Genomic DNA, 60,948 nt, shown 5'->3' on the forward strand with positions numbered 1-60,948 from the left:
TTGCCATGCCTGTTCTCACCCTTTTTCCTGTCACACTTTGTTGCATTTTTGCCTACTTAAATCCTTTTCTTTTGGTCAGTTTAACAAATTAATAATCAGAATGATACCACAAGTTGTAGACACCTGTTCCTGAGAGAAAAGTGTGCTGACTTCATGCTAGTGGGATAAGTACATGGGAGAGTGACAGGACAATATAGTCAGGAAATTTACTGTCAAGCTAAAATGCTGCTGGTGAATCTTCATATTAGGTTTATAAGCCCTAACTGCCCCAGAAGGAATTCCAAACTGCGTTGTTGGAATTTTATGTTGTGGTATTTTTAATAGCTGTCTAGAGAACTATTTGTATCCGGCATGCTTTCTGGACAAGAGAAGAGTCTGCTGCAGTGCAGGGTAGGGGCATAGTCCTTGGAAAACATTTATTTGAACAGCATTTGAAGGAGTTTGAAGTTCACACCCATGTCTGCATTCAAATCTCCTTTTTTGTCTTGGCTGATAATCACACTGAAGAGATCACTTTTGAGTTCTAGGTGATAAACACAAAGTTGTCTAAAAATGCCCCAAAAAGTAGTTTCTTCACATGTGCTATGCATAGCACATGTATGTATTCTGTGATACTGTGTAGCTTAGTTCCATGTTGTCTGCAGTATGGATGTGCTGTGCATTACAGTCAAGGCACACCCTCTTTTCCACCACACCAATACAAATTCCTGTGCTGCCGGTTGGAATGACCAGACCCTTTCAAAGAGCAGTAGCAAAGGTCTCTGTAGTACTTTTCTACATAGCTGTATGGGGAGGCAGGGGAAAGGAGTACAGATTTAATACTTGTTAAAAACCTGATTTTAGTTTCAGAAGAAATTGATTATTTTTTTTTACCTCTCAAGTCCTGAATTTAGGTCTAGCAAAGTATTCTGTTACTGGCCAAGCCTTTAACTTCAGCACCTGAGACTTTTTCTGTTAGCAGATGTTTTAGCTGTGGGTTGTATATACCAGACTTCAGCTCTTACTTGTGTTATCTGGTACTCTTTTCTGCAGACAATGTTCAGGGGTTCTCAGGACCAGCATGGAGATAGCTGCCATTCCTTGAAGAGAGACATTTGTATATAAAAAGATGTTTTGTTCCTGTTCACCTTAGAACTCTTTAAGTTTCAGGTTTTTATGCATCCAGAGCTATTTTTCAAAAGCCTGCTTGCTTCATGGTTATTGACATGACTTAAATCGTGTTTTATGTCTTTCAGGTGGTGTTGGAATTACATGTTGGCTTGTGGTTTGTAATAAAGTTGTAGCTATTTTGCTACACCCTTTCAGCTGAAGGAATCCCAGTAATCCATGGAGTCCTCAACTACACTTTCATTATCACTGTTTTGAATGAGACTAGGTCTGAGATAACCTTTGTTACTTCATTTGGATATCAGTCAGTATTCCTTTCGATGTATTTTATCTTCCCTTAGTCTGCTTTTCCATTTGGTGATCAGTTTTCAAAGAATAGCATTGCTGTTTATAAAGCCTCATTTTGTGTCTGCTTTGACAAGTGTGAACACTGATTCATGGCAGAACTGTGAGACTGTGTCATGGCATATACTCACCAAAACCTGAAAGCGTTGGACTTGTATATTTTAAGTTGGAAATGCACTGGCACTAGGAGTTAATCTGGGAGCTTTGCTACTGCTTTCCTGTATGACATGGTAGTTTCACCCAGAGATGGGACTGTGTTTGATGACAAAGTGGTACTAGAAGATACAGAGGAAGGTGGTTTGGTTGGCTTAGGGATAAAACGGGTTTAGTTTCCTCCTTGTTATTTTTTTCACACTAGAATTGGTTGTGTTCTTGGGTTGTTTTGGAAAATACATTATTGATATATGTGCAGAATCAACTTTTTATCTCTCAAGAGACTCCTTCAGTTGCCCAGTACAGGATGGATGGATACTTTTCTCCTCCCTGACTTTTGAAGTTCATTGAACACTTGTATTTTTTCCTACTTTTATTGATAATTGACCTTTTCTTCCTTGGTATTTTTTTCTGCTTCCAAAACTGATTATGACTGAAACTATTTTCTTCCATGTTTGGGGAGGAAAGGTCTGGTCAGCCTGCTCAAGCTCCATGTTAATGAAGAGAAAGTAGAAGAGTGTGCTGTTCCTTCGGAGGGCTGTGTTTCTAAGGGCTTTAGCATAAATTAACGACAGTTCAAGATAGCCCAAAACAGCTATGTAAATGTAAAAAGGCACATTGGTGATTTAAATGTGCAAAGCGGTAACAGAGTGGTAGCAGGCCAGAGGAGGAGGGAAAACAATTTTCTGTTTCAGAGTAAAACTTTCTTGTGGTATTTAGGTACAGGAAACAGCCACAATATTTTGAATTTAAGGGAGGACAGAATTATTCCAGTACTGTGCCTGTAGAACAGTGGCAAAGTTGTGTTATCTTCTGTGCTGCAGTGATCTGCACCCCTTCACTGCTGCCCTGCAAGACAAACGGGTGGGTTTATAAAGTTGTTGTTCCGCAGCAATTTGGTTTTTTGACATGAGCCTGAACAGAGCCCTTGGGGGCACCTTTCCTTCCTCCTCTGGGCTTTGGTGATTCTGATTCAGCTTCCTGCTCTGCACAGTGGAATGCATCTGTTCTGTTATTCCAGGGCTTTTGCCTAGGGCCCCTCCATAATTATCACTGCATTGAGAAATCAGTTCAAAAGGTCATGATACATTCCGTGTATATATGCATGAAATGTTTGTGAGGCTTTGGTTTTGTTTGGGTTTGGTTTGGTTTTTAAGTGGTAATTTAAAAAAAGAAAAGGTTTTACATTAGGGTTACATTTAGCCAAGGTGAAAATAGATGCATTAAATAGCAAGAAAAAAGTGTTGTGATTGAATGTTATGTATAATTGTGGTTTTATTAACAAAATAAAGCTTTTTGATCTGTCTGAGGTTTTCCAATCCATTTTTCAGTGTTAACTACAGTTTCCTAAAATGAAAAAAACCCCATACCTAAACCAGCAACACCCCCAATACATACACACTTTTTGGACAAGGAGATGACTACTGGAATCAATGGGACTAATTTATTTATTATTTGTGTAAAGTATTTAGGACAGATTATTTAACTGTGACATTGACCTATTTCTGAGTATAAAGATGTGGCCAATGGTATTTCCACTTGGCTTGTTACACAGTTTAGCACAGCGAAATCAAGGAAAGCAGCACCACTGAAAACCTTCACAGTGGCATTTGGTGTTTTATCCATGCATAGCACAGGGTCACCCAATGCTCTGTTTGTTGGCGGCTCCAGTCAAACATTTGGGTGAGTGAGGGCAAAAAGGCCTTCAGTCACCTGGTCAGCACAGAGGAGTGTTGGATTATGTTAGCTTGTCTGCTCTTGGCTTTGGGACAGCAGTGAAGGCACTAGATCTGGTAAGAGTTCATAGAGGAGAAGCAAGCTCCTTTTCAGACACCAGAAGCTGTGCTTTGAAACCTGCCCCCTGTACAGCTGCAGCACTGCTTCAAGAAGAGCTTTCCGAAATTTGAAAAATACACTGCAAGTAAGTTCCAATCTGAATGTCTCAATCACTGAGCAGCTTTTGCATTTTGAAGGGGTTTTTTAAGTGCCTTTTAAAGCTAATAGAAAACACATAATTTTCCATAACTTCACATCATTTTAGCAACAGTTTCATGAATTACTGTGAGGAACAAAACATAATCCTCCTACCCTTGCTTACATAACTTTAAACACAGGATTTTTGAAAGCTTTGGAGAACTGGATATGCCTGACTTCTCCAAAACAATGGTTTACTCTTGCACATTCATCTTTGGATGTCATCTGTGGAAGTTACCAAGCAAACTGCTTTGGTAAGTTCCAACAGTGGAAAAGAATGAAGCTTTAGAGCTTTATAATGGTAGTGAAAACACAGCAATAGCAAATTATTTTTATTGTATGTGAATTCTGGAAGTTATTTCAGGAGTGAAGAAAATAAAAACTTACTTTCTTTTACAGCACTGTTGGTACTTGCCCAGCAATGAACATTACAAAAGCAGATCGGTCACTTTGGCTGCCTAACGAATAATCAGCTTCAAAATTCAAACTGCAGAGAGAATGCAAAAACCTGAAAGTTGCAAAACAAGGGCTAACTTGGACTCCTGGTAACAGGTAAAAATGTGTGTGCATTGTTAGGCTCTCTTTGTAAGGTGAATATGCATCTGCATGCATGCACATGGACCAGGAATAGGAGAGGTGCTCTTTTGTGACAACTGACTTGACTCACCATTATGGAAAAATCATTGAAGGACACTGTCAGTATTTATAAGATTTAATATGCATTTAATGAAGGTAAAAACATTGCCTTTAAAAAAAGTTTTTAAGGATCCCTATTTCTAGATTAAAGTTGATGTATGTAACTAAATAGCAAATAAAATATTTTGTTTTCTCATGTATTCTCATGAGGTTATTCATAACGATTGATGTTAAGATGCTTTACGTGATGAACTAGTAATGGTGGTTTGAAATCTGCCTTATGTAATCCTGCATCCTTTCACTTCTTCATTCTTCCCATGTTAGAACTGGAAGGGTTGTATATTCAAAACCAGCCTGGTCCAAAGAGTAATTTCTTAAGATGGTTTCCATTCAGCAAATGTCACATGAGCACAGCCTCTGCTTCAGTGGAACTGTCCTGCCTTCTTTGGGTGCCTTTACCAGGAGATGGTTCATACAGCCCAAAGGAATTTTTCACTTCTGATTCAGCTGTTCCACTGCAGTTCTGCCTGCGCTTGCAGAGCCTGCTGTGTTTTGATCTTGTACCTGATGTAAGAAGCCCACGATGCAAATTCTCAGTGGCTTCTGAGAATATGTATTTTTTGTTCAGCCTAATGGTTGTTTTGTTTCTTGGACCTGAAATCACACAGTTACTCTCTGGCTGCTCACTGTTATTTAGCTCTTTGTCTGGCTTGTTTTCTTCTTTCTCATGTTCTGCCACTGCATCTTCCTCTTGATTGTTCTCCTTCATGCTGTCACTTAGAGGAGTTTGTTCAGTTTTCATCACTTCTTTCAGCTCCTGTTTAAGCAAATCTGTCTCTTTTTCTTTTTTCATAAATTCCAAACAAATGTGTTCTTCCATCAGTAGTCTGCCCTCCTGTAAATAGTCTAAAATGAAATATGGAGATGTTTAGGGCAAGTTTCCTAGGAACATAAAGAGTCATGAAGCATTAATGAAAATTTCACTTCCTTATTTCTTAAGTTTCACTTCCTTATTGCTTAAGTTGTTAATGGTATTTCAGTCTTGAGGACTATGACAATGCTGTTTACTAATAAATATAACAGGATGTGGCAAGATTTAAACAAGATTACTATGCCATTAAATCCAGGTAAATATGTTTCTCTTTTTCATTATGTTCAATTTTATTAAATGAATTGTCATGCAAACATGATCAATAATGGCTAAGTATAGGGCCAGAAAAGTCATGTGCAATGCAAGAGATCCTGCAAGAGATCAATGCAAGAGACCACATGAGATCTGAACTCCTTACTTGTAATTTTCTTGCTTTTAAATGGAACTTCAATATATTCATGGTTTTCTTTCCCTTAACTGTCAACACAGTTGCTTGTTGCATGGAGCAGGATATATGGCAACTCTCATCTATAAAAGAGTTGGCTCCACTTTCTAGTAGGAAAAGGTATGTGTGTATTGAATGCCTACAGCAAATACGTTTGTCAGCTGCAGGGAACAAATTCTAATAGGTTCTGTGCTTTGGAGAGACTCAAAAGAGTACCTCTAGACTGAGGTTAAAGGAGAAGTGTATAGAGTTGCAATAGCTAAAATGGCTAAATAATCTAATACTGGCAGTGAGTGAAAACTGGAAGGGTCCGGCAGACAGTAAGGAGAGACATTCACATGCAGAATTGGAAGATGGGTGTTTTTTGTAAGGGGGTTTTCAAAGACAATGGTGATGGGGGTTATCTGGTGGGGTCTTGGAAGGCTGCAACTGAAAAGGCAGAGTACAAACCACAGGGGTTAATGCATTCCAGATTACCAGCTCTGTTACTGATCTAGTAAGTGACCTCAACAACCTGTTTCACCTTTGTAACTGTGTGACCTTTAGGTCATGTAATGTCTCCTACCATAAGTGCACGATGGCGTTTAGATCTCGGTTCTTTCTACAAGCTTTACTGTAATGAAAGTAACATAAGTATTTTTAGAAGGAAAATCTCAGGTAAAGGAATAGATGTGTTGGCTCCTTCTTTCTTCTACAGAATTCCTTCAGAATAAAGGTGTTTGTAGATGAGTCCCTTGCACGCAAGTTTTATATGAGAACACGGTCAAAGGCTAAGAATTACATAAAATCTATTTATGCACTGCAATGAGGAGATACTCCCAGCCCTGGAAGCAGTCCTTTTCCTTTCTCAGCAATAGTTCCTGAGCCAGAAATACATGTTGACATCAGCTATGATGAAGATTCACAACCAGAAATTTGAGTTCTGTATTTGATCAGCGTGGAATTAACAAACTAGTAACTAAAGTATACTTTTATCAATAAAGCACTGACTTTTTACCACTGTGACCAACAACTGCATTTAAAATCATAGAATGGTTTGGTTTGGAAGGGATCTTAAAGATCTGCTCGTTCTATCTCCCCGCCATGCAGAGGGACACCTTCCACTAGACCAGGTTGCTCCAAGCCCCATCCAACCTGAACACTGCCAGGGATGGGGAAGCCACAACTTCTCTGGGCAACCCAAGTAGTACAGGAATATGAAGATGCCTTATACTATGCAGCCGCTCTGCTGTCAGGGCAGCACCACCAGCGCCCAGATTTCACTGACATTTTGTATGTTATTCTGTTGAACTAGCTCCTGTCAGTCAGATACCAGCTAATGGCTGTTAGACCCAAGTAACCTACCAATACCATCAGTTCATTCATCTTTTGAAGAGATCAAATGAGTTTCTGAGAAAAAATGATAAAATATACCTCTGTGTGTCCTGTTAAAAGTTTCTGGCTCTGGTATTTTCTTGGTTGATTGTTTTTGTGTTCTACATTGAGCATCTGTGTATACTTCATTTACTTCAGCTTTTTGACTTTTATCTTCTGGAGATGTTTCCTCCTACAATTGGCAATTAAAGGTAAAAATAATAAGGGAATACTTGTTTAGTGACTCTCAAAAGTACACAGTCGTGCCATACTTATAAAAAGTTGTAATTTCTATTACTATCATATTCTTATTTTGTATCATTACCTTGTGCTATATCTTTAATATAATTACATTCACACAAAATCCACATCCTAGAAAGTTAAGAAGATGGATGAGGTGATTCAGGCATATTACTGAAACATATGGAGTAACAAACAGCTTAGCTGAGAGTTTAAACACGGGATTGGATCCAGATCATTCATACCTTTGTTAGCTGAAGAGGGCTGGTTTCTGTTTCCTGAGCTTCGTACTCTGACAGCAGCAGTGGTCTAAACATGTCTTTATCTACTTGTACTGATCTGTGTATACTGAAGCCTATTGAAAAGGACAGTCATTAGTAATACAGTAGTTTCTGGAATTATATTGTTGGTATAAACAAAAGATCTCTTTGATGACTGATAATACTGGTATGTGGCCTAGGATTTAAGCATTTTTGTGCTGCATGTCTTAATGCCCTTTAAGAAAGTAATTCTTTGTTCTGCCTCATCTATAAATGCTCAAACTGGAACACATACCTGGACTTTTGAGGGTTTTCATTTGTCCATCATAAATATACTTCAGTTTTAGATCTACAAAGTCCTGTTCAGATAGAACATGCTAAGTCAGACAAATGCATCTGTGTCCTAGAACCCATATGGGCTTCATTTGCCTGGTAACATTCGAATGAAAGTTTAAGAGATCTGGTATAAGGCCTCACCTTTCAGGTTCCTAAATTCGGATCTTAAAAGAATATAATAAACATGCTTGCTTTGATGCCTTCTGATTTGTTTACTCACCTTTCTCAAGTTAATGGAACCAAATTCTCCAGAGGAAATGCTTAACACTGAAATATCTATGGTCTTTGGAAAAGGATACAAAAGGAGTGACTGAGACATTTTAAAAAAGTAGCTGAATGGAGATGGGATGGGGAAGGTATGTTCTGCTTTTGCTCTATTTTTAGAATAATTTTGACATAAGTACAGTAGCTGAGAAAGTTACTGTCCCAGCAGCAAAAATGTGATTTTTGCCTCCGTCACCATTTGACCTTGTTCTCAGTTTTGATCTCTGAAATCAGAGGAGGACACTTTGTAAAAACGATGGTTTTCAAACGTTTGCAGTTTGGTGGTAAAACGGCTGTTGAGGATTACTCTTGAAGGTATGGCGCCGATGATGTGGAGGACATTAGTTTTCCCTTCGGAAAGGCAACCAGCAAGCAGTTACCAGCTGCTCCGGCAGAAATCGGCGGAGCGTTCCTCAGATTCAGAACTAGGGGGAGCTGTACCTCTAGATCAGCTGGTGTGACCTTCCCACAACTGAGCAAACTGCTCTTACCAAGAGCTCATGAAACGAGCGGCTTCATTCGATAAATCAATTTTATGTAGGCACACAGAGCTTTCTGATAACCTAAGCCAGCCTACCTTCAGCTACTCATCAGGAGAGTTAAAAAAATGCAACCCCGTGTTTCTTCTTTCCATCTGGGTGAAAATTTTTGCAAACACAGAATAAAAATAATTACTTGAATAATTACTATAAAAATAATAATGTATTACTTTAAATAATTATTTTTTATTACTTGAAGTAATAAAAAATATTACTGGAATAATTACTACTTGAAAAAGTAGCTCTTTCTAAATCTGCTGTAGGAAAAATCAAGACAATAGTGAAAAGGAAAAAAATTGTCAGTAATTCCAGTTCTAGATTTCTAAATCATCTGTTTCCATTAACTGATAGAGAATGAAACCTTTATTGGCCAAAAATATCAAAAGATCACATAACTTTGCTCGGAACCTTTTCATTGCAAAATATCAGGTCTCTCTCCAGCTAAACCCCCTTATCTTGCTTAAAGAAAAGAAACTTAAATCATAAACAGTGAGTTAAGTACTGTAATTTAAATGACAATACCGTACAAGTCCATAGGTTACTAAAATGACAAAAAATCACAGCTGGTTCTGTGGTGTAACTAAACCTGGAATTCAGAGCTTCATAAAATCTGTGTCTGACTTGGAATGAAAAGTAGGAATTTGTGTTTCTTAATTTTACAGCTTGAATTACCAACCTTTTCCCTCCATTTCACTTGTAGTTAAGGCAGAGTAATAAATTTGCAAAGGCAAAGAAGGGAAAAGACATAAGCAACTATGATAAGATTTTGTACCGATACCATAATTTGAAGAATTCTGTGGGCAGTATTTCCAGCAGATATGCTTGCTACCATGTAAGTTTTAAGTGCTCCTCTGTACCCATACAAAGAAAGCTCCAATCCCTTCTTCCACTGAGGAGCAGGAATATCTGACCAGTATTTTAAAGAAGGCTTAACCCAAGGAAGTCACGTTCAGATCATAATCCAAAATTAAGGGTGTAAGTTTGTTGAGCAGGAAGCTCTCCTTCAGGGTATTGACAGAATGTTTATGATCCTGAGTAGGAGGCAAAATACCACTTTCAATGTGGGGGAAGTACTTGAAATCTGTTTATTAGTTTCTGTATAAAACACATTTATTAATAAATTCTAGATACAACTTCTAAAGAATATGACAATTAGAAATTTTTAAGTGCTTAATCAGTGCCTCCTTCAACATTTTTGTCCCTGATGAATATAGTGAGCACACAGGCAGCTAAGTCCTCGGCTTCTATGATTTGTAGCTGGTTTTAGCTGTTGCTCACTCAGTTCAAGGGATGGGATCCACTTGTCTGAACGCAGGCACCTCATGCTATTTGAGATGCCCTCAAGTATTCAGGATATCTACATAAGGCTGGCTGATACTAGATAGGACTGATGGGATGCCTGTGTCCTTCTGGAACAACAACTAAGGGCCAGGCAGAATGTACTAGAACACTCAAATGGCACTGGATGCCTGTAAGTAAGTAGTTGAATCCCACACAAGGGGGAGTCCCACTCTTGGAATGTTTGATAGAGAAGACTGTATATGATAGATATTTCTCTCTAATAACTGCGCACCCATGTTAAAAAAAAAAAAACAACACTCTTTGCTAAGGAGCTCGCTCTTCCTTGATGGAATTAACTTTCTATCGTTCTTTTCTATCATTCAACTGTATTATTTTAAATAACATCAATTCTGCAGAAACAATTGAAAGGATAGACAATAACTGGGTTATTGCCCATTTGAATTTACTTATGCTATAAACCCAAAGGGCTACTAAGGATAAGCATTCTCTTCTCTCGGATAAGCTGACCATGCGATCATTACAGTGGCGATTAAACCTCCTAAACCTTGTATCTGAAAATTCCTCCTCTCCTTACACTCCAACAAATTGCAGGTTGCTGGAGCTTCAATAATGGACATTGAAGCACCTGTGCTAGAAGTAACACGGTGTAAGGATTTTAAAGATGAGAAAACATTTTTTAAAGACCTCATTAAATCCATTAATTTTGCTGGTATGAAAGCACTTTGAAAGTATGTACTAAAAGTAGGAACTTAATACAGAAGGGTTGTTTGTGAGGTGCTTAGAGTTAGTGAACTAGGTGACAGGAATTCTGGGTCCAGGGTAGCCACTTCTTCAGGCCAAGTCAAAGGGAACAGCCTGAACGAAACTTTGTCTGCCAAAGCTCTGGGGACTGATAGCTTCACCTTGTTAAAAAACAAATAGGCAAACAGCACTTGATGCAAATATGCACTTAAAATAGCAGCACTACTTCAGTGTCACTGTTAGTATACTCAAATTATGTATGCTAAACACTATTCATGATGAATATTGGGTTAAATATTAAAAACAAGTCATGTATTTGTATTCATAGAATAAATGAGCAAAAAAAAACCAAGCACTTCTCTTCAAATTATATGTAACAGAATATTTTTAGCCCATATAAGAGTACTATATTAGCTTTTATTTTGGAACATATGTCCAAGCTATAAAGCAAATTAAGCTTCATGCAATTAAACCAAAAAAGGAAAATGAATGTACACGTACGTTTTCCATGAGGTACTGCATCACTTTTGCCTTTTGGGATTTTAGGCATCCGATTTGCATAGATATTTTTTATAAAAAGTTGACGATCTTTCTCCTAAGAAGAAATAAACACCATTAAACTTCTAATATGCATTAACAATTACTTGTTACCAACTTAATTTTCCCGTGTTGGGAGAAAACTGTCAATGGTTTTGCATTGTGCCAGGCCATGTGGTGACTTTGTTATTTACATAAATAGGAATCTGTCCTTTGCTTTCATGAGCCAAATCAAAATTCTCCCTTTTCAAAGCTAAGAACACACCTGTACACCTACGTGTTCTTTCTTATAACACCATGTTCAGCAGATGAAGTCTTCTATAGTGATTTCTTCATTTGTTGTTCTATCTTTTTCAGACTAAGCAATTTTTGCCTTTACTTCCTTCTTTTAATCAAAATTCTTTACTCAGTGCTCTTAGTTAGAAGGTGCTCAGTTCTATTTTATAAAATATTGTCTGGGAAATGACATAAACTTCAGAGGCATACTTTTAACATTTATTTAGCAAGAGTCCTCTTGCCTTACTGAAATTTATCTGAAACACAGAGGAGAGATTTCAGTAACTCTCACTGTATTGGGTTTTAGCATGAAAAATAGGAGCTGCATTTAGTTTGGAGATACAGATTGTCTTGATAGTGTGTCCGAATACCTTCAATGCTCTGAACGAACCAGGTGCCCAAAACTATGAATGTGGAAGCCAAAACTCTGTTCTGGCACAGAAATAAGGTTAAAAAGCATGTCTGGTCTTGTTCGCAGCAAAACAATAGAAGGTTTCTGAATCTGAATAGAATATTGGGAGAACTGGACACACATAGAAAACTATGTGGAAAACGAAACAAATATTTTCGAGAAGCGCTAGGGTGTGAACTTCGAATAACTTACATTTTGGAACAGTTTTACGTTAGTGTTCTTTGGACTGTAACTATTCCTGTCTCCTGGATCTGCACATATAGGAGGAGATCAGACTCTGGCAGGCAAATAGCGCTGCAGGTCCAGGAAAAGCACTGTACAGCTTCTGCTGCTGGGCAGCCTGGTTGCTGCCAACTAACAGGAGGAACATTTCTGCACCTGATATAAACAGCAAATGCCCTTGTACAGAAACACAAAGCTCCATGAATCTTGAGGAGTCACCAGTTCTGCCCTTCACAATGTCTGGAAAAAGCTCCCCATAACAACATCTTTCCCATTTATTATGATTCTATTTAGAAGGAGGATGATCCCTAGCAGGGCCAATGGGTGGATCAGTCACTTTACACAGAAATTAAAAAGTGTATTTTAACTGTGTAACAAACAGTTTAAATTGCTAAAAAGCCAGAAGGGTTTTTGTGTTTTCTGGAATATGTACTGTTTTTTCTTGTTTAGAACTCATGACATACCATTCATGGCAGTTTTGTTTCTACTTCTATTTAGTGTCACTTTTAGGTTTTTCCGTATGTTTGGTTTACAGACATTACAGTAAGTGTTGAACTGGACATACTTGTCCCAAAAATATTTGCCTAAAAAACCAAGCTGGAATTTAAACAAACTATTGAAACATTTATGTATGACTTTTTGCTAAAGTATAGTTTTTCAGATTGTAACATTTGGCTAATTTTAATTTGAAAGTGTTTCTGTAAGGGAGCTCACTTTAAGTTAGTAGGTAAATATATTGACCCAGATATATCAAAATGGTAGCAAATTGGTGTGGCTTATTTGTTCAAACTGTAATACATTCACCTCTGTTTAGAATATTTATTGATCTACTTTGAACTTGTGACAAATAGACCCTACAATAATTTCATCATTTGATATTTGACCTTTTCTTTCATAAACTATAGACTCAATTAGGAAACAAAAATTCCATTACTAAATGATATAAAAGAGGCAAAAGGAATAGGTAACATGTAATACTTGAATTTTCTTGTAGGAGCAGAAACCTTTTTAAAATCTTGAATACCTTAATTTTTTGGTGAAGAGAGTTAATTTCCATTTGCAAGGTCTTTGTAATTATCCCAGCTTCCAGAGCTTTTCTGTTCTCATTTGCCAGCTGACGACTAAAGCTGCTATTGTTCAACTTCAGCTGCTTTTCCAGGCTCTTAAAAAAAATTATGTATTTTAATATAAGAATGTGCTCAGTGTGACTGCTGAAAATTTACAGTTCTTACCAGAGTTGAAAAATAAGTATGATCATGTAATGAAAAGTAAGCTTCTAATAATTATAGTCTATTGTGAACAATGCAAGAAATTATGAAGTATCTGAAAAATTACTTTTAAAATGAGCAAAACCTAGTATAAAATCAAATATTAATGAACAACAAAAAAGCATATTTGGCATTCAAACATAAAAAATAAAGCTCTACATTATCTGTCTGGTGGATTAATGAATACAGTCATCACAGAAATGTTAAGACACCATGTCTGTTCACACTGAGATCTACTAACTGCAGTACCATAAGGAGGCTTAGTGTAAATGAAAACTAGGTAATTTATGGAGTACCTTGTTAAGTACTTTATCATTAGAAGCCAGTGCCCTGCACTGAAATGATAATTACTAAAACTGTAATATGGACACCCAACCCTGCATGCTTTTTATAGTTTCTCACTAGGACTTCTGTGAATAGAAAGTTTTCAAAAACCCATCTGACTTCAGCTGTTCATATTTTCATTTTCTTTCATGTAATAAATGTATTTCAGCCCTAACTGTTCAGATGGTGAAATGCCTCTAAGATTACCTGACTTTTTACTGATTCTATATATAATATATCCTAAGGAATACAGAAATTAATGAAATAGAAATTTCACTCTTCCAGTTTTGTATTAAAAACTGTATTCTTGCCTTTTTGTGGCAGCCTGGTAGTCTGCACGTATGACTAATCCTGTGCTTTGCCAAGGTAAATTAGGGTCTGTCCTGTTGTGACTCAGAGGCCCAAGCAAGCGTGGATACCCCATGCTGCTTGCAGGGAGCAGAGCAGACACTGCTGAAGATTGCCCTTCAGCTATAAGCTATGCTTCTCACCTAACAGGGTTAAGGCATACAAGTTAAAATAATTCCTAAAATATCTTTACTGCCAAACTCAACCTACTTTTACATTTCTGCCAGATTTTAAAATACTGGAAGGGGGCACTACTGTCATTTTTAGTATCTTATATTCAGGACTGCACTGGATTAAACAGAATGTTCTACGTTACAGGGCTGTATCAGAATCATTAATGTGACAAGAAGCAGCTAAAAACTCCACCATTCTTGCACAAAAAACCTTTCCTATTATTGTTCCATAAATACAAGCTATGCAGATATTACCTGTATTCTCTTATCATTCACTTTGATTTTTTCTGTAAGGACTGACAATCTGTGATCAAGTTCCTCTCTCTCTGCAAGAGTTTTGTCTCCTGAAAGCATACGCAAGGTCTGCAAAGCACCTTTAGCTTTTACCAGTGATGCTTCAACTTCTCTGAGCTTCCTGGATGAATTTCGCTCATCCTCCTGAGACATCCTCAGGCTTTTCCTTAAAGTTCTCACCTCATTATAATGACTTGCTAAGAGATCCTGAAAGTTACTTCCTAAATTTTCATATCTATCTATTGCTTTTAAGTGTCGATACTGAAGCTTTTTCAAAATGTGGTTTTCTAAGCTTGATGCTTCTAATTTGCATTGTAAGTCAAATATTTCATTCTTCAGTGCTTTAATTTTGTGAACTTTTGCTGACGATATTTGCTGAGCCACTGTGTTTTTATTCCAGGAAGTCATACTATTCTGCAGGCTTAAAGATGAAGAATTTTGATGCGGTATCTTCTCAGCTGGCAATTTTGTTCCTCCTGCATTCAGACCAAAGTAAACTGGCATTGATATATAGCAATCACTTCAGACAGCAAAATCACCGTATGTCTTTACTGCTCACGTAACTGCATATTCTGCTCATCCAAGCTACTTAACTGTGTATTTGACAAAAATCCCAAGATCTATACTAAGACTTCAATGTTCAAGTGTTTCACAGATAAATCCATTAAAGATTTTATATCTCTGTGTGTGCAGTTATTTTTCTGCACTAGATCAATAGGAGGTCAAGGTTCCCTCCTTTCATTCTTTGAAGCCATTTTCATTCCAAACAGCCATCATGCTCACTTTTCATTAATAAGGGTAACCCTACAGGCAGTGTCTTCTAGGGCAAATAGCACTAAAACTCTGGGAATAATTTAGTAAAGTATGTTTACGTTAACACATTACTGCAGTGTCAATGGAAATAAGTTTTCTCTCTGTAAATCATGCAGCTCACTGTAGGCATGATCTGGGAACTTATTCCCAAGAGGGGGGACATAGAAATGTGTCGTGGTTTAAACCCAGCTGGTAACTAGGAAAAAAAATAATTGTTACAGCTGAAACCAGGAAAGTTGTGACAGAAAACCCCTCAACATAGTAATGCAAGATCTCAAAAACCAAGGTGATCACAACAGCACATGGTGAAATTTCTCTGGAGCTAGGATTTTTAAACAGCTTTCTAGAATTCTCAAGTCAGCTGTGAACTACGTTTTTAAACCATAGATGCTTATTAGTATAAAACATGTAGCTGTGTACACTGTTTCGACAGACCAATTGAAAAAGATCTTTATGGGCTAGCATTCTAAGTGTATTACTGCCATTTGCCCTTCTTTATGGCCAGCATTCTGAGTGAATTACACTCATTTCCCTTTCCTGAAATATAATTAGGATTTGAAAATGGTCAAGACTGTAAATCTGAGTGTGTTCCCCCTTTTCAGGCATATATTCAATTTCACTATGGCTCTCAAGACATTTCAGGCAGCATTTTGCTAGAGATTTATTATAATTATTTATAGATCACGTAATATTTTATGGATAAAATAGGCAAAGTACTAACCTAAAAAACACCAGAGGAAAAGGACAGATCTTTTCAAGCACTTCTGTTGAATCTAATGGGTGTTTTGCACACAAACTCTTACAGGAGCAGGCCCCGACCAGAACACCCTATCACAGATGGGAAGCAACATCGAATCAGTGGTAGGAAAAGTAAAGAAGGATGCTGCTTAGGGCACCACCACGCCGTGGCCTTTCTGCTCCCACAGCGTATGCCCGAATAGTGGAAAGCTATGGCAAGCATTATCTGGAAAGACAGAGGCTTCAGCAGGGGAATGGCCTATTCCCTGCAGCAGCAGAACCCACTGCTCTCTCCCTCCTTCCCTGGGGGCAGGAGCTTCCCCAGCTCTCCACAGCTTCAGCCCAGCTCTGCTTCTCCCTTACCCGAAGCAGTGCCTGGAGTCAGGCCCATGCCTATGTCCGTGATGTGCAAGGCAGCAAGTCAGGGGAAAGAATGAAGGGGGTGATGTATACAGCTGAGTCCTTTGCTATTATTCCTGAAATACCTGATACACTCCACTGTTTCAGAATACAAATCAGATGGTCTTTGTTCTGATGGTCCTGCTGGGGAAGGAGAGAAAGCAGGAGGAAGAAAAGAAGGCAAGCTGGTAGGACCTCGCTCATACAGAACCATGTAGGGAGAACAGATTACCAAATTCAATGATGTGATATCAAAATGGTAGGATAGAAAGAATTAGATTAGGACTCAAAAGGAGGAGAGATTGTGATTTGGTCAGTGCTCTAAATGTTTTTACGTATGTTTTAACTGGATTAAGAAGGACTGTTGCCCTATGGGGCAATCTCAGGCAGAGCTCCATCCCTGGCAGTGTTCAAGGCCAGGTTGGACAGGGCCTTGGGTGACATGGTCTAGTTTGAGGTGTCCCTGCCCACAGCAGGGGATTGGAACTAGATGATCTTAAGGTCCTTTCCAACCCTAATTATTCTATGATTCTATGATTATGAAGATTCAAGTAAACAGAGAAGAAACTGTAGCAGCCAGTTGAGGTCGAACACATTCAAGACCTTCTGCAGTGAACACATTAAGCAGTGCTGTGAAAAAACTCATCAGAAGTAAAAACCAAAGCAAATGGAAAGTACGCAAGATCACACCCACATGTTCTCTGTAATACGATTCCACTGCAGAAAGACTATGACATAGAATCATAGAATCATAGAACAGTTTGGCTTGGAAAGGACCTTAAGATCATCCAGTTCCAATTCCCCTGCCATAGGCAGGGACACCTTCCACTAGAGCAGGTTGCTCCAAACCCCATCCAGCCTGGCTTGAACACTGCCAGGGATGGAGCATTCACAACTTTTTGGGCAGTGTGTTTCAGTGCCTCACCACCCTCTCACTAAAGAAAATCAGAACAACCATTACATTACTATTATTTTTTTCCAGAATGGAACACGATGTAAAAGAAATGGGAAAATACCTTCCTGCAAAAGCTGACAAAAATACTCTAAAAACTATACATGTCTATACAGGGTGAAAATGTAAGTTATAATCGTGTTCCTGGGAAACTGATCATTTCAAATAGCTGTGAACAAGCAAAAAATACCACTTACAATATCCAACACAGGTAGTAGCTAATAATGATTCTTCTGCTAAATTGATTTGAAAAAATGTGGCTATTCTTTCTGGTCTGCTAGTTTCATGCCAATATGACTTCTTGATAGCAGCATGTAACTTAGCTGATAGAAGAGGTAATCAGTTGTTCTCTCTCTTTTTTTTTTGGTTGATTTGTATCTTACAGATTTGGTAGATCTAGATGAAATTTTGAAACTCAGCAGGAAAAGGGTCATTTTTTGACGTTATGCTGGGATTTAAGAAAGCACGGGTGTAGATATGAAAATATGCAGACATGAAAAAATTCTTTACTGTTAACATTTATGTAAAAGTAGTATTTTTGTGTAATATGGTCATGCCACTGAAACACAGACTTAATTTTACAATATACACCATGACTACACTGGCCAAAACAGCGCTTTTTTTGTCAAAACTGACGCTTTTATGCAGACATATAATTTTTGAGCAGCTTCCCTCAGGAAGGGCTTTTTCAGACTCATCATGTGATGCATGGTCAAAACCAGAAATTCCAGGAAATGTGTGAGAGTTTCCAAGTCCTCAGATTAGGTCTGTAAAGGTGCTCCTACATCTCCGGTGATTATCCTCTCTTGGATCATTGAGTATTGTGGGATAACACAGTGGGGAATCTCTATTTCTCTTCCCTCCCTTTCCTAGTGTTTGAAACATAATTTGTTACTTCACTGAAAAACTGTTTCCCCTCTCTACCTAGTTACTGAAAAAAAAATGCCAAAGAAAGGCAACAGCTGTACTTCTCAAGAGTCTCATTTTCTACTACCAGAAAACAAAGTACCTTTTTTACCATATTCAGGGAAGATACAGTGTCCTTTCTTCCTCTTTTCCTTTTCCTTTTTTTTCTTTTCCTATGTTTTCTTCTCTTCAGTTCCTGATATTTCTAAAAGTTTGCTGCTTCTGGGTGTTTCAGAGCACATCACTGGCAAAGCCTTCAGAATAGTCAATGTGAGAATTTTCACTTCTGTATTCACACTTCTGTATTCTCTACTGTGTTGCTTACAACTGTTACCTCTGTTACAGCTGCTGCTTCTAATACTTCTGGGCTTTGGGGAATCTATAGTATCCCTGCTTTGTGTCAGGTTCTGACTTATTATCTTCTGTCACTAGAATATGGAAGAAACAATCATCTGAGTTCACCACTGTGTAATAGTGGAAGACTTAAAAGTGGACCTCCATAACCTATCAGATATCACAAGGTTACTGAGTTGTTTGCAGTTAACATAAAAATACTAAACAGGGTTGAACTATATTAAATGATGCTAAGATGCTGATGCCAACCTCATGGGGTTTAACCATGACAAGTGCAAGGTCCTGCACCTGGGTCGGAGGAATCCCAGGCACAGCTACAGGTTGGGCAGAGAAGAGATTCAGAGCAGCCCTGCAGAGAAGGACTTGGGGGTGTTGGTTGATGAGAAAATGAACATGAGCCGGCTTCAGTGTGCACTTGCAGCCCAGAAAGCCAACCGTATCCTGGGCTGCATCAAAAGGAGCGTGACCAGCAGGTCGAAGGAGGTGATCCTGACCCTCTACTCTGCTCTTGTGAGACCTCACTTGGAGTATTGTGTGCAGTTCTGGTGTCCTCAACATAAAAAGGACATGGAACTGTTGGAACAAGTCCAGAGGAGGGCCACGAGGATGACCAGGGGACTGGAGCACCTCCCGTGTGAAGACAGGCTGAGGAAGTTGGAGCTGTTCAGCCTGGAGAAGAGAAGGCTGCGTGGAGACCTCATAGCAGCCTTCCAGTATCTGAAGGGGGCCTACAAGGATGCTGGGGAGGGACTCTTCATTAGGGACTGTAGGGATAGGACAAGGGGTAACAGGTTAAAACTTCAACAGGGGAAGTTGAGGTTGGATATAAGAAGGAAATTCTTTCCTGTTAGGGTGGTGAGGCACTGGAATGGGTTGCCCAGGGAGGTTGTGAATGCTCCATCCGTGGCAGTGTTCAAGACCAGGTTGGACGAGGCCTTGGGTGATATGATTCAGCATGAGGTGTCCCTGCCCATGGCAGGGGGTTGGAACTAGATGATCTTAAGGTCTTTTCCAACCCTAACTATTCTATGATTCTATGATTCTATAAGAAACACTGAATTACCTTTAAAAAAATCCAGACATTATTCTTTAACCCATAAAATAATTGTGTGGTCTGTATGAAGTGGGTAAGTTTATTTCTAGGATGAACTGCAATATGAAATATACTAGTTTGTGTCTCCGAATTTCCCATGACACTGGCATGCATTTTCTAAAGATTCACTACTGTTTAGAAATAGATACCATTGTTTGTTTCCTGTAATGTACACATTTTCTCCAGGATTAATGTTATTTAAAAGAAGTTTAATTGTATTTATGCTTAATACCTACAAAGTGCTTTCCTAAATTAAAAAAGAATTGTTCAAGTCTCTAAAACATGGACATTTCTAACTGTGTTTTTATGATATTTTTAGCCTTCCAGTCATGTCATAAAAGTATGTCATATTTTTCAATAATTAGATCACAAATCAAATAACAAAATTAGCATAAAACAAATAAAATAAAGTAAAATTAAATTAAATTAAATCAAATCACATCTTAGCTGCAATATTACCATTACAAGTAGAGGATATAGCAGCACCTAAAATTGCACAACAAATCATATGACTTTGAGACTGAAACAAAGGTTTTCTTAAACTTTTGGGAAGTATTTTATTTTACTTATTCTCAGATTGTGAAAAAAAAAAGGCTTGCACATAAAAGCTCACAATGTAGTCAAAATGTCTCTGCACAATTTCAGAAGAAACATTAGGGAGGATTTCAGAGTGTTTTTTTTTTAATGAAAACGATTTCTTCATAGCCTAAATGTACTTAACACGTCTGCTTTTGAACATGCAGCAAGACACTTATCTCCATGTCTATGCACCCATATAGCTTGGAAAAATATCACCTGTAGTGCACTGTTGTTGTCAGAAAAGTGGTTCTCTGATGAGATGATGATCTCATTTTGTTTGATTGAGTTTGAAGTAACGTTGCTTCCTCTGGAATTGTCTTCCCTCAAAAGCCCAATTTTCAAACAAAATGAACTCTCCTAAGTGTTTGGCTTTTAAAAACATATAATTAGCATAAAATACAGAATGCTGACTAATTTTCTATGTCTTTGTTAATACCTGTCACACCTCAATTTTTTTCTCTACTGAGGCAACTGGAGAGCAGAAGAACAGATTAGTTCATACTCCTGGCAGCATTGTTTAAACACTGTGGTTCTGGTAAAATATTATTTCTTGGGATGTGATTCAACCTGCTTCATTTTCTTAATATCACATGAAGACTATTTAGACCACTGCTCAGACCAGAGCTTTATAGATGCATAATTCTACCCAGTACTGGGATAAGTTGTCTATTTGGGGGACCGCGGTGCTGTGTGAAAGGGGCATAGCAATCACCTAAAAGAAATCTGAGGGAGATTAAAATGATATTTTAGTTCAGATGAATTTTAACAAGTAGCCTTTACTAAAAAACGAGAACGTACTTTTAGAACATACTAAATCCTTTGTTGGCGTTTTTGCTTTGTGGTGGCATTTGATTTTTAATTAAATTTTTTAAGGGGAGAGGGGAATCACATAACTCCCAAAGAAGATTAAAAAGTGTAATTTAGGATCACACCAAATGTTCTAAGTTGAATCAAAATGGTTTCATTACTGTTTAGTCCTTTAGATGAATAACATTTCCCTGCGGAAGACTAAGGAATGCCCAGGGTCCTGCTAAATTTGAGCCAGTGCAATAATTCCTTAAGAGATGAGAACTCATATTTAAAGATGAGGATTAGGCAAAGGCCATCTTGGTGCATAGATTTGTATTCCTGTTTAAATTTGATTTGGCGCTGTCAACACTTTCTGGCCAAATTGTCTTTAAATCAAATTAGCTTAAATTAAACTTAGAACTACTGCTTTAATTTGTTCTGGTGAGAAGCATGGGCTGAATCTCACTATCCAGCTTGAAGAGCAGATGTTGAGAATAAAATGGAAATGAAGACAGAAAAACAAAAGGCGAAGGACAAGAAACCAGAAAAATTAAACCAGAGATTACTACAGAAATTAAGGGGGGGAAAAAGCAGCAGCTGAAGGGGAACTGAAATGGCCAAACAGTAGGAGAATGCATGTTGGAGGAAGAGATGCAGACAAAAATAATTCAGGCCTAATCTACCTGTCAGAGATGAAAATGTAATGTCAAGTGTCTAGAAACTGCAGAACTGTCATGGGGAAGAATTAATTGTAGCCTATGTACAAAACCTAAGTAAATCCAGGTGAGAGAACACTGACTTCCCAGAGGAGTACGGTGCAGCAGCCTGCTCTGCCTCACCGCTGACCCCTGAGCTCCGGGGGAACCAAAACAGGGGCAGAGCCCAGCTGCTGAGGCAGGAAGGGCGAGGGTGTATCCTGGGCCCCCGACCTACCACTGGGCTCCGCCAAGGGCCACAGGCGGCTCCCTGGTGTGCTCCATGCAACCAGCAGCAACCCCACCAAACTTCCCAGTGCAGGGCTCCCATGGAGCTGGTGAGGTCCCACCACCACCCCACTCTCCCCAACCACCTCAGAAGCTTCAAAGTTAGCACCCTACCCTCACAGCCAACTCAGCACCTCAACACCCACCCCTAAGCTCTGACAGCCACTTCGAGTTGCCCCACACCCTGCCACCCAGCCTGACAACGTCCTGTTCTGCTCTCTCTGCCCAGAGCGAGAGAACAGCCCCTTGCTACTGCGCACCCCAAAGCAGGACACCCCACCTTCCCCTCTCATGAAACCTCCATCTTTCTCCACCCGGCCCTAGCCCCCCGGCCGTTGCCCGCGCCGCCGCCATTACCGGCCTCCACGGCAGGCAGCCGCGTCGCCGTTGCCATGGGGACAGGCGGCGGCCGCGGGGCACCCCGGGAGCTGTAGTCCCAGCCGGTGCGGCAGCCTTGGCCCTTTTCCTCTCCCCGAGCCCTGCAGTGTTTTTTATGTACCTCTTATTTATATACCCCACCGGGGTGTTGATGGGAATTTGACATTTTAGTGTGCCGGCAGTGGGTCCCTCTGTGCTATGAGGCCGCTGAACCTCGTGGTGGCTGTGGAGGCACCTCATGCTGTGTGCAGCATGTTGTGTTGTGTGAAGATGTGGTACAGCACGGTGAATGTCCTGAGAGCATTCATGCTGAACATAACAGGCTCCAACTCACTCTGTGGGGTTTACACAAAACATTTCTACCATGAAAAAAGGGAAAAAATCCCATTAGAATAGGATGAAAGAGGTGTGGATGCGCCATCCCCGGCAGTGTTCAAGGCCAGGTTGGATGGGACCTTGAGTGACCTGGTCTAGTGGAAGGTGTCCCTGCCCATGGCAGGGGGTTGGAACTGAATGATCTTTACAGGTCCCTTCCAAACCAAAACATTCTATGATTCTATGAAAGCAGCTGGAGCAATGGGAATCATGCCCTGAAGTCCTGACCTGCCAAGCCCCGAGTGGGCAGAGGCTTTGGCTATATCCCGTTTTTCCCCTGTGTAGTTCACTGTCAGTTTCAGGGGTGAAGTCAAATGGGAGAGAATGTTAACTGACACTTTGTCTCAGTCCTGACAGTGGACATTTGATCAAGCATATATTTCCGGCTTTGAGTATTAACTTTCAGCATTGCAAAGCTTATCAGTATGTTTTGAAGCCAATGACCACTGCCTCTGTTGTTTGGTTGACATATTCCAAGTGGCCAGTCATTTCCATTGAATTTGCTTATATACAGAATCTTCTGAAAAACAAGTATGTGTAATAACTTCTGGCAATAATTTATGGGTTTGCACTAAGGGGGTTTTGTATATTTGTTTTACAGGCAAATACTCTGAAAATACCCAATTCTATTAGGCTTTTCTTTTTGCTGGGCCTCCTATTGCTTCTCAGAAGAAGAAAGAAAAGACAGATGGTGAGTCGCGGTAAACAGTGCACACCATCTACTATTATTTTTAGTTTTCATGAGGTTTTTCAGGATCCCTGTTCCATACATGGAATACTCCCACTTCCAGCTTCACATAATGGTTTACTTTCAAGAACATATTTCCTATTGAGCATTTGGTCTTACCTAACCCTGGAAAGAAAGTATTCTATTCTATTTTAAGTTTTTATCCAGACTGGACACTGCTATATTCAGTTTTAACATCTGAAATGTGTGTAAGCACTTTCTAAAACCTAGGCCAGCTTCACCTCTGACGTAAGTTCAGCTTTACTGAGCTTGCTGACCTAGAGCAGAGACAAACTTGGCCCTCAAAACCTGAAAGTAATCTGTTACCATTTAACATTCTTAAAATACCTCTCATGCTCAGAGATCTCCTTAAGCAAATGCACACAGGCAGCCACTGAACTTTGACCATCTCTGGGGTAGAAGGCAACGACCAAGTGCAAAAAGAGCATCCTGGATCACACAGTAGAATGGTATATTTTTCACCCAGGACCTCGTCTTAGCACCTTATGCCCTGGCAATTTTCACTGGTGATGCAAAAAAAGAGAAAATGCAGCAACAGGTTCTGGATACACAGAGGCAGCCAAATCACCCTCCTCAGTATTATGAAGTGTCCTCACATGTATTTATTTCAGAGAAGTCCCTGAGCCCTGCAGTGTGGATGATGATCTGAATTCTTTAAAGCTGAGAGCATTTGTAACTGAGGCTTATTTCAATATGATCTCTGTTATAATTACTTCTGCATCTATGCTCCCCTTGCTCCCCCCTTTCTCCTTCTCCTTTTAATATGTAAAATTTGCAGCTACAACTGTGAAGCCTCCTTGCTGTGGTGAGGGAGAGAGCACAAGCCATTTCATGCAGGAGGTAGCTGTGACCATGCAACATTAAATATTAAACCAGTTTTGTGATCGCCCCCAGCACTAAGTTGCCTGCTCCCTGTCCCTTCTCCCTTCTCACTTGTCCCTTCCCCCTCTCCCAAATATTTCTCCAGCCCTGTCTCATTGGTGCTCTACTTTGCTTTGCCTTTTTTGGAGTGCCACCCTGTCAATCTAATGCAATAAGGCCAGGGGCAGGTGCAAACCTCTTACTATGGCTCCTCTTACTAACCAATCCTCTATCGGTCCCTCATCCCAAAATACCTAAGAGCCAATAGGGTGGGAAAACCCAGGACCTGGGGGAGAGGCCAAAGCTGCTGGATTGCTGGGGGGGGGGGGGCATCCATTTAGGGCTCAGGTTAGTTCAGGAGCTGCTGAACAAACGCTTGGATTCCTCTTGGGGCTGTGGTGACTTGTGGATAGCGGACGTGCTCTGCTGATCCACTTCCCTCTCTGTCAACATGGTGATCAAAGTCTTTGTAGCCACGTCTTCGGGGTCTACAGCGGTAGGTGTCTCATTTTTAACATACTCTTCTTTCTGCTGGGATCAGGTTGGTAAATTAGCCCAGAATATCCCAGGACAGCCTGGATTTGCCTGTGAGAAAATAACACTGGATTTCTTCTAGTCCACACTAGCCACCTTATTCTTGAAAGCTACTCAAGATGTAGAGAATTCCTGCTAATGCAGGATTGCTTGCATGCAAGGTTTTACTACAGTTATAACATTTCATATAAATTATCAAATAGATTTACTTCTGTTTGAAAAAGTATATGCAATATATATTCACTGAAGAAGGGAAAAGTGGGTATTTTATTTGCACAAAAGCTAAGGTAGATTGTTTGCAGTAGAAATTATTGTGTTTCTTTTTAAAAGAGACTTTAGGACACTGCTCCTCCAAAATGGGAACTCTGTCTAAGACAGAACCCAGAGGCAAAGTAAGCTGAATGAAGATATGCAGAAAAAAATTGTTCCTCCCTTTCCCTAGGTTGGTTGGTTGTTGGGGATTTCTGGTGTGTATGTATTTTGTTTTTTTTTTTTCCCTTGTGGGTTGTTTGTGTGTGTGTCTTGAAATGCTATACTGATGATTTTTAGTATTGAGATATACTGCTGTAGCTGTCAGCATAGTGTATCAACTGAAGGGAAGGGCATGTGAATAGTAGGGAGGTTGGAAGTCCGTGGGAGGTGGGAACCAGGAAAGGACTGTTTCCTTTTATATCCAGTTCCCAGATGAGCTCAGATTGCAGCTTTCCTTTGGCAGTCACTCACTCCCAGTGACATGGCTAAACAAACAGGCTGGTGCTTGCTCATAGCTGTAACTACATCTCTGTCTGACACCAGCTCGGTGTCTTTAAGAAGCTTCCAGAGTAGAACAGCTCCAAAACCCACACCCTGTTCATGGGGCCGTCACCTCTAGGAAATGAACTGGGGGTCATTCACTACAATTCAAATTGGAATTGCTGGGGAATTTTGCAGTTCTCTCATCAGCTTATCTCATCAGCCTATCGCTAAGCCTGATGCTCTAAATTTATTACTGACATTTTAGCATTCCTCTTTTAATAAGAAACCTCAGTTGCAAGGGCAACAAAGAAGAGGGGCTTGGACACTGCAGGTTTGGTAATTTGTAATGTAGCAGCTAATGCTCAAGTAGCTTTATAGACTGCCCTACACTGTGCTTTGCTCCTCTTTGGTCTTCTGTTTTTTGGTCTCCTTTTGTTGACCAAAGAAGAGTTGGTAAGGATACTCCTTTACCACTTTTCTGGGGAAAGCTGTGACCATGACTGAAATCACGCTACTGACATTCTATATGTGTGTGTTGAGGCCATCGTTGTCTTGTGTGCCTCAGGCATGAACTGTTGCCACTCTGGCCATAGGACTGGGGCTGTAGTCAACAAGGCAATTGTACAAATGCTTTGATTCAACAATGATATTGAGAGATCACTTATGCAATTAAAACTAAGCATATCATATATTTAGCACTAGCTGAACCAAGATCTTTCCCCTGCTATACACATTCCTTGTAAATTCTCCCAGCTAGTAGCTTTAACTAAGTCTTTTCCTCTTGGACTGCAGTGAAGGGCTGGGTGGGTATGCTCCACTGAACACTGAGTAACATGCAAGCTTTATCCAGCCATTTTGAGCTGTTAAGCATTGCTACTGTGGTGTACTACTCCTAAGAAAGATAGCTAATGCCAGTGAACTGTAACAGATTTTAAGCTTATTAATGCCAGTCTCCCCTGTAAATTAGCAGCCCACAAAAGCTGTTAGTGATACCCCAGACATACACTGGAAAGAAGGGTATGGCATCTTTGCATGGCAATATGTTTCTCTATTTCCTCCTTTCTGGCGTATTGGCTGTATGTGTAGCTGTAGCAACCTCAGAAGACAGAATGTTCAGATTAGTGATACATAATTTCAATGCCAAGTAAAAACAATGTTCATCTGGAGTAGTTTTACAGATTTGCTGATTAAAATTGAAGGTATCCTTTCAATGAACCTTTAATGAGTTTGGTATATATGAAATAAAACTCATTCATGCAAGGAGCCAGCACGAACCTTAATATATCACTAAAATCCTATTAAAAACAAATTTTGTATCAGCCTTGTACAGCTTTTCCTAAGAAGAATGAATTTAATCCCTAAAGCACTTAAACTGGAAGACTAAATTGTCCTAGTAGCACTGATGTGCTACTAGTAGCACTTCAATGTGGCTGATCAAATGCGTGGTGTTCATTTTGAATTTCAAACTAAGATGGGCTCAGCCTCTGCTGATTTACACTAGAGGATATTTGGTAAAGAATGAAAACCATCTCTATTCTATGTACCACACAATCACACTACTAATTGCAACTGGTTATCATGCTAATAAGTACTTTTAAAGTGAATGCAGGGAAATACACAGTAATGTCCTGGTGTTCTGGATCAGATTCTTGAATGATATAATTCACTGTGGCTCTAGAGCAGATCTGAAGTCTTTATTTTTCCCCTCACACATTCATAAATTAATTTTAAATAACTTCATCTTTATTATCTTTCTGCTTCAAACTTAGCTGGTATTGAACTATTCATTAAGGCAATAGTGCTAAAAAGTACTAAATTCTTGGCTTGAAGCAAACAGTAACAAATAAAATCTAGCTACAGAGGTGTTCAGAAATGGGTAATATCCTGCAAAGTTCTAAGATACCATGAATCACAGGAGAAACGGGGGATTTGTGTCTTACAAAGAGGAAGTCTTCTGAAGTCTTGCTTACTGCTGCTTATGGTTAGGGCACCTCTAAAATCCTTTTATTCCCAGTGGTTTTGGTGACATTATATGAACTTCAACTCTGTAGGTCTCAGGACTGAGAACAATGCAGACTATTTAAATTATGTCCTCTACAATGCAGCACAGCTTTGTCATCTGTGACTGTGAATCTAGCCATAGAGAAAGAGCTCGAATTGCAAATAGATTTCAAGTCAAATCAGAGGTAAGAGTGTGATCAATAATTAACAGGAGTAGGTTGTCCACGCAGTAGTAGAACCAGAAGTTGCAGCAATTCTGCCTACCAACATTAATGTTTGTCTTGCTCTAAGTTGTTGACTATGTACCACTTGCTTCTGCCACAAGCAGCTGGTCAATGTGAATGCTCAGGGTCGTAAGGATATAGATGATAATATTTAATTACTCATCAGATGAAACTAATATTATCTGTAGCTCTTACACTGTACATAGGTGATATTTATTCAGAACTATTTTAAGGGACTAAGCAGCTAGGGATGGTGGAAGTCAGGCTTTGCTGAAAGGGAAAATTACATTATAAAAGAATATCTTGCTCACTACCACTTCACAGGGAATCTGTGCCCAAGTAGTGTGAATTCTTGCATACCATCAGACACAAGTGAGGGCACAAACAAGCTCCTCTAATCTCATATCTTTTGGAACAACCTTTGCCTGTCCCCTGTGTTGTTACGCCCTGGAAGACTTCTCTCTCTCAGTACTGTATGCTGGAGAGATTCTTTTGGTTGCCCAGCTACTTGGTGCCAGCCACAGCACAGTCTTGCATTATGGTTTCATACTTAGAATGTGTCCCAAGTCTTTTGCTCTGCCTAACCTTTAATAATTGTAAATGTTAAAGCATAGTACATTTTCATCATAGTTTCTTGTTGTTCTCATAAACATCTTGCCTTTTCCTTATGCAGGCATAATTGCATGTAACTTTTTGTTTTTCCTCAGCATTCATTTTTCACACAACCTAACTTTTGCTTTCAGTTCTGGTGCCTCCATAATACCAGTCTGAGCCTCCTTTGTATTATGAGCCTCAAGCTGAAGAAATATTGTTTATCCAGGTTTAATTCTAAAAGCTATAGCTACAGTCATAAGCAAGGGAGCACAGAATCTGTAGCTCAGTTTCCATTATCTCCTCAGAGGCACTATCTGTCCTGGGCACTAGCTATTCCAGGAGCCATTATCTACTATGTCCAAAGAGACAAGCTGATGCTGAAATTGCAGCTGACAGCATTTGAGTACACTGGCTTTCAGAGCATGTGATGAAACTCTTAGCACTGGCTCATGCAGATTTTATTAACTATTTATGCAAATATTATCCTGCCACTTCCTGCAATGAAGTGTCTCTCAAGCAGTCCTTTCTGCCCCCTGAACATGTTCTGTAAGTAACTGTGCAGCTCAATAGCCATTAAGAAAATTACCTGTTTACAAAGTGAAAATAAGAACATAAGTAAGCACCTTTGAGATCTGTCAACTGCATGGCTTTTGAACACTTTGGATGAGTGATTCCATTCAAAGTGATGCACTTTTTCAAGCTCACCATAAACCTCTGCTGCTGCCATAAAAATGTACAGCATTTTATGTTATTTTTTTATAATCAAGCATAGATGTATAGATACTTCCTTATTCAAGCAAATAAAAAGTTTAATCCTTAATAATGAAAATTCATACTTCCAATGTAATACGCTATCATTCTACTTCAGCTTTCAGGTTTATTAGATTATAAAAATAGACAGTCCAGGAATTATTTTGTCTGTCTCAGACTGATTTACACTAGCTCGGTGTCACTTTAAATTCAGTTGTTCATATGTCTGACTTGTGAAGGTGAAGTTTCAAATCAAATGATGGCTCGTATGTAAAACCTTAATACATCAGTCTAGCTACTGTTTATATAGGACACTATCTTGCTGCATGGAGTAGCATAACTGGGAGGAGAAGAGAGTCATGTCTGTAGTGTGATTGTGCTAGACAGTAATTTAGTTGTCTGTGACTGAAGAGCACCTTCAGAGAATTTGGACAGATCAGTGCAAACAGTGCTTGCTTCAAATGCTGCAGTACTTGTAGGGCTAAAGTTCGGCCTTGCAGCTCCTAGATGAGATAGATAAAGAATCATAGAATAGTTAAGGTTTGAAAGGACCTTAAGAACATGTGGTTCCAACCCCCCTGCCATAGGCAGGGAGACCTCACACTAAACCATGTTACCCAAGACTCTGTCCAGCCCGGCCTTGAACACTGCCAGGGATGGAGCATTAACAGCTTCCTTGGGCAACCTGTTCCAGTGCCTCACCAACCTAACAGTAAAAAACTTCTTCCTTATATATAATCTAAGCTTTCCCTGTTTAACTTTGAACCCATTACCCCTTGTCCTATCCCTACAGTCCCTAATGAAGAGTCCCTCCCCAGCATCCTTGTAGGCCCCCTTCAGATACTGGAAGGCTGCTATGAGGTCTCCATGCAGCCTTCTCTTCCCCAGGCTGAACATTCCCAACCTTCTCAGCCTATCTTCATGCGGGAGGTGCTCCAGTCCCCTGATCATCCTCGTGGCCCTTCTCTGGACTTGTTCCAACAGTTCCATGTCCTTTTCTGTTGAGGACACCAGAACTGCACACAATACTCCAAATGAGGTCTCACAAGGGCAGAGTAGAGGGGCAGGATCACCTCCATCGTGCTGGTCACACTCCTTTTGATGCAGCCCAGGATATGCTTGGCTTTCTGGGCTGCAAGTGCACAGTGAAGCCGGCTCATGTTCATTTTCTCATCAACCAACACCCCCAAGTCCTTGTCCACAGGGCTGCTCTGAATTTCTTCCCTACGCAACCTGTAGCTGTGCCTGGGATTGCTCCAACCCAGGTGTAGGACCTTGCACTTGGCATGGTTAAACTTCATGAGGTTGGCATCAGCCCACCTCACAAGCGTGTCAAGGTCCCTCTGGATGGCATTCCTTCCCTCCAGGGTATCAACCAAACCACACAGCTTGGTGTTGTTGGCAAACTTGCTGAGGGCGCACTCAATCCCACTGTCCATGTCACTGACAAAGATGTTGAACAGGATCAGTCCCAACACCGATCCCTGAGGGACACCACTCGTTACTGGTCTCCAGCTGGATGTTGAGCCATTGACCACAACTCTTTGTGTGCAGCCATCCAGCCAGTTCTTTATCCACCGAGTGGTCCATCCATCAAATTGATGTCTCTCCAACTTAGAGACAAGGATGTCGTGCAGAACAGTGTCGAACGCTTTGCACAAGTCCAGGTAGATGACATCAACTGCTTTGCCTCATCCATCAGTTCTGTGGCCCCATCACAGGCCACCAAATTGGTCAGGCAGGATTTCCCCTTAGTGAAGCTGGCACTCACCAAGCACCTTGTTGTTTTTCATGTGCCCTAACATGCATTCCAGGAGAAAGAATCTGCTCCAAGATTTTGCCAGGCACAGAGGTTAAGACTGACTGCTGTGTAATTCCCTGGGTCTTCTATATTCCCCTTCTTGAAAATGGGGGTTATATTTCCCTTTTTCCAGTCGCCAGGAACTTCACCTCACTGCCATGATTTTTCAAATGATGGACAGTGGCTTAGCAACTTCATTTGCCAGCTCCTTCAGGACTCATGAATGGATTTCATCAGGTCCCATGGACTTGTGCATATTCAGGTTAAGATGATCTTGACCCTGATGGTCTCCTACAATGGGCCTAGGGTCTTCGTTCTCACAGTCCCTGCATCTGCTTCCCAAGACTTGGGCACTGTGGTCAGAGCATTTGCCAGTGAACACTGAGGCAAAGGAGTCATTGAGAACCTCAGCCTCCTCCAAATCCAGGGTAGCCAGTTCTCCTGTTAACTCCTGGAGGGGGCTCACATTACCCCTCGTCTGTCTTTTGTTTGCTGCATACCTATAGAAGCCCTTGCTGTTATCTTTCACGTTCCTTACCAGCTTTAATTCTAAATGGGCCTTAGAATCTTTTAGCTTACTGACAGTGTCCCACAGCTCAGGCACTTGCTGCAGGAGGACCTCCACCAGGGCACACTGCGTGCAGCTTTTCCCATTGTGCACCCTTGCCTCAAGACACAAAGGAAGGCACTTTCTACACTCCAAGGTCCGTGCTGCAGCCTCCCCTCTCATTGGTTCTGTCTGGGTGTCTGGTGTGATTAAGCTCACTAACTACCAGAACTGGGCAGAGGCAGTAGCATTTTCTGCTACTGTATGTGAAAAACATGGGTGTATTGCCTAAAAGAACAGTTTGCTCAGACAAACACAGAAGTTTCCTCACTTCAGATAGGATCCCAGCTGGGGCTGTCTTCTGCAGCCTACACCAACATCTCCAATAAACTCTGTCTTTCCCTTCCCCCCCCCCAACAGACCACTCAAGAAATAAGCCTGTGGGAGAGAGACGGCGGTCATTCTGCATTTCAGGGATTTGAACAAATGTGCTGGGGGGATTTGTTGCCAATCTCTAAATCTCTGCCCTCTATACAGTATTCTTATGTGATACTTAGCTGAGGGTTTTAAAACTGTTCTACACAACTGGGTCAGTTACTTGTTTTTCCGGAGTGTTGAAGGGAAAAGCTGCTCAGTCCACATGGTTTAAACCGAACTGGGATCAAAACACTTTACTGAGCTATCAAGAACATAGAATTAGGCAGCGGTCAGTGAAACGTTGCATTCAAGTAGTAATACAAGAGGTAAACCCCCAAATTAGACACATGCATGTTAATAAACACAAGCAAATATCTAAGCACCCTCTAACAAACACAGAAGAGATTTCTTAAATTCTTCTTCTTTCTAAAAGACCTCACCATAAGCAGCGCAGTAGCAAATGCCATTTGGCATACTGATAAGGAATGGTGAGGAAACCCTGTATGCTCTCTACATTTCTGCCAAGTTCATGCAGAGGGAACCAAAACCCCTTTCCTTTCACCTTTGGGATCGCCACTGTCAAACGACTACATGGTATAAAAGCCCTTATTGACACATCTGAACACAGAGATTAATTTACAGGGACACCAAGCAGCGGTGCCCAGTGTGTGGCCACCGTGGGCGGGACATCCTGCACAGGCACTGCCTCAGGCCAGCATCCCAAAGGCCTTTCTCCAAGGGATGCTGGGCAAAAGGGCAGCAGCAGCAGGGTTGCAGTGGGCAGGGCTGTGGGGGCCCCGTCACCGCAGTGTCATAGTGCCACTACCCACCAACACAGCATCACAATGCTCTGGGGCAGTATAAGGCAGTGTCCTCCCGTGTCCCACTGCCAGAGTGCCTGGCTTTGCCACCAGGACAGAGCTGGCAGCCTGAAGACACCCAAGAGGAAGTCCTTGAGGCACTGGTGGAATTACTTGGAGGGGCAGAGGGGGGAAGACTGCCCGAAGCTGCGGGAGGTTCTCTGCTGCAGTTCCAGCTCCTGGAGGGGCCAGGCTCACAGCTTATCTGATGGATGGAAATCCCGCTTCAGTCTTTGAGGAGCTCGCTGCCCTCATCTTCTGGGGAGGTAGTGGCAGTAGCCATGAGAAATAGGATCCACAGATGGCCCAGTGCCCTCCCCCAGTGCTTTGGAGCTCCAACTGCCAGGCACAGGAAGGATTCTTGCCCCCAGGGCTGATCAGGCCAGCGGCATTTTGCTGTTCTTGGGAACCCCTCAGATGGCTCCAGGCAGAGGCAGAAAAGGCAGAGCCAGTGTCCCCTTAGAGGCATAACCAGCCCGTGGACCCGGAGCCGGCCTTGCTCACATGCTCAGGGAGTAGCCGATCGCCAGTGCTGGGGTCAGGAAGGAATTTTCCCCCAGGGCAGATTGGCACCTCTCCTCGGGGGTTTTTTGCCTTCCTCTGAGCACTGGGCATGACCACTTGTCAGGTCTCCTCTGGTCCTGGTACTCTGGGTTATCGCCTGGTGCTCATGCACCACAAAGGTGGCCCCTCGTGTCCTGCAGCTGGGGGGGAAGGCTTTTTTTTGCCCCCAGGGTGGACTAGCAAGGGTCCCCGGGGTTTTTGCCTCCTCCGCAGCCGAGCACAGCCCCTTCATGGGGCTCCTTTGGGATATTGTGTCCCAAAGGCAGCTGCTCGTGCTCCACGCAGGTGACCCTCGTGCCCCCCATCCGTGGGGAGGCAGCGTTCAGCACTCCCAGGGTGGCCCCAGCATGACCCCGGGACTTGCTGCTGTCCTCTGTAGCACTGAGCACCACCCCTGGTCAGGTCTTCCCTGGCCCTTTCTGGCCAGGTTCTTGCACTCCTCTCACACCACCACGGCACTGCTCCTGCCCTGGCTTTCCTTTGTCAGGCTGCAAGGGATGCATCAGCCTGCTGCTGGTTATGCCATGTGCATCGTGTTAATGCTTGTGAGCATCAGCTCTCAGGGATTTAGAAAAAGAAAATATAATCTAAACTAAACTAGACTAAAATTAACTAAAGTAAGATAAAATAACTTTATTTATAAATAAATAAAATACTCTTTCCATCTGTAACCTTTCTGATTTGTGTCTTTGAACGGCGTTTTGGTGCTGAAAATCCCTTGACTTCCTAATGTCTGCTCTAAACCTCCCTGGGCACAGCTCTGAACCATACCCACATGTCCTATCAACGGATACCAGGGAGATCAGCACCTCCCTGTCCATTTCCCCTGCTTGGGAAGAGCTTGGAGAGCAGCCCACAGGTAGAGAGCTCTCCACAGGACACGCCTTCCAGCCCTGTCACCAGCTTTGTTGCCCTCCTGTATGCATTCAAGGACCTTCATGTTCTTATACGGTGGGGCCTAGAACTGCACCCAGTACTCAAGGTGAGCCTGGACTAGCACTGATTACAGCAGATGATCACCTCTTCCTCCTTTTTTTGTTACTAGCTCCCAGGTCCCTTGATTACCGCCCTCCTCCTTTTCTGTATGCTCTGTGGTGGACGCCTGTGGCCCCTGTACAGCTCAGGCCTGGAGCAAGCAGCCCAGCTCTCTCAGCTTCCCTGACACCTTTCAGCTACCGCCAGCGTCCCGCAGCTCAGCCCCTGCTGCAGGAGGGCCTCCACCAGGGCACCGAGTGCAGCCCTGCCCATGGGGCACCCTCTGCTCACGACTCCGGTGCAGGCGCTCTCTGCACCCCGAGCTCCGCGCTGCAGCCCCCCCTCTCATCGGCTCTGTCTGGTGCCGACGCCGCCACCGCGGGGGCAGCCGGAGCAGAGCTCCCAGAGCGGGCCCTGGCCCTGAGGCGAGCGCTCCCCATCCCTCCCGCTGCCCGCTCGCGCTGCCGACGCCAACCGCCGCGCCACGCGCCGCTCCCGCGCCCCCTGTGAGTCCCTGCTCGCCTCAGCGGAGCTGCGGCTCCCGGGCAAGGCCTGGAGAGGGCTCGAGGCTCCCTCGGTGGCTCTCGCCGCCAGGAACTGAGGCTCCGGGACGCGGGGTTTCCCCTCGCTCCGGTGCTGAAGGCTCCTCTCTCGAGCCGCTCACCTCCGGGAATGAGTGTATACGTATACAAGATGGGAAATTCTCTAAACGTTGCTTAGGAGTAGCATCCCTTTAGGAGAGAAGTATAGTGAGTATTATATCTTCAGAGTAAAAGGGTAGGTTATAAACTTGATGCTTAGCACAGGAGTTAAGCAGTACTGGGTTTTCATTGAGCTTTCACTCACAATTATGCCTACTGTTAAAGAACAGGTACAAAGAGAAGTATGTGGCTCACAGAAAGCAAAATGTCATACATAATGAGTAGGAAAAAGGAGAGTGTTACATATTGAGGAGAATATGTACATTCTCAGGCCTGTACTGACTTCAGGCAGGATTACCTTAGGTATCTGTACACCACACTCACAGATCTGGGAACAGAGTAGGAGGCTTCCTGCTGAGCCTCATTTCTTAAATGGAAATAATCACTGCTTCCAGGAAGGAAAGAGAGAAGCTGGTGTGGTGGCAGCGGAGGAAGTAATAGCAAAATAGCAATGCTCTGGGTGCTGAGCAGCAGTGTGGAATATCAGCTTCAAAAAGTCTGGGGGCTACTGGAGTAGTGGATCCAACTTGACATATTTGCATTAGATCTTCTTGTAACAGCAATTTCTTTTTTTTTTAAAAAACCAACTTTTTAAAGAAGGAATTCTGTTTTTCCTCTTTCCTGACCAGATCAAAAAGAAACAACAAGAAGTAGTGGGCTTTTTAGAAGCCAACAAGATTGATTTTCAGCAAATGGACATAGCAGGTGATGAAGACAACAGGAAATGGATGAGAGAGAATGTCCCTGGTGAAAAAAAGCCTCAAAATGGAATTCCCCTCCCTCCACAGATCTTCAATGAGGAGCGGTACTGTGGGGTAAGAAGCTGTTTGAAAATTTAAATACCTTCAGAAAGTCTTCTTTCACAAGTCGCTCTTTTCGATTAGTAGGAAGTGTCAAACAAATTCCTTAAGACAATTTGAGATTCACTTTGAAAGAATATTCAAAAGCAATTTTTAGGAACAGAAAAACAATGAAATAAAAGATTATTCCTTTTGAAGAGAAAAATATACATGGAGGGAAAACTGACTAGAGAAACTGCTTAACAGAATGTATGGATTATCTCCTGGAGACCCAGAGCCTATGCAGGGGACAGAGCTCACTGCAAGACATGGAGCTTGCTGTCTGTGAGGAGCTCTGTATTTTTCTCATTCTCCTGCCTCCTGCTATATAGCTTACTCACAGTTGTCCTGCTATTGGCTCTCTGCCTGAACTCTCACTCCTAAGACTAAAGACACTACTGCCTAGGTGAGGCTATGGCTTCTTCATAGAGTATGTCAGGATAACCAAATGTAGGCTGTGAGGACAGCTCAGCTGCTCTTCCAGTAGTAAATGCTCCATAATCTGGTTTGAGAATACTGAGCTACTCAAGACTAGTGGGATTTATAGCAAGGCTGACCTGCTATCTCTGGGTTTAGGTTAATATTTTGCTTTTTGAACTTTAATTTTACATGGGGAGTGTTGATATGTTGTTTGTTTGGCACAGACTCATCTGGGCTGCTAGGAAGTCAAGTAGATGTCTGAGATACCAGGGGCTGTGAACAGGAATCTTTCTTTTCCATTATATAAATAAATAGGAATTATAGTTGACTGGAATAGTTCTAATATGTTTGAATTATTGAAATTATATTGATTATTCAATATCCAACTCTTTGTAACAGACATTGTAATGCTCATCAGATGCTTTTATATTTTCATATATGCTTGTAAAAGGTTACTTCTCTTGAGAGAGTTTGTTCAAAGCAGAGATAGATGATACTGTACCAGCATGAATATTATGATTGTGAATCAAGAGAGGTATCTGAGACAGTTTTTTTTCTCATAGTCTGGTTGGAAATACACAGCCTGGAGAGTACTCTGATATGATTGCTGAAATGAATTTGCAAAGTACTCTGAAATGCAGATCACATAGTGAGCCCAGTTTTAAGTTACTCCACAAATCCAGTGTGAACTACTGCAAAGGTTGTTTTGAGAGAGAAGGGATTTACATGCCACTGAGTTTCAGAATTAACTTCAGTGCTCTCAGAGCAAAAGTTGGTAGTATGAATAATGGAGTGCAACTGTTTCCTCCTTTTCTCATAGGAATCTTAAAAGAGGACTTGGTAGGTTAGAGTTCATGTGCATTTTAATATCCAATCTACATCAATAAAAAATATAATTTGATACATCTTACTGTGGATTTTGCGGCAGCCAATGTTGCAATAAATATTTCTGGTATGCCCTGGAGATGTATATAGTGAATTAAAGAGTAATTGCCTTACAAAGTGTTGCAGCTGGTCAGTCTTGCCAGTAAATTATAAATATACAATTTTTATTCCATGTATGAAGCTAGTTCAGGAAGCCAAATAATCTACATGTTGAAATCAATTTAAGATTAAGAAAGAGTCCTTTGCAAAGTCACCTCCATGTGGAAAGGGGTCCAGAAAGCAGTTGCAGCTATTGTTTTAAAAACTAAATCAAATTTACAGTTAGTCTAGAAGTCTTCAGAATTCCCATGTACACAGCTTTCAAAGCTCATAGCTAATGATCCCAGTGAGTACATAACATAAAGATCAATTTATAACATAGTTATTTCCAAATAAATAAATAAGGTAAGGAGATACATATCAGTACATGAGCCTCATCCATCTCCTCAGGGAAAAGTGCCTTAAGGGAGCTGCACAGAGTGTGAAGTGGGATTATGTGGGCTGATTGAGAACATGGCGAAGGGCTGGCAGATTGGTGCAAAATTCCTCAAACTGACACGATGCCTTCTGCAACATGTCTACAGTATAAAGCTGGGATTTGCATTCTGCTTCTGTTCATAACCTGTGCATGTCCAGCAGAAATCTAGAATTGTTTTATGCTGTTTAATGTTTAAATGATATATCTTAACTCTTCCCCTGTGCCTCACATCCTTTGTCCTCAGCCACTTTATTAAAAATAGGGCTGAGAATTGCAAAGGCCTGTCTGAGTCAGGGATACCAGTCCAGTATACTGAATTCATGAAAGTCACTTTAAAATACGTTTCTCTTGTTAGTTACAGTCTTCAACGCCACACTAGATGCCACATTCTGTCTCGTGGCATCTAGAAACCTTTTAATTTGTAGCCTGGGCATATGCAGCCAGTTGATGCCAAAATCTTTAGCTTAAACAGCTCTAGGCCAATGTAGTCTGTAGTTCTCCTTCCTACTGATTTTTTTTTAATTTCTTCATTCCCGGGTAGTCCTCCCGGGTAGTCCTCTGTTTTCAGGTCTTGTGGGATGAAAATTCACAATAAAAAAAAAATTCACAATAAAAGATTTCCTTCCTCACTTTGAGAAAGAGGAATTAGGAGAAGGTCATGACAATCTTCAAATATTTTAAGGGCTGAAGAAAAAAGGAATTAATTATTGGTCTGAATTGTATTGACCCCACTTTGAGCAGGAGGTTGAACTAGACGGTCTCCTGAAGTCTGTTCCCACCTGAGAGTTATCCTGTGGTTCTGGGATTTTGTAAACTATGTTCTGCTCCACCCTCACAGGTGTTGAGACAAGATGTAATGAACAAAAAGTTCAGCAAAGAAAGTTTAAGTCAGACATCAGAAAAATATAAAAGGTAGTTTTTAGGGGATTGACTCATTATCTCATTAAAGGTGGTTATCAATGGATTGCAGAAACACCTATCAGGAATAGCAGTGGTTCTTGCTTTGGAGAAAAAGTCCTTTGAGATCTTCTCCAATACCCTTTTCTGCAGTTCAGTGGAATTTTGGGGGTGGGGATAAGGAGAGAGGGGATAGCGGGGACACATGAGGCTTCCTTTTTGTGCTGACATATGACATATGATATATGACCGACATAATGAGCAAGTAAACAGTCCTGTGCTAACCTGCTTTTCTGCCAGTAACATGATAGTATCTGCATCTTTTGGCCAACCCTGAAGAGCTGCTTCACTTCCTAATTTGTACTTAAAATGGAGGTTTCTTACAGATTCATGGAAATACACCGTGAGCAGCTTTTCCTTGAGGTCAGAGAAGCTTAAGACTGTCTGATAAAATAGCTTGAATCTTATTTTTCTTTCAGATCTTTGGTACTGCCACTTGAAGAAACAGATTAGAAATGGATTCATTTTGTATGCCTTGCTTTAGCATAAATTTCAAGTATCCATTCTGAACCATCATTGTTGGCAATTATGTTCTGATTTGATTTTTTTTCTTAAGCTGCTTTTTTCTCATGTCTAGACAGGTGTCTGCATTTGTGTCCCTTTCTAAATATATTGAGCACTCTCTTGCTGTTGTCTTTGTTTTTGCTTATCAAAAAACCCTGAAAATTAGGAAAGAAATGGAATGGTTTTCTTTGCAAGCAGTAATCTCTGCTTTTCTCTGTAAACTGCAATCTGTAGAATATAAAATACCCATGTACATACTTTTTTAAAGACTCTCTGAATTATTAGGTAAGACTTTTGCTTCATATACCTGCTAAAGTAAAATATATGAAAATCACAGGGACCTATGGAGGTCTGTGGTCCAGCCTGCTGCTTAAAGCAGGCATAGCTTTAAGGTTAGCTTATGTTGCTGGGGACTTTTCCCATCTGAGTTTCAAAAGGCTCTAAGGATGGTGTTTCCATGCCCTCTCTGTGTTCTGTGACCTGGTGCCGTACCACTTATATGGGGAAGAGCTTTCCACTGATGTCTAGTTTTGCTCTTCTGCTGTCTGTCATTTCCACAGTGGTTATAAAAAAGATGGTAGTGTAGAGTGTATATGTGCATATGCACTCATATCGTAAGGAAAAACTCATGGAGTATTATTTTTCTTTTAAATACATTTCACTATATTTTTTGAAGACTAGTTCCAAAGACAAATGTCCTCTGCCTAGACCATTCATGTCTTCTCATACAGATATAGTTTTATTGCTTACCTGAAATAAATTGTTACTGCTCATTTTTCTTACTGCCTGCTTGGTAATAGTTATCTTTTGTCATTCAGTGAAATAAAATATCAAGTTCACTTCATGGCCTTTCCTCGTTACAGTCTTTGTTTCCTAGCTATTGACATACTGTGCTGTAGTTTGCTTAGGCTCTTTTGTGAGTATGTGGTATGCAGGAGAACACAAGCTTCCTGTGTTTTGTATGGCCTCTCAAAAGCCCATGTCAATTTTTCGCCCTTTGAATTGCATAAAATCCCCTTGGTTTTGTTTGCTATATTGCTCCTAAGTTCTTGGGGTAGATTTGAGACACTGTCTTTCTTAAATACTTATGGCAGACCTGGGTTAGGTAAGGAGGAGAAACCCAGGGCAACATGAAAACAGCAGAGGGGTGATTTGAGAAGTGGGTGGCCTGGAGCAGCAGCAGGCAGTCTGCCTGGGCTGGGCAAAATGTGCTCTGGGGCCTCTCCCAGACCGGACAGTTCCCACCGCCTATAGCCAGGTGTGCGTGAAAGCTAATCTATCCCTTAGATAAATCAGCAAAATGGCCTGTCATTTATCCTGTCTGTTAAGCTATGTTACCTCTTCCAAACTGGACTGAAATGTCATGGCTTCCAGTCTTGCTGACATCACACTGACTTCTAAACTATCACTCCAGCCTTTCCCTAGGATTACCCATGGTCAATAATTTATTCTCTGGAAATACTAAAACAATCCAGTAAGACAACTTGGGTCCTAACCCAGCTTTACAAACAAGTCTCAAGGACAAGACAGCACCTTATTATTGACAAGCTTCTATTTTTGGAGTTATTTTGGATGAGTGAAAGAATGAGCAAGGGGTAAGGTCAAGGCAGTTGTCTAGGACCCAGTGGACATGTCCCCTGCACTACACAGAGCTGCTGTGTGATTGTGGGCCAGTAATTTATGACCAGAGTTTCTGCTGAGATCTTAAGTATATGTTGATTTTTACCTATGTAAGATCACAGAATCATAGAATGGTTTGGGTTGGAAGGGACTTCAAAGATCATTTGGTTCCAACCCCCCTGCCATGGGCAAGGACACCTTCCACTAGACAAGGTTGCTGAAAGCCCTAGACAACCTGGTCTTGAACACTTCAGAGATGGCGCATGAACAAGTTCTCTGGGCAACCTGCTCCAATCCACCTATCCACCACCTTCAGAGTGAAGAATATTTTCTTAATATCTAATCTAAGTCTACCCTCTTTCTGCTTGAAGCCATTCCCCCTTGTCCTGTCACTACACATCCTTGTAAAAAGTCCTCTCCAAACTTTTTTTGGCCCTTCAGGCACTGGAAGGCTGCTATGAGATCTTCCCAGAGCCTTCTCTTCTTGAGGCTGAACAAGCCCAACTCTCTCAGCCTGTCTCCATACCAGAGATGCTTCAGCCCTCTGATCACCTTCATGGTCTCTAGTCTTGCTCCAATGACCACCTCCCTCTTGTGTTGGGAGCACCAGAGCTGGATGCAGTACTGCAGGTGGGGTCTCATGAGAGTAGAGTATAGGGGGAGGCCCACCTCCCTTGACCTGCTGGTCACACATGTGATGTGAGTCATGAACTTGTCAGTAACAAACTAGTGATAGCAGAGCTTCCTTAATTGATAGGAAAGTTGTACAGGTGAATACTGTTAACGACCATGCAAGTTCTAGGTGGTAGGATAGAAGATTTTTCAGTTAATATATGTAATGTATTCGGTTACATATTTCAGTTATAATATTCAAGTATATATAATATATATATCTCATATATATATATGAAGAGAAAATAGAGCATTTAACATTATTTAACTTCAGTTCACATGTGGACAAGAGATTCTGGTTGGTACATATATGTCAGAAGGACCAACCCAATCCTTTGCTAAGTTTGTCTGAAAAGTAACTGCATTTTCTAGCCAGAATGACTTTATTTAAAATAAAGTTTCCTCGTTATCATTATCATTGTGCTATTATGTTGACAGTTGCCTTTTATATGGCATAAAGCTGTCCAGGCTCTTGAGGGCTTGTTTTGTGTTCTTTCTCACTGCAAGTTTTATTTTAACATTTAAATGGTAATAGCTTTGCTTTGGTGTGTACAGCTGAGGCACATTAAAATGAAATGCTTAATTTTATCTGATGTGATATAATTAAAGTGTATACCTCTAGAGAGATTTGCCCATTGTTCATTTTGCCAGCCAGTATGAAACTCCCTTTATCTGAATTTTCTTCCTGGGGCTTAGATAATGCAGGTGCATGTACAAATGCATAGTCATTCTCATCAATGTAAGAAAGATTTGCCTGGGCTATTCTCTTCCTCTTGTGCTTTTTGTTTGATTTTTGTTACCAATTCTCTGTTGTTTGTTTGTTCCTTTTTTAGGATTTCGAATCCTTTTTCTCTGCTAAAGAAGAAAATATTATTTATTCATTCCTGGGTCTTGCTCCTCCTCCAGGCACAAAGGTATGAGCTGCTGTACTTCCAGGGGGACATTTATTTAATTTTAATAAAAGATGAAGGGAGGGGGTGACTCAGCATATCAAATAAGAGGCAGTGACAAAGCATTACATTAGATGCTTGTCTAGCAAAATGTTCTTAAGGGGGAAAAAAAGAAGTGGTCAGTTCAGTAAATACTAGAAAATACTTCTCTGTTCCCTTCTTTCACGTCAGACTTGTTACCATGCCTCCAGCTGATTACTTTTTTTTTGGTAGATGTTGTTTACACAAAGCAGTATTTTATCATGTTTAGGTTTTAAATTATGCAGAATTTCCTAGTGCATTTTACAGGTTGAATTAATTCCAAGGCACCTTCACTTGCCCCAGATTGCATCAAGCCTTGAACAAACAGGGTTTGTGTAGGCCACCAGCAGAGGGGCTGGGGTGTGGACCCAGCCCATCCTCTATGTGTACACACAGACTGGCACTATGGGATGTGCTCCCTCTGCCTTGAGGAGATAAAGTCTATTTCTAATTAGAGGTTTGATAACTGAGAGCGTTACAGCTGTCTTATCCTGAGGTCATGTTAGATCATAATAAAACGTTGCCATCTTTAACACGGGTGGTTCAACAAAAGAAATGAATCAAGAGAGGGATGAGCCAGGGTGACAGAACTCTGCTGCATTGCTGTGACCTGGCTGAAGAACTGCCCTGGCGCATGAGATCTGCTTTCTGGTCCAACTCTGCTAGCAACTGTGTAGCAACTCTGAGTGAGACCCTGTTGTACATGGCTCTGTTTTAGCTCTTCTGTAAAGGTAAAGATAAAAAGGAGGCTTTACTAAGTGCTTTAAGAGCTAGAGATGAAGAGATACCCAGGGGAGAGCCACAGTTGCTATGAATGTCTTTGACACTGAGTCTCTGTGTGATGGAGAGCAAGTGATTTAAACTTTCTGCTTTAGCTGTGCCATCTCCCACCAAGGGAAATAAAAATTACTTGCCTATCTCACAAGGATCTGTGAGAATTCATTTAATTAACTTCCACAAAGCCATGAAAGGCTTAAAGAACTGCAGGTATTAAGTATTATAATCATTATAAAAGATACCTGGAAATCAATGAGATAAAGAAAATTGCATTTTTCTGTCTTTCCATTTCATATATTATCTGCTCTTTCATGCATGGTTCTGTTAGATAGCATATCTGTGAAGTAACAGAACAGAATTCATTAATTTCCAGCTGTTAGCAGAGGCTATTGCAGTTTCTGCTTGTGACAACTTTGTAAACATTGAAAATAGTATGTTCTGTACATTCTGCTGGGCAGATTAATGTTAGTGCTATTAGTAGCAAGCAAGTACTGTCTATGCCTATTAGCTGCTGCATTGGTGGAGGTAGTGATCATTTCAGCCCAGAAGTGGAAATAGCTGAGAGTGTTTTTTAAAAATCCATGTGAAGACTGGAAGTATAATTACATTGTCTCCCTGTTAGAATCTGTTTCTGAATTTGAAAGTGACATATACAAGTGTTTTAGCATTTGTTGCAGGGGTTAATTTCTCAGCATCTTCACTGCATGGACAGTCTGGCTGTGCTTTGTCATACAAATAACCTTGCTGCACTGCTTCTGCTTTCCTTTCATTAGGCTGTCAATACAATTTTAGCATGAATTACAGTGGATGGCTTGTGACATCGATTTCCAGCAGTGTGAAACTGGAATAATAAGTCGTGTGTAAGAGATGGTGATGATGACACATATGACAGGGTTTCCTACTAATTCCTTCCTAAATAACTGGGGGTGGTGGTGGTGGTGGTGGTTTGTTTGTTTTTGGTTTTTGTTTGTTTGTTTGTTTTCTGGAATATGGTGATAATTTACAAAGCATGGAAATGCCATGAAACAGACAGTAAGCATTTACTTTCTAGGGATTTTTACCTCACTGAGACATTGCAAAGATTAATATAAAGCTGATACACATTATACACTTGCCTCAGAAGATGTCTTTTCCATCCGTCTTTTGTCTCACATTGCATTAGAAGTAGAGAATCTCTTTAATTGCCATGATTCTGTTTCATAGTACAGTCTGCTAGGATCCTGATCTAGGACTGTTTTGAGACTATTTTCTAGAGCAAGCAGAGGAACTTTTTGCTACTCCCACAACAAATTGTATCTTCCCAAAAAATCCTGTAGTTAAATCCATTGCCTCCATTGCCACATCAGCCTGCTGAGTGCAAAATACATGTTTCAGTTCTGCAGATTCTCTTTTTTGTAGGCCTGACCTCTCTGGATTAGGTGGCTACAGTTTTTCACCAGACCTATTTGTTCATCATTTACATTGAACTGTTACTGGTAGGTATTGGAGCTCTGATGATGCCAAAGCCTAATGTGCAAGCTGATCTACATTTACAGGGTGAGTCTGGTATGTCCGAAAGTCCAGAGAGCCTGTGGCTTCTAGCAAGATCACCTAGGTTTGCAATTGCTTTGTGAACTTGGTGAAGCTTATTTACTTGAGCTGAAGGTCTGTTTTCAAATCTTGTATATACTTAAATCCTTAATCTCAGTATTATTGCTCTTAATATCCATAATCTTGACAACCTGAAATCTGTAAATACTTGAGCTTTAGTCTTTTAGTTGAAGAAGACTTCTACTAAGACTGCTTTGAATTACAAATCTACAGTATGCCTTTTATTTAAAGAGAAAATTACCTGTCAGCCAATCTTCATAAATAGTACTTTATTTTAAATTAAAAATTAAGTTTTCTGTTTCTATGGAGAGCTAGCATAATGATGATATTCCAAGCATCACAGTTCTCCATATAATTAACAAGAACTCTATGTCTGTGTGCGTGTGTGTGTGTGTGTGTATGTGTGTGTGTGTTCTGGCTGATAACATGCTGCTTCTACAGTTTAGTTCTTTCAGCTACAACTTTTATTTGCCTTATGTTCTGAGTAGGTGTATGATTCATCTGAGAGAGTTTTACACAATAGGTTTATTTTAATTAGAATGCCATCTTCAGTCTTTTATGTATTTTATATATCTCCCAAAAATATTGAGTACATAGATTTTAAGATGACATGTTAATATATGTGCTGAAAATAAATATATAACCAATGTAGTTTTCCTTAACACTATCCTTTTCATTTTAGAAACTGCTACAAAGACTGTATCTTTAAGGAAATTATCACTTACTTGAGAAAACAATGTATTAACAATGTTGCACAAGAGAATGTCAATATATGCTGTGTTACTACCTATTTTATTCTTCAACTATTTTCTTAGCTTGTGGGGGAAAAGTACAAGATAAATTAAGCCAAACAAATGTCTCTGTACATTTGGTTTTAATAACAATGATACTAACAATCAATCACAATTTTTAATAACACTGCCACCAGAATGAGAGTGCAGTGAGTCCACAGTTTTATGTGTACTTGAAATCATATAGAATCATAGAATGGTTAGGGTTGGAAAGGACCTTTTGATCATTTAGTTCCAACCCCCCTGCCATGGGCAGGGACACCTCACGCTAAATCATGTCACCCAAGGCCTCGTCCAACCTGGTCTTGAACACTGCCACGGATGGAGCATTCACAACCTCCCTGGGCAACCTATTCCAGTGCCTCATCACCCTAACAGGAAAGAATTTCCTCCTTATATCCAATCTAAACTTCCCCTGTTTAAGTTTTAACCTGTTACCCCTTGTCCTATCACTACAGTCCCTAATGAAGAGTCCCTCCCCAGCATCCCTATAGGCCCCCTTCAGACACTGGAAGGCTGCTACGAGGTCTCCACGCAGCCTTCTCTTCTCCAGGCTGAACAGCCCCGACTTCCTCAGCCTGTCTTCATACAGGAGGTGCTCCAGTCCCCTGATCATCCTCGTGGCCCTTCTCTGGACTTGTTCCAACAGTTCCATGTCCTTTTTATGTAGAGGACACCAGAACTGCACACAGTACTCCAGGTGAGGTCTCACAAGGGCAGAGTAGAGGGTCAGGATCACCTCTTTCGACCTGCTGGTCACATTCCTTTTGATGCACCCCAGGATACAGTTGGCTTTCTGGGCTGCAAGTGCACACTGAAGCCGGCTCATGTTCATTTTCTCATCAACCAACACCCCCAAGTCCTTCTCTGCAGGGCTGCTCTGAATCTCTTCTCTGCCCAGCCTGCAGCTGTGCCTGGGATTGCTCCAACCCAGGTGTTGGACCTTGCACTTGACATGGTTGAGACAATACTGCCAGAAGAAGAAATAGTCTTTTCTCCTTCCTCCTTCTTCTAGCTTCTTCTGCTTGCTCCCAGCTGCTCCTCAAGCGTCCCCCACGTGCTGGCAAAGACATTCATGCAGCTGTGTAACAGAGCGTACAAAGTGTGTGAGAGAGAAATGTTTTTAAAGCGTTACTCTTGATCAGCCTTCTGTTCCAGTTCACCATGCAGCCCTGGAAAGGCTTTTGCTGCCAGGAGGGCAGGGACAGCGCAGCACTGGGAAGAACTACAGGGAGGGCAAGGCTTGCTGCTGATAGTTTTTCTGCTGTTGTTTTTCTCTGCAGAGAAGAGGGGGAATTTAGGAGCTTATGTGCCTACTCTCTTGTCATTGCAAGCTCCTTAGATGTAAAATGTATTTTCCATGATTCAGGAGCAAATTGCCAGAAAGGCACCAAATCTTACACAGTGAAGTTTCAGGAAAAGGATAAAACTACAGAGTTATTTTGTCTCTTTTGAGTTTGTCTTGATAACCTGCTTCCAAGTGTTCCTAACCACTCTTCTATAACTTTTGACCCCATCCAGCAGAGCATCTCAGTAGGAGGGCACATCATGGGACAAAGATCCCTAAATCAGCACTCCCCCAAGTCTGCTCTGGGGTTAAAAGCCAGATAGCTGTGCTTATGTCATGCTTCTGCAGGCTGAAGAAACCATATATGGATGAGGACACTGAAGGAGGACTTGTGAAGCTTAAACGGCAGGAGGTCATGACAGGGGCTTTTGTTTAGCTGTAGCAACAAATGAAAATGTGAAAAAGCATAAGAACCCAAACCAACTGCTAAATGAGTTGTAAGGGCTGGGTGGCAGAGATGAGAAAAGAGATGGTTGTCTACTGGGGTATGTTGCTCTGCTCAAAGCATGTAGAATTTAGGATGACACAGGACAGGACCTTTCCTGAGCCCAGTTCTCTCTTGCTGGAGGCAACCACAGTAGATAAGACCTCTAAGAAGTGGTCAAATTCCCTTTTAACGTATTAGGTCCTTTGCCTCTGCTTCTCTGCTAGGAAGCTCTTCCAAAATTCCATACTGCTTCTGATTAGAATTTTTGTTTACAGCCAGTTTGTACTCATTTTGCATCTATCTCAGCGCTCTTCCTTATCCTACCACTCCCTGATGTTTACTCTGATCTATTTTTAGAGAGCCATCATATCCCCTCACAGCATTACTTTCAATAGATTAAAGTAATGAATCTTTTTTTGTCAGCCTTCCATAAGACAGGCTCTCCACTCCCTCAGATGTTCCCAAAGCCCTCCTCTGCACCTGTTCCAGTCTGAATTTCTCTTTCTTGAGCCTGAGTAACTGGAACAGTACAGAGCAATCCAGAGGAGGTTGCGCCTTGGCCTTGTACAATGACATTAATATTAGCTTTCAGCTCCACCAGCTGTACCTCACTTCATACATGTGAGGATGACATTTATTATCTCTTTCACTACTATATCATATTCATGGCTCAGTTATTATGTGATTATTTAAATACATCCATCTTTCTCTTCTTTGATGATTATCAGCTAGCAAGCTCCCGAAGTACAGTAGAAACATCTGTTTCTAAGCTCTGTCCCAGAACTGCCTGTCCCAAAGAGTGTGACTTTGCCCTTCATGTTATTAAATTTAATCCTATTTTTCTTACTCCAGTTGAGGTCATACAGTTCTTCTTTTATCTGACGCAGCGTGTGATTCAGTGTGACCTTTCACAGTTACCTAGCTGAAAGTACCACAGGACTTAAAATAAAGAGCCTTCTAGGAGGTGCTTGTTCATGGTGCTGGAATAAATAGATTTGATAGATCGGTGTGTGAACTGAGGAGCAGTTTCCCTGATGATTTTAAATGAGAAGGTTAAGATACTATATATGAAATCCTTCATTACTTCTGTTTTTCTGTAGCTTCTTGATGTAGTTTGATTGGAATGCGTGCTGGAGAAAAGGCTCTTTTTTATCTGAATCTAGGGAATGTGCAATCAGGGTGAGCACCAGTTTCTATTAGACTTTCCACAGAAAAGTGAGAGACTCTGCTATGCTCTGAAGAGGGAGAAGTGCTTGAATTCATGATTTCCCTACACAAACACCATGTTTTTACCAAAAGATTAACATGCCAACAAACGTTCCTTTCACAGGAAAATGTCCAGAAGGGTATATTTTCATTTGTGTGCTGAAGTAAAATTAGAAAAGCACCACCCAAAACTGTAAAGTCAAGTTATAGAATTGTTGATTATGTGCTGCAAAACTAACAATGTCGTCTTTGCTGCCAGGAGACTGAAAAATCTGATGCCATGGATGGAACTGAGGCACAAACAGAAGACAAGGCAGACGAAGGGGCTCATGAAGAGGCTCAGTCTGCTCAGTCAGAATCAGAAGATCAACAGGTAATTTTCCCTTTTTCCCTTTGTGATATGAGGGTTTTACCTGTGCCAAGCACATGAAGCATAAACCCACAGGCCTTCCTATTGTGCTTCAGGATGGAAAACTGATAGCGGAGTGGTCCTGTTTTTCTTTTGGATGCATTTTCTTTGACATCATGATGATATGAATCCTAGATAAAACTCTGGGGAACTTGCTCTGAATCTTGAGTAACAGTGCTTGTCTTTATTGAAGTTTCCTTTTATACATTCTTACTGTAAGTTCTTGGGTTTTAATGCTCATTTTGAACCAGACCCTGCTTATGGAGAATAATTTAGGACTAGACATCTGGGTCCTGTCTGTGTAGAAAAAATTGCTGTTATCAATGGCCAGTGTCTGCAGGGCTCATAAATCTAGTTGTTAATGTTTGTTGTCATGTACCAGTATTGACTGCTGTTGCAGCAAACCCTATCTGACAGTGTCTTCTCCAGGCCAGGCAGAAACCCCTGGGCAATGCAGAAATTGAGACTTTTGATATCCTTTTGCTGCATCATGGTCTGATATTACAGTCATGTGGACAGATCTCAAGCTGCAGTGCTAAAGGTTCTTGGAAGAGGCCACCTGAGTTCCTTAAATTCCCTAGGATAATATCCTGCTGTTAGCTAACATCAGTAAAGTACTTGTGGTTGAAAGTAGATGGACCCTGCAAAAAGGGACCATTTTGCTGTGTGCTATCTTCCTCAGGGGGGTGTTCATATTAGTGGCCAGGTTCTAGACCCAGTGGAGACTAAGAAGAAATGGATCCTGTGTCTGGAGATAGGGATCAGGCTCCTTCATTTCTCCTGCTGCTCCGACAGTTTGGCATTTAAGGATGGGTTTATTTTGATGTTGCAGTGTCAAGTGACTCTCATCCCAAAGAGGCAGGCCTACTGCTGGATCAAGTACTTGATGGTTTTTTTGTGGTTTGGAGATCAGACGATCCCAGTAGAATATCTGTCACAAATGCATCATGTCTTTCACTAAAGAGGAAAACAAATGCGTTTTCATTGTTTCGTTGTTTTCCATCTAGCTGCAATGTTTTTCAGAGGAAGCACCTCTCTGTAAGCTTTTCCCCACTACCCTTTTTAGCAATGACTGTAGTCATTGTTAGGCTGGAAAAGCACCCTTTTACATAGCCTCATGCAAGTCTCAGGTGCTGAGAAGTCCCATTTAAAATTTCAAAATGACAATGAGGAGAGACAGTTCTCAGTGGGAACTGAAATTTCACATTAAATTCTGTCCAAACACTTTTCACGTCTCAGAATTTCAGCTGGCGCATGAGTGCCATCAAATACCATTTTCCTTGGCTCTTAAGACCAGCATAAAACTGCAGTGCATCCCCTGGCTGGCTTAGGTTACCTTGCCATTCGGGCTGGCAGAGTACTCTAGTATTTTTTAAGTGCAGAATGCTGGAACATGTCTGCAAATGTGTCAAGCAGCTGTGTATGAGAGGTTTTGTAATGACATAATGCAATACCAGTCCTGTACAGCAAGCACCTCCCTCCATTTCTCAGAGGATGGACTGGAGCTGTAAATGGAAAATATATTCTCCTTTAGTTTTTCTGGGAGGGAAGTGGCAGAGGAGCAAGCACAAGGCAAGACAGTGTATTTGAACAGATTGTTCTGTCATTATAAGGGTATAAAATATGATTAGTTTTACAGACCTTCCCCTTTCACCTGCACAGGGTTGAAATGGTCTTACATAAGGAGTAAGAGTCTTCCTGAAATCGTCCAACTCTGATATCACCTTCATCTTGCCAGGTGTATATTAGCTCATAGGGGAAGTAAAAAAAGCACTGTTTCTGTCTCATTTTTATACAGGGTACTTCCCACTGCAAGCGGCAAGGTCCGATGTCTCCTGATAGGGATGCACAAAACCTATTTTTCACCCTGTTCTACCACCCACTTCCCTTGTCACCTAGGACAAATCACTTTGGTGACATGGCATCTGTCTGCCTTGCCACAGTTTATCCCAATTATCACTTCTGTTGGGATGGCATGAATAATTCTGTAGAAATTCTGTTGTTCACAACAAACAGCAGACAGAGGATGAATAACTTTGAGGCAGGTTCAGTGAGACGAATTCCACTTTATGTTTCTGTATCCCAATTCACCTTTAAAAAAGAAAGCTCGAATAACATTTCATTACCTGGCCAGGCGTTTATGAGGTTAAATACATTTGAAGACTGTCAGATTGCCGTTGTAGTATCTCCCCTGGATGTTAGGTCCTGAAGGGTACATGTAGTATCAACACCGTATTTTCAGTATTCCCCTTTATTCCTCTCATTCTGCAGCCCAGCACATCTTGTGTGACTGCTTTCCACATTGAATAGATGTTTTCTGTGTGCTCTCCCCACCCATGTGTTTTTTTTTCTGTCTAGCTTAGTAAGAGCCGTTCTCTGTATACTGAGTTCTGAAAGAGTGACCTTTGTGTCAGTGGCCCACCTTGTTTTGCAGCTGAACAGTTGCATCTTTTGAACAGTAGTCATGTCCCTTTTGGAGTGTCAACTTACTCTTTTGACAGACCATCAAACCAAAATACAGTAACTTAAGCACCACAGTTTTACGTTCTATTTCTGAATTAATATACCAGTGGGAATCCAGTATTGGCATTTTGGCCATGTTTAGCAGTCAGTTTCATACCAGCTTAAAAATTACTTTCTTATGGGGGTGCAACCCAGCTGGCTTTTCTCCAGTGACTCTGCAGGAGAAACGCCAGTGCTATGGAAAAATTCCAGAAGAGTCTGGGCAAGATAAAGATATCTCAGTCTTTGCCAATGAGCATATGACAGGTAACAAAATAAACTGTGACTGTCTCAGTTGTGGAGCTGCATGAAGGCTCCCAGATTTCAGAAGGCTCCTTAAAGCCTCAGTAGCAAGGATGGCATCTGATGGTCAATATGGGTACTTGTGGAGGCTGCAGCCCTCCTCTAGTCCTTCAGTTGATCTTGCTGGAAGATGCAGGAGTCCAGAAGCTCCATCTTTTTGTCTCAGGCTGGTGTGAGCCTGAGGAAACCAGTGAAAGACCCCAACCCTCTGAAAAACAAAACTCTTAAGTCAGCAGCTGCCTCCTGAAAGTGGTGGGTGTAAGTGGCAGTGCAAAAGGTTGTTCTTCATACACCTCACGTTAGACTGCCTAGGCTTCAGCAGCTGCAGCCCCTCATTCAAACAAGCACTCAGGAAACCTCAGAGCAGATACTGAAATACTAAGTCTCTTACACAGATGCAGTAGTAAGTAACAGAACAGCTTTCAGCGTGGTCACCAAGGAGCAGCTGTGCTAAGATTGCTTTAGATTATGAATTTTTTTTCACCTTAAACCTGTTGCATACTTTCCTTCCCTAATCACTTCATCAGGCTTATCTAATCTTTTTTTTCCATTCTTAATCCCTATCCTCTGATGGACAAGGTTGAGGAACCATTTTGTTGGGGGATAGTGTCCCTTTTTCTTGCTTTGTCTGTCCCTTTGTTTTTAAGCTTTTTGAGGATAAAACTGTGACCTTCTCTGCATATGGAAAAGCAAGGGCTCTGCTGGTCACTAGATATGATGGTAATATTTTTCTTTATTTTACTGCCTGATTTTAACTTCAGATTTTAGCTTGGGGGTTAGAATATTTTTAAGTGGTGTCCCAGTTAAATCAGTTTGCAGTACAGATTAGGCTCACTTCAGGGCAGAATTATTTTAGAAACATGTTCAAAAATCATAATGCAAGTCTGTACCCTCTCTCAGCAGTTCCCCAGGCCACCTATAAACCCTGGCACGGCAGTTCACTTCCATATCTCAATGCATTCTATGCAAACTCATATCAACCACTCATGCCTTCTGCATGGTACTATTCCATCTGCCTTTTCTCTTTGGGATTTTGCGTAAGATTAGCTCTTCTCTCCAATAACCAGCTTGGTATCTAACATTAAATTCTATTCACTGTACATTTATATAATTTTTCTCTTTTATTTCTCTTCATCACTTTTGCTTGATCTGTAGTCTAAACCCATCTTGTATTATATCTTATTCCCCCGTATTGCTGAGCCAAGGCATCTGTTCCAGCCTACAACAGTTAACAGAATTGCAAGCCAGATTCTGAGCGATGATGTGTAACATAGATAAGACTCTTCATAATTCTGATCATTTTGCAGACCACCTAATTAAAAAGAAAAAGAAAAAAAGCCACAACAAACACCAAACCTCCAAACCCCACCTGGAAAAGCAAACAAACCCCTCCATTGCTTTGCTCATCAACGAAGCAGATTTAATTGGAAGGAACTGAGAAAAAGGGAGCTGTATTTAATGATTTTATATCCCTTTTTCAAAGTAAAAGCTTAAGATAAATGTGCATTGTGAGTTAACCTGAAAGACATTATCTCAAAATAAATCCACTGAATTCCACATAATGTTCCTAAATCCAGTGTTTAATTTCTGCTGTTTCATCTACATGACCTCTGATATTCTTTCTTTGATCTGTCTTTTAAACATGTTCTTTTGTATCTCTTATGTAGGAAAGCAAGGAAGACCATGAAACAACAGGGGTATAGTATATTTTGCCTTCATCTTTTGTTTGCATGCATTTAATTCCTTTCCAGTCTCATTGCTTCACTCAAAAGTTAGTAAATTCTTATTCATGAAACTAAAAATACTAGTGTTATATTCAGCTAGAAATTATTATTGGTCATATCATAGTCTTATTGTTTGGGAACAAAGATAGGCCTCTAATAATAAAAAAAATGCAAATGGAAGAGAAATTGTCTTTCACAGATTCTTTAATAAAATGTGCCAAGGATTTCCAAGACAACTATATCTTTGACAATTGCTAACTGACACCATGCTGATTGCATTTTCAGTGTTGTGAGTATGAAAGAGCCATTCTGATATTTTAGGCAGTTCTGCCTGTAAAGGAAATATTTTCCTTGCCAGAATTTTGAAAGAACCAGGTGCAAATTCTTATGCCGTTTTCTCCTTTTCCTGGCATTTCAAGTTTATGCCTTGAATATTACTTCAGTATTGGAGCCTTCATAGCAGCCTTCCAGTATCTGACTGGGGGCTATAAGGATGCTGGGGAGGGACTCTTCATTAGGGACTGTAGTGATAGCACAAGGGGTAATGGGTTAAAACTTAAGCAGGGGAAGTCTAGATTGGATATAAGGAAGAAGTTCATTACTGTAAGGGTGATGAGGCACTGGAATGGGTTGCCCAGGGAAGTTGTGAATGCTCCATCACTGGCGGTGTTCAAGGCTAGGTTGGGCAGAGCCTTGAGTGACATGATTTAGTGTGAGATGTCCCTGCCCATGGCGGGCAGGTTGGAACTGGATGATCTTATGGTCCTTTCCAACCCTAACTATTCTATGATTCTATGATTCCCAGGAAAACTAATAATTACTTTAGGCTATTTTCCACTACAGGCCAGCAATTAGTAAGAGAACACATTCACATCTTCCCACTTCCAAACTGCAATATATATATATATATACATATATATATGTGTGTGTGTGTGTGTGTGTGTGTGTGTGTGAACACATACACATGCCCGCTGTCAGTTATGCAGTGTGGACCCAGGAGCTGGAATGGAGCTCCATAGGCAAAATGTGGGGGGCTCCTGGTGAGGCTGACAAGGGCTGTTAAGGCTGCTTAGTGCACCCTGGCACCACTAGCTAATGTTTCAAGCAAGCAAAATACCCATTTTTTTTCTGCAAGAGGTAATTGACTTGAATTTTGAACAGAGGTTGTTAATATCTGAAAGATGTCGCTTGTCTGTGGGTTTGCCTGGCTCTGTTTCAAAGGCTGCTAATGAAAGACCCCTTTCCTGAGGGTCAGTGCTGAAAGAGGCAATATTCCTTTGATACAAGAATTTCTAATCCAGCTGACCTGTGTGGACATTCATATTACCTTCCTGGTTTTGCAGGGATGATCCCTTAGTGCAATGATTTTTCTCTGAAAAATGATTCAAACCAAGAATCTGGTTACAACAGGTCCATTCCCCAGCACATATTTAAGCAGGATTTTACTTCAATGTCTCAGATGTGGCTCTTGTACAAACAGTCTGTGTCTGAGAGGAAAACCAAAGGGCTGTGCTACTCATACTACCTGCAGTCCTGACTAAATACTAATTATATATTCTTTGAGTGACTGTTTGATTATGCCAGGAAGAAGCTACCATAATTTTTGTAGTCTAGGTAATGTATGAAGCTATGACATTTTGAGATAAAGCTTGTTTATACACATGGAAAGAATGCTTTTGAACAAGAATTTGCTGGAAGAGAAGGAACAGAGAAGCTTACAATGCAATTTTGAGTTCTTTTTCAGAGTAGAACTACACTTCAAAGCTTCATTTACTGGCTCTTAAAAGACAATAAGCGCAGATTGTTGTCTGTCTTACATAAATGCTAGCTTTCAGATAACTGTTCATTTGATTGACTGAAGAAAAGGGCTATTGTCTTTAAATTGTGCATTTCTTCTATATAAAAGAGAGAAATAAAACCTTCTGAAACAGAGACAAGGCTGTATTATCTGATTCTGAATGATTTGTTGATTATTCAGGAGCCTAGTTCACGTGCCATGAATCTTGACTTGTTTACTTCTCCAAGAAAGTGTATTATTAAAAATACTAAACTTTTTTCATATTTGCATTTATTTCATATCCTCATTCTGATCTTGAATATTTTTTTACAACTTAACTATGTACCATATTCTAGCCTCTCTAAGAAGGTTCTTATATTCCAGCACTTGCCTATTAACTCCAGAAAGCTAGAGCCCTGGCATGAAAAGATTAAAAGCTCTATACATTACTTCTTTTTTCTATTTTTTTTTTTAAAGCTCAAATAATACTGCATTTACTAGAAACAGAAAAGTTGCAAAAGCAGAGCCCTGCATTTCAAGACTGTTTATTTTTTCTTCAATTCCTACATGATAATTACAACTGTTTTCTATAAAAAAGGAGGAAGAAGAAAAGCAGGAAGAGGCAGAAGAAAAGGAAGATGGAGAAGAAAAGGACAAAGTGGAGGAGCAAGAAGAGTCTTAGGACACTGTGACACATTCTTTCTTGAACAGGTTTTCAGGTAACCATTAAGATGTCCAGCACAGTTTCTAAATGTTCTTAAAGTAACCCAAACTTGAAAATTTTGTACATGTTGTTGTTATATGCAATGACAAGAATGGAAGGTATGTACCAAAACCAAAAGAAGCCTTACATTTGAAGCATAACAGTTAGTAAGAACTATTCCCTTTATTGTGTCCATTGGTTTTCCCATTTCTGTGGCATCAATGAATCTGACTTTCCTGCACAGCTGTCTCTGTCATCCCTAATATCCACCATATTTTGCAGGCTCTTCCATTCATTCCCTATCGCTCTTACAACATTCACTTCCCTGCCAGGCTTCTGATAGCTACTTTGGGCGTATTCCTTAGCATTTTCTTGTGCTGTGTCCCCTAAATATGAGCAATGCAGAGAGTAGCATGCTCTCTGAATGGGCCAGGGCTCTCCTGGCATGGGCCAACGCAGTGGTCATCCCCCTGTACTCTGCACTGGTGAGGCAGCATCTCGAATACTGTGTTCAGTTCTGGGCTCCTCACTACAAGAAGGACGTGGAGGTGCTGGAGCGGGTCCAGAAAAGGGCAACAAAGCTGGTGAAGGGTCTGGAGCCCAAGTCTCATGAGGAATGGCTAAGGGAACTGGGGTTGTTTAGTCTGGAGAAGAGAAGGCTCAGGGGGAACCTTCTTGCTCTCTACAACTTCCTGAAAGGAGGTTGTAGTGAGGTGGGGATCTGTCTCTTCTCCCGAGTAACAAGAGATAGGACAAAAGGAAATGGCCTCAAGCTGCGCTAGGGGAGGTTTAGGTTGGGTATTAGGAAAAATTTCTTCACAGAGAGGGTGCTCAGTATTCAGACATGTAAAATTACAAAAGGAGTGCTAAATTCTAATCTAATTTTCCTTATTTTTGTTCAGGAAGCACAAGCTGGAGTAGCCCTGACAAAGAAAATAAAATTGATCTCTCGAGCAAATCATCACTACCTTTCATGCCTGTAGGCTTATGAACATATAAATGCATAACAGAACAAGATACCACTCTGTACTATGTGTTGCCTTTATATATATATTTGGTATTCCATTTGTTTGTTAGAACGGGTCTTCTTATATCTAACTGATGATATTTCAGGCGATTGTTATATATTGGAATAGTATTGTCTATGTCACGTTCTAGACTGTAAGCTTCTCAGGGCAGGAGCCATGTCTTTCTCCATGTTTATGTACTGCCAAACACATTGTTGCCACTTAGCAGATAACTGCACTCACACAAGTGACCTATTTAGAGAAAAAGAAATTCAGTGTTGAAAACTGCAAAGAGGCTTCCTGTGTGCAAGCTGTGTGAGTCACTTCTCTTCAGCTGGCTTTTGAAAATGATTGAGATTTCCATTGTACAGCAGTTTAAATAAATGCATTTTCTGTCATATCTCTTCTTTGTCTTCAAAAGCATTAATTCAACCCTAGATCTATAAAGTTTTCTCAATTTCCATCGTCTCCAACATTACAGAGGATGTGCAAAGTCCTTTTCCTTGCCTTATGTTCCTGCTGATGTTTCTGCATTAAAGATGATGATCTTCATTGAAGAAAAAAGATGTACCAGTCCCTTCTGCTGAAGCCTTTTCAGCCTTCTTGGATATATATGTATTCACTGGTACAGGAAAGTGGAGAAAACTAATCCACATTGACACTGTAACTGTTGGTTAGAAGTTCACTGAGGAGGGAGTTTGGATTTCAGTTGTTTATATAAACTCTTTGTAGAGGAAGGGAGGGGATAAAAAATGCTTATTGCGAAAGTAGCCCATAGCTTCATAAACTCGACAAACTCCAAAGCAACTACAAGTTTATGTTCAACTCTGATCGGGAAGAGGTTGGCTTTTCAAGCTGAAATCTCCCACACCACGAGTGCTTGAACAGTGGCTGAACAGATAAAGTGGACAAAAAAATTGTGGAGGCTTCTGAAATGTCCTGAGTGGGTACATCTGAAGTTCCAGTTGTTGGGAGGGGATGAACAAGGAAGCAGAGCTATCTGCACTGTTCTTACACTCGTAGGTTATGCTGAGTTCAGAGCTGGCAGGTCCAGCTAGGAGAAGAACCTTGGAGTCCTCACTCACAGCTCACATGCAGACCCAGGAAAATGCTGGGCATCGTCAGGACTTTGCTGCCATGTAAAGCCTTGCTGAGGTGACATCTTGAGCACTTTGTGCAGTCCGGTCTTTGCATCTTTGCAAGACTTTGTGGCATAAGGATAGGTACAGAGAAAACAACAGTCAGAGAGGATGAAGCAGCTGCTCCATGAGACTGAAAAGACGCTTTGATTTGGAGAGGAAGCAAAGGCATTTACAAAGGTCATAAAGGCCGTGAATAGGATGAATACAGAACTGTTGGTCAAAAAATACTGCAATAGTATAATGAAAATTAGTGTGCACAATGAAATTAGTAGAGCAGATTAACAGAGGTAAAAGAGAGTACTTGTTTTATATGGTATGTTGGGAACCTCTTGAATTTGTTGTCACAGGATGTTATGGAGACTGATGATGTTAACAAGGCCAAGGAGGTATGAGGCAATGTCAGGAATGGAAGGCTTGTAAGTGGATACTACGGCCTGGGATGTATCTACCAATATCCCTAATCCAATGAATTGTGGGTGCAGAAAATTTGACTGGGAACAGAAAAATTGAATAGAGAAGACTTGCTGTCCCTGAAGATCATTGCCCACTTCCACTTTTCAGCCTGAGTGCCAGGTTAGGTGAGCAGGTGATTTCCAGGGGAAAATGTTCCCCATCTCACCAGCAGCTGAACTGGGGTGCCATCATTGCTGCAGTAGTTCTGAGCAAAAGGCTGGACTTGGGAGTATGGTAACCAAAATGAAAACAGAACTGTTAATTACTCTGGAAATGTGGTAAATCCAGGGCAGTGAGTATGTGTTGTGCAACAGCTGGCATGTTTATGGTAACCTTGACTTCTTCCTGGGCTGCCAGAGCTTCAAATGGCTGATGACCCACAGACTCCACTTTTCCCCCTGCTGATGTACAGAGCAAAGAGCCTGAGTGTACTCAGTACATCAGGCAGGGCCACGGGCTTTGGATTTGAGACAAAACCACCACACCTTGTGTATTCAGGTATTATTCATTAAGGCAGAAATATGGCAGCCATCTTCTCAAGAGGGTATAATCTGGAAAGCCTGCCAGGGAATGTGAGGAATGCTAAGCCTCCTGTACTGGAGTGACACACTCCCCTGGTCTTCAGCTGGTGACTGAGTTACGCTCAGTGTGTAGTGAAAAAGTAAACAGGATGGTGGATGGTTGTCCTCACAACACAGTTTTTTGGTGCGTTCCTTGGGATAATCTCTTTTAGCATGTGCCGATCATCATCTCTGCCAGACCAAAAGGAGGATGTGAGTATTCAAAGGATAAACTGAAAGCTGATGGCTGCTTGGTGGTTTTAACCATAATGCTAATTCTGCTTACATAAGCTTAATACTTTCTGCAGTAATTTAATGCAACTAGGCAAAGTCTTCAGATTACAGCTGAATGAAAATCAGTAACACAGGTATGTGAGCTATTGACTTAAATTTGTTTGAAAACATACTGTCTGCATTTTTATATCATTATATTTTAGTGGGACAGAGTATCTGCAAGTTGTTAAACATGGCGTGCCTGGTACACAGTGTTTCATAGCTTCAGGAAGCTGTGGATGCAAAATCATTCTGTTGCACCCCCATTAAATACAAACCAGCATGTTGCTTTCTGTGACCCTCTGGTATGTGAAGTATTTTCCTTGGGTGATTGATGCTAGAAACTTCTACTGTACTGACACAAGCTAAAATTAGAAAAGCTTCAAAATATGCTTGCTACAGATCCATGTATGTCATAGGATGGTGGATGTTTGCACTTTTAAAGTGATTGATTGCCAAGCTGAACAGACTGCTGACGTGTAAAAGAAGCAACTAAGTAGATAAGGCTAGGCAATGCTTTGTTGTCTAGGAAAATAAATGCTAGAGATTCATTCAGTTGCTACTAATACAGGGGTTTGAATAACAGGTCCAAGAAGGCGACTTGGGCCAAGTTGTCTCATACATGAGAGCACTTCTGAGCTAAAAAATTGTGTATAAGAGTATTTCTCCTAAGAAAGCTCTAAGAGAAATTAACTGAGAGAAGTTAAACTGTTCTGTAGTTTTGGCAGTAAAACACTAGCCTCCAGTCTGTGTTCCTGGTTAACTTTCCAGCCGCCACATCTGTTCGCCTGCCTTTCAAATAATAAAACTTGCTAGTAGTCTTCAGTTAACTGCAAGAATATCAGTGTTAAAGGAGACAAGGTTATTTATCTGTGTTCTCTGACAACTTCAGAAGGCTGGAAATATGCTTGATGAAAGATCTGGGAAGCTGAAAATTCAAGACAGTAATTTCATTAGGAGGCAGATTGGAAGTTTGAGGTTTGATGTCAGATACCCTGAAGGATGCTTTCTGCTCCTCCAGTTGCAAAGTCACTGCCATGCATAAAGTGAACAGAGGAAACAACAATTCTCAGCTGAGACTCATTGTCAGTGTTTTACTGTCTCCATGTTTTGCATGGGATGTAAGGTGCAGAGGCTGGATGACATGCTTAATACCACAAACCAAGGGCACCTAGAGTCCAGATTAGATGTGGGCTACCTGCTGTGCATTTCCCTGCTTCAGAACATACCAACCATCGGTTTGCATATGGTAACGACTTTATATCAATGAATATTTTGAATCTCTCAGGTTGGAAAAGACCCTTAAGATCCTCAAGTCCAACCATAAACCTAACACTGCCAACTCCACCACTAAACCGTGTCCCTAAGCACCATGTCTACAGAAGCAGAAAATAATGCAAGAACCTAGAAGATCTGGTTTTATTGTTTTCTTGTAATTAACTTAGCACCTGAGTGGGCAGAGAGAAACCTTGCTTGGGAG

General features: G+C 41.0%; 3 protein-coding genes across 11 annotated transcripts in view; 2 read left to right on the forward strand and 1 right to left on the reverse strand.

Moving 5' to 3' along the window:
- The window catches only part of GET1 (guided entry of tail-anchored proteins factor 1), a 6,222-nt gene extending 3,294 nt beyond the window's left edge, over positions 1-2,928 (forward strand). Inside the window, exon 4 of one of the 2 annotated variants that reach the window (XM_057426385.1) lies at positions 1-1,171. This exon is cut by the window's left edge and continues 218 nt beyond it. Coding sequence is in view for 1 of the 2 variants with exons in the window: in XM_057426384.1 (XP_057282367.1) it covers positions 1,236-1,309 (74 nt within the window). In the remaining variant the exon portion in view is untranslated. Of the gene's footprint in view, positions 1,172-1,235 lie in introns of those variants that run through there. The other variant, XM_057426384.1, reaches the window with a different exon arrangement.
- A 2,058-nt stretch (positions 2,929-4,986) lies between these two features.
- On the reverse strand, positions 4,987-15,032 carry LCA5L (lebercilin LCA5 like). The gene is made up of 5 exons (XM_057426374.1): positions 14,382-15,032; positions 13,038-13,175; positions 11,068-11,161; positions 6,945-7,077; positions 4,987-5,121 (listed from the first exon to the last, which is right to left on the reverse strand). Exons 1-4 carry the CDS (start codon positions 14,922-14,924, stop codon positions 7,055-7,057), a joined length of 798 nt encoding a protein of 265 aa, XP_057282357.1. The 5' UTR covers positions 14,925-15,032; the 3' UTR covers positions 4,987-5,121; positions 6,945-7,054.
- A 9,696-nt stretch (positions 15,033-24,728) lies between these two features.
- On the forward strand, positions 24,729-57,440 carry SH3BGR (SH3 domain binding glutamate rich protein). Of its 8 annotated transcripts, XM_057426376.1 has the most exons (7): positions 24,729-24,884; positions 35,721-35,906; positions 42,339-42,419; positions 48,875-48,988; positions 53,497-53,526; positions 55,929-56,049; positions 56,936-57,440. In XM_057426376.1, exons 1-6 carry the CDS (start codon positions 24,840-24,842, stop codon positions 56,010-56,012), a joined length of 540 nt encoding a protein of 179 aa, XP_057282359.1. In that variant the 5' UTR covers positions 24,729-24,839; the 3' UTR covers positions 56,013-56,049; positions 56,936-57,440. The 8 variants fall into 8 exon arrangements, with proteins under 8 accessions (XP_057282359.1, XP_057282363.1, XP_057282366.1 ...); XM_057426380.1 differs by lacking the exon at positions 53,497-53,526; XM_057426383.1 differs by lacking the exon at positions 42,339-42,419.
- The last annotated feature ends 3,508 nt before the right edge of the window (positions 57,441-60,948 follow it).

Source organism: Pezoporus wallicus, unplaced genomic scaffold, assembly GCF_028554395.1.
Source record: "Pezoporus wallicus isolate ANWC-B61680 ecotype Strahan unplaced genomic scaffold, APGP_CSIRO_Pwel_v1 contig_8747, whole genome shotgun sequence".
NCBI lineage: Eukaryota > Metazoa > Chordata > Aves > Psittaciformes > Psittacidae > Pezoporus > Pezoporus wallicus.

Coding starts and splice junctions, on each gene's coding strand:
- LCA5L (XM_057426374.1), bottom strand. CDS start 14,924: ATGCCAGTTTACTTTGGTCTGAATGCAGGAGGAACAAAATTGCCAGCT. Junction 13,176..14,381: donor TGAATGATAAGAGAATACAG/GTAATATCTGCA, acceptor ATTTTTTTTAAG/AGCCTGGAAAAGCAGCTGAA. Junction 11,162..13,037: donor CTCTTCACCAAAAAATTAAG/GTATTCAAGATT, acceptor ATTTCTTCTTAG/GAGAAAGATCGTCAACTTTT.
- SH3BGR (XM_057426375.1), top strand. CDS start 24,840: ATGGTGATCAAAGTCTTTGTAGCCACGTCTTCGGGGTCTACAGCG. Junction 24,885..35,720: donor CGTCTTCGGGGTCTACAGCG/GTAGGTGTCTCA, acceptor TTTCCTGACCAG/ATCAAAAAGAAACAACAAGA. Junction 35,907..42,338: donor ATGAGGAGCGGTACTGTGGG/GTAAGAAGCTGT, acceptor TTCCTTTTTTAG/GATTTCGAATCCTTTTTCTC.